The sequence below is a fragment of the Lolium perenne genome, chromosome 4, assembly GCF_019359855.2.
Source record: "Lolium perenne isolate Kyuss_39 chromosome 4, Kyuss_2.0, whole genome shotgun sequence".
Lineage (NCBI taxonomy): Eukaryota > Viridiplantae > Streptophyta > Magnoliopsida > Poales > Poaceae > Lolium > Lolium perenne.
Window position 1 is genome coordinate 398,664,764 of NC_067247.2, and position 72,089 is coordinate 398,736,852.

The 72,089-nt window shown below is 44.0% G+C and overlaps 1 protein-coding gene and 1 long non-coding RNA gene across 3 annotated transcripts; both read right to left on the reverse strand.

Moving 5' to 3' along the window:
• Window positions 1-33,464: 33,464 nt before the first annotated feature.
• Window positions 33,465-39,322, reverse strand: LOC127297590 (uncharacterized). Of its 2 annotated transcripts, XR_007849259.2 has the most exons (4): window positions 38,771-39,322; window positions 38,407-38,679; window positions 38,181-38,298; window positions 33,465-37,576 (listed from the first exon to the last, which is right to left on the reverse strand). It is a non-coding gene; the product is annotated as an uncharacterized lncRNA (long non-coding RNA). The 2 variants fall into 2 exon arrangements; XR_007849260.2 differs by having other exon boundaries at window positions 38,181-38,679.
• A 5,440-nt stretch (window positions 39,323-44,762) lies between these two features.
• LOC127297589 (uncharacterized) lies at window positions 44,763-47,144 on the reverse strand. Its single transcript, XM_051327915.2, has one exon. The coding sequence runs from the start codon at window positions 47,080-47,082 to the stop codon at window positions 45,013-45,015; it is 2,070 nt and encodes a 689-aa protein (XP_051183875.1). The 5' UTR covers window positions 47,083-47,144; the 3' UTR covers window positions 44,763-45,012.
• Window positions 47,145-72,089: the final 24,945 nt, after the last annotated feature.

Here is a 72,089-nt window from a genome sequence, read left to right on the forward strand (position 1 = left end):
TTTCAGAACGTCCATTCTAACTAGGGTCTCCTAAGGTCAAACAATGGCTCTGATACCAACTTGTCAACACCCGGATTTTTAAGTCCAGATGCCTATTATGCCATGCATCACAATCCTAGGAAGATTGTTTTTGCGAGACATAACAGTTGAATATCATAGAGTCACCATTCATTACAACACCATAGTAGTTATTACATAAAAGGATCACATGATCCAGTCTCATTACAACACTTGATCTAATGATCATTACATAATACGTAGCGGAAGCGAAGTAGTAGTGGACTATCTATTCCACAGGCAACGCTTGATGTTAGAAGAGGCTCCTAGTTGTCGTAGACGTCCTGTTGGCCGTCATCTTCATATTGTTTTTCAGCTTCATAGTCTGGCCATTTGAATAGCCAGGGACACAACCGTGAGTACTTTCAAGTACTCGCAAACTAATACTAGTGTAAGCACTAACAATTTGAGGGAAAGTATGCTAAGCTCTAGGTTATTTGCATAAAGCCAATTTTAGTTCATAAACACTTTAGTAAAAGACTCCTCATAAGCTAACTAACTCAAGTGGGAACATTAGTATCATTCCCACAACTCTGTTGTGATTCAAATCAAAGTCACCTTTCAAGTTCAAACCACAAGTCACCCTTTTGTAAAAATTCTGATGACGGAAAAGTATGGCCTTTCCAACTGTCCATGACCGCGGACGCGGCTATTCGAATAGGTTTACACTCTGCAGTGGTTGCACACTTGTGCCACAACATTTGATTACATCCGTCAAGGATAAACCTGAATAATCATAACTCAGTATGCGGATCATCAACCATTAACCTTTCACTTACACACCCTAGTATAGGCACCTCTCCCCATGAGCTTGGCCTCCCGGTGATAGCCAACTGTTATCCCGGGAACTGCACAGGGCTTGGGTCGTACATTCACCTCAGTTCACGTCATTTCACTTTCAATGGAGGCAGCCTCGACATAACCTCTATGACGCTTGTTCGGAGGGAACCCGTACTAAGACACATAAATTTCCAGCTAAAGCCTTACCCATAATCAGGTATTGTGGGGGTACTTAAGAATTGGAATGGTATCGCATCCGAACCCAATCATCAGTTTTCATCAAAAACACCATATCATTCAAGTCACATTCACCTTCAAAATCCTTCAATGGAATGACTCATCATTCCAAGGTTTTCAAGATTCAAAAGTTCACAAGTTCCCATCTAGAGTAGTCACTTTTAATTTAGCACTAGCAACTAGGCATGAGGGGTGCTAACTAGCTTGTAGCTTTCTAGGCTAACTTTGATACTCTTGTACTACTTCACCACTAGACTCAAGTTAACTATAAAAGTAAACTTGTAAAGCAAAGTAAAGATTTGAGAGATAAAAACTGGGATTTTGTAAAGTGAAACAAAAGTTAATAGGGCAATGGTGCCTTGCTCAAGGAGAGCTTTGCACTAAGGTAGCTTGCAAGAATATTAGCTTGCCTTAGTTGGTGTACTGATCAAAGTGGTCTTCTTCTTCCTGGAAGTAGACCTCCTCCTCCTGGTACTCCTCGGTACTAGCGTCTAAAATCGAATACGAAGTATACAATCACCAAGCAAGTCTTAAGGCTATACTAATCACACACATGGTTCACTCAAGCCATTCTATCATCACAACACTAATCAAAAGGGGTTGGCTTGTGTGTTAAGAAAACTTGTAAGAGAGAAATAATTTCCTCTCATTGAATCTTTTTACAATTTAATTTCCTCAAATAATAATAAGGTATGAATTCATGTTGATCAAGGTCAACAATTCATATCTATCATTTGGGAAAAATGAGTTAAATGAGGTACTAACCTCATACAATTTAAACCTTAATCTTACAACAATTTAATGTCTCTAAGTAATCCATTATGAGATTATATAGACCAAGTTAACACCTTACTTTTAATTGCTTAGGAACATGATTTAAATGAGAGGAAACCTCTCATACTAATTAAGAAATAATTTTGGGATAATTTAAGTGGACTAGAAATAGCTACATAGCCATTCTCTTGCTCTAGTCCATGATCATACAAACAACTATGTGATGTTTTTACATAAACATGTAGAGTATGTGAAATGTGATTTATGAGAGTTGGAATCAACTCAAAATCACTTAGTATTGATTTTTAACAATTGTTTGAAATTCGAAAAGGCTTTGCCTTGTTATTTTTGTCACATTAATTCTACAAAGAAGTTTGAGATGAGACCAGTGGGGTTGGATAGAGTTTTTCACCCTCTTTCCAACAAAACCAAATTCATCACATTTGGTTGGGTAGATTTGATTCTATTCAAATTTGAAAATTGCATCTGCAAGCAATTGGACAAATTCGAAAAATTCAATTTTGAATCATTGGGCCTAGGCGGGAAAGGAAACTGGGCTGCACAGCGAAATTTAAACGGGCCGGCCCAGCTCGACGTCTCGCGCTAGTGGGCCGCCTGACAGTGGGGGCCACTCGTCAGCGAGTTTAACTCACCGAATCGGTACGCTGCTCGTGGGGCGGTGGATCGGACGAGGATCGGACGGTGGAACGTCGTCGTCGTCGTCGATGAGAAGCAGGTGCTGGCACGGCGGAGGTAGGGGGTCGGCGGTGATCCTGGGCTCCGGCGATCGATGGCGTTGGTGCAGGGCGACGTTGCGGACGACGGCGAGGCGGCTAGTACCGACGGCGACTCCAATGGTGGCCGAAATCGACGGCGCCCTTCTCAGCACCGCCGCGGGCTCCGACGACAAATTGAATGGCTACGGTGAGAACTGGAGGGGGGAAAGAGGTGGAGGACGCTCAGTGAGATGAGAGGAGGTGAGTGGTGTGAGAAATCCATCGCGGGAGGGCCTCCTTTTATAGAGTCCAGGGGTGCTGCGAGGAGCGGGGCAGGTCATCGTCGACGACGAGTCCATAGTGGCGGAGAGGTCCTGGCGATGATGCAGCGGGGTTGGCGAGGTCCTGGTGGTGATGCAGGGCTTGATCGCGGTGCAAACGAGGCGGAGATGAGGACGGGCGCATGACGAAGGCGCGCAGTACTGCGGCGGATGGTCTCGACGGTGGCGTCGCGCACAGCGTTCCCGTGGGTCAGCGAGCATGTCTGCGGCGTAGAGGGTGATGTTGGGGAGTTGGTGCACGGAGAGAGGGCACGGGGTGACGCAGGGGAGTGGGGCGACGTCATGCTTGTGCGTGCCCGTGGCGCTCGTCGTGCGCGCTCTGGCGTGCGCGTGCGTCACTGGGCACGCATGTTCTGGTGCGTGGAAAGCTCCATTTCGTCGATGGTCGTGTCTAGTGTGTCCAGTAGAGCAAGGGGAGACTAGGTGACATGGTTGTGCATGATGGATTCAAGCAGAGAGGAGAGTGTCATGTGTGTGTGTCATGCATGCCACGGCATGACATGTTTCTCCAATATTTTGCATAAACCAAACTGTCTCTGGTACTGGAGTGATGCAAGGAGTCAATGAGGGTACTGATGATGACCTAGGGTCGATGGTTGAGTCGATGAACTACTGGATATTGCAATGTAGAGAGTTGGCAGGTTCATGCACACAAGGTGCTCGACCAAATGGCCGCATGAACATAATTTTTGAATTTTTGATTGAATTTTGGTGGGTTTGATTTGAATAAGATTTAGATCAGAGTGGTGGTGGTGGTGGTCAAATTTGAGTTGATTTGCAAAGAATCAAATTTGGCCCAATCTTGAATCTGCTTCAATGTCTCCACTTTGCTTGAGCATAACTTTGAATCCAGAGGGAGTTTGCAGGGGTGTTCTTGAGCAAAGTTGTTCTCTTTGATGAGTTCTTGGATGAGGTGCAAAGAGTTGGATTTGATTGGTTTAAGAATCTCTAACTACATAGGCTCAAAGTGGACAGCATGCTAAAAATGGCAGATTTGACCATTAGTGCATGTGAGCTCATTTTGAATTCAAATTTAATTTGATTTGAGTTTCTTTGATTCCGAAAGTGTTAATAAGTGTTTAGTAACCATCTCCAACTAATGGTGCAAGCCAAAATGGTCTAGGTTGAAGAATTTCAAAAATGGCATAAACCATATGTGAGGGTTTTGTGAATTTCTAACTTTTATTCTTTTCTTTTTGTTTTTGCTTTTCTTTGTGATCACAAGGGATCAAGGGTAGGGTTTTAGTACACTAGCAAGAGTTGCAAGCACACATCATGGCAATGTCACCCAAATGCACAAATACTATGCCTAGCACTATATGCAAGACTAAAAGTTTTTGTTGGTTGCAAAAATTGAACTTTAGAAACCACCATTTCTCATTGATTGAAAACTTGGGATGTTACAGGCACCAAAATGGCTAAGTGAAGTGAGCTGAGTTGCCTTTTATAGGGATGTGCCTTTAGTCGCGGTTGGCCTGGCCAACCGCGACTAAAGGCCTTCGGGCCAGGCCTGAGGACCTTTAGTCGCGGTTGGCCTGGCCAACCGCGGCTAAAGCTCCTCCCGTCCACTAGCTGGCCACCGAGCGCGCTGGGCCTAGGTCTTTAGTCGCGGTTCTCCTCCCGAACCACGACTAAAGACCCCTTTAATCGCGGTTCCTATATTTTGGGAACTAATGGGGGCGGATGGAAACCTCTTTTTCTACTAGTGTATCGATGTCTTTCGATGATTTTCTGAGATATAAAGTAATGAATAACTTAGCAATTCATTTTCCTTGTCAAGCAGGGTTTGGAAGCGGTTCAAGTGCGACCAGCAACCGTCAGAGACGCATCTATGTGGATACTACGTTTGTGAGTTCATTCACACGTTTACCTCTGAGCACAAGGATTATAGATACAATGTAAGCCATACATTCACAACTTTATTCTATTACCGTCACTATTTTGTTATCATGATTGATATTCATATTGAACTCCTTTTCTAATTATATAGTTCGATGCCATGCGAGGGAAGGCCCTACCAGAGGAACGCGCAATTGTTGTTCCAGTGGCGGGTTTTTTGAGGATAGAAGCTATAGACGACAAATGACGATTTAGTGTAGCTAGGGTCCATTACTGATGATGGTCCGTGTGATCGAATAGACGGGCTCTAGTCCCGGTAATTGGGATCTCCATGTAATTGTATATATATATATATGCTCAATCGTAAGACAAGTTATTTTATATATTTATGTACGAACACGTACGCGTAGAAATATACGAAAACTATTTGGAAATGATATAAATACCGTAAACCCTAAACCCTATTCCTGTCGCGGCACAGAAAGTTCCTAAATTCCTGCCGCGGCAAAGATTATTTAGTTTCGGCCCTTGTTACGAGCCGGGACTAAAGGGGTTGGCCCCAGCCAGCTCCGCGGCACCCACGTAGAGGGCCATTGGTCCCGGCTGGTAACCGAACCGGGACTAAAGGTTATACCTCTAGTCCCACCTGCGTAGTCGTGATTGTCCAACCGGGACTAAAGGCCCTTACAGGCCGGGACTGAAGGGCCTATCTCCGCTAGTGTACATAGGTAGAGTGGTAGGGATTTTAATTAATCACTAACTGACATGTTTTTTTTTTGAATAACATGTTCTATTTCTATTCCTCGCTCTGATCCAAATTAATTGACTTAACTTACCAAGATATGCGTGTATCAAGAGTTAAAATGTAAGTACATCTACATCTAGATGAAGTTGAGTCAATTAATTTGGATTGGAAGACTTGTGCGTGCCCGTGTACTGTACGTTTTTTTTACCTTAATTAATTACATTGGAAATATGCACATGATTTGCGTTATTTGTGCATCTGCAATGAATGAGAATAGGTCAGCTGTGGCAAGGCTGTCACGGGAAAGGTTTTCTGAAGTTCGTGATGGCATGTGTACTCACGCCGTGATCGATCCTACAGAAACGTACTCCGTATTTAAATTTGTTCCAACCGTGGAATCCATGCATGGCGATCGCTGCCTATATATTCAGAGAGGGGATAGGGCTAGCATGCAGTAGGGTTTCAGGATTTCTTTCCGATGGAATTGCGATCGGGGCGTAGACTGCGGCCGCCGCAGCCGCATGGAGCTCGCTGCCAGCGTCGCCGTGGTCCAGAAGAAGTCCAGGCCGATCGCATCAGCGCCCTCCCGGACGAGATGCTTCTCCTCGTCCTTGCGCGCCTAGGCTGCGTCCGTGCCGCTGTGCAGACCAGCCTGCTCTCCCGCCGGTGGCGCGGCCTATGGACCGGTCTCACCGATCTGGCCTTCCGCCGCCTCGAGCCCACCACCATCGAAGCGGTGCTTGCCCGTTTCGCTCATATATCCGCGGTGTCCGTTTATGATGTCCCCCTTCCATTCGGAAATGCCGGGCACGATGCCGCAGCCCAGGCCAACTCGTTTCTGTGCGCCGCCGCACGGCTCTCGCCAGGGAAGCTGGTCTTCACCCTCCCGGATCGTCATTTTTACGTGGCCAAGATCGAGCTCCCATGTTTTCCGTCCACCGCGTCGATTGATCTTGACACTAAGAACTTCCCCGTGGAGCTGACGTCAAGCGGCGAGTTCGCCGCCCTGGAGAGATTGTTCCTCTCCGGCAGAATCAATTGCCTTTGTGAGATGCTCAACCGCTGCCCACGCCTGCGCGTTTTGAGTGTGGAAGCCACGTCTTTGCAGGAACGACTCGTTTGCGTCATGCCTCCTCCGGTCCATGAGTTCACGGCCCTCGAGAGTCTATCCCTCACTGGTAGAATAGACGGCCTTTGCTCCTTGCTCAACTGCTACCGACACTTACATGTGCTCAGCATCACCTACATGGACTCACGGCAGCTCACCCTGCCATCCGACACCGAGTTCCCCGTGCTCGAGAAGCTGTCCCTCTCTGGCAACATCGTCGGCCTTACCACCTCAGTTAACCGTTGCCCACGTTTGCGCGTGCTAAGGGTCACCTTCTATGGTGTGAAGATCCGGCCCATAGAAGCTGCACTCACTAGACTAGAAGTAGCTGGGCCCTTTGGCTTTCAGTTGTCCCTCCTCGGTTTCAAACACATTAGTCAAGGACACGGCACCAATGCCTCTTGCTTCGCCTCCCTCCTCCGTATTGTGGCGAGGCTCTCACCGCAGGAGTTCTTGTTTGAAAATTGCTCTTCCCAACTCACTATACAACCCTTTCCAAGCTTCCATTGCACCACATCGATCCAGATAAAATTGGGCCCGTGGATATCCTTCAAAGTGCTGCCAGGCAGCCATTTTTCGGTCCTTGAAAGGTTCACTGGTAGAAAAATGGCCTTCCGTCCAGCCCCATTAGTCGCCAAAATATAGGAACCGCGACTAATGGGGTCTTTAGTCGCGCTCCTGGTGGCGAACCGCGACTAAAGAGCTGGGCCCAGCGCGCTCGCTGGCCAGCTGGGGAACGGGATGGGCTTTAGTCGCGGTTGGCCAGGCCAACCGCGACTAAAGGTCCTCAGGCCTGGCCCGAAGGCCTTTAGTCGCGGTTGGCCAGGCCAACCGGGACTAAAGGCCCATCCCTATAAAAGGGCCTCAGCTCACAGCACTTAGCCATTTGGTGCCACTTCTCTTCACAAGCTTCACAAGGGGGTGTAGGTTTGCTTTTGGTTCCTCTTATGCACACAAGGTGTTTGATAAAAATGCCCCAAGAGCATGAAACAAACATGATATGAAGTGTTGGAGCCACACTTGAGCTTCCTTATTTATTTTTTCCTCCTCGATCGCGGTTAGCAACTTGAACCTTTCATGTGTCATTGATAAAATATGCATGTGTGTAGTTCATTGTTTAATTTATATTGTTTGTAGCTAGTTAGTTTAACAAATGCATGATGGTTAATTATATATTTTATATTATAATAATGCAGATGAATCGGCAATGGATGTACGGTAACCGACTCTCCGGCGAGTTCACTACGGGTTTGAAAGATTTCCTCGTAGTGGCTAATGCGAACAAGCAGGGGGGTTTTGTTATCTGTCCATGTGTTAACTGTAAGAATCAGAAGGGTTACTCTTCCTCAAGAGATGTTCACATGCACCTGCTTCGGCACGGTTTCATGCCAAGCTATAATTGTTGGACCAAGCATGGAGAAAGAGGGGTTATAATGGAAGAAGATGAAGAAGGGGATGATTTCATCGATGAAAGCTATCTTGCTCATTTCGGTGATACTTTCATGGAGGATGCTGAAGGTGAAGGGGAAGGTGAAGAAGAGGCACGTGATGAGCCCGTTGATGATCTTGGTCGGACCATTGCTGATGCACGGAGACGCTGTGAAACTGAAAAGGAGAGGGAGAATTTGGATCGCATGTTAGAGGATCACAGAAAGGCGCTGTACCCCGGATGCGATGATGGTCTGAAAAAGCTGGGCTGCACACTGGATTTGCTGAAATGGAAGGCACAGGCAGGTGTAGCTGACTCGGCATTTGAAAACTTGCTGAAAATGTTGAAGAATATGTTTCCAAAGAATAACGAGTTGCCCGCCAGTACGTACGAAGCAAAGAAGGTTGTCTGCCCTCTAGGTTTAGAGGTTCTGAAGATACATGCATGCATCAACGACTGCATCCTCTACCGCGGTGAATACGAGAATTTGAATGAATGCCCGGTATGCACTGCATTGCGTTATAAGATCAGAGGCGATGACCCTGGTGACGATGTTGAGGGCCAGAAACCCAGGAAGAGGGTTCCCGCCAAGGTGATGTGGTATGCTCCTATAATACCACGGTTGAAACGTCTGTTCAGGAACAAAGAGCATGCCAAGTTGTTGCGATGGCACAAAGAGGACCGTAAGTCGGACGGGGAGTTGAGACACCCCGCAGATGGAACGCAATGGAGAAAGATCGATAGAGAGTTCAAAGATTTTGCAGCTGACGCAAGGAACATAAGATTTGGTCTAAGTACAGATGGCATGAATCCTTTTGGCGAGCAGAGCTCCAGCCATAGCACCTGGCCCGTGACTCTATGCATCTACAACCTTCCTCCTTGGTTGTGCATGAAGCGGAAGTTCATTATGATGTCAGTGCTCATCCAAGGTCCGAAGCAACCCGGCAACGACATCGATGTGTACCTAAGGCCATTAGTTGATGAAATTTTACAGCTGTGGGGCAGACCTGGTGTCCGTGTGTGGGATGAGCACAAAGAAGAGAAATTTGACCTACGAGCGTTGCTTTTCGTAACCATCAACGATTGGCCTGCTCTTAGTAACCTTTCGGGACTGTCAAATAAGGGATACAATGCATGCACGCACTGCTTACATGAGACTGAAAGTGTACATTTGCCAAATTGTAAGAAGAACGTGTACCTTGGGCATCGTCGATTTCTTCCGAAAATTCATCCAGTAAGAAAGAAAGGCAAGCATTACAACGGCAAGGCAGATCACCGGCCGAAGCCTGCGGAACGTACTGGTGCTGAGGTATTTGATATGGTCAAGGATTTGAAAGTCATCTTTGGAAAGGGTCCTGGCGGACAATCAGTTCCGAAGGGAGCTGACGGGCACGCAGCCATGTGGAAGAAGAAATCTATATTCTGGGAGCTAGAATATTGGAAAGTCCTAGAAGTCCGCTCTGCAATCGACGTGATGCACGTTACGAAGAATATTTGCGTGAACCTCCTAAGCTTCTTGGGCGTGTATGGGAAGACAAATGATACAAAGGAAGCACGGCAGGACCAGCAACGTTTGAAAGACCCTGATAACCGGCATCCGGAATGGTTTCAAGGTCGTGCCAGCTACGCTCTGACCAAAGAAGAGAAGGTCATCTTTTTTGAATGCCTGAGCAGTATGAAGGTCCCGTCTGGATTCTCGTCCAATATAAAGGGAATAATAAACATGGCGGAGAAAAAGTTCCAAAACCTGAAGTCTCACGACTGCCACGTGATTATGACGCAATTTCTTCCGATTGCTTTGAGGGGGCTCCTGCCGGAAAATGTTCGAGTAGCCATTGTGAAGCTATGTGCATTCCTCAATGCAATCTCTCAGAAGATAATCAATCCAGAAGTTCTACCACGGTTACAGAACGATGTGGTCCAATGTCTTGTCAGTTTCGAGTTGGTGTTCCCGCCATCCTTCTTCAACATTATGACGCACCTCCTGGTTCACCTAGTCGAAGAGATTTCCATTCTCGGTCCTGTATTTCTACACAATATGTTCCCCTTCGAGAGGTTCATGGGAATATTAAAGAAATATGTTCGTAACCGTGCTAGGCCAGAAGGAAGCATCGCCAAGGGCTATGGAAATGAGGAGGTAATTGAGTTTTGTGTTGACTTTGTTCCTGACCTTAAGCCGATTGGTCTTCCTCGATCGCGGCACGAGGGGAGACTAAGTGGAAAAGGCACGATCGGAAGGAAATCAACGATATGTATGGACGGCCATTCTCCGATCGAAGCACACCACACGCTTCGACCAATTCCAGCTTGGTGGCTCCGTACTTTGAGAAACACAAGAATATTTTACGCTCGGACAACCCGGGGAAGCCTGAATCCTGGATTAGGAAGGCCCACATGGAGACTTTCGGCAGTTGGTTGAGAAAACATTTAATGAATGACAATAAGGTTGTAGATCAGCTGTACATGTTGGCCAAGACACCATCTTCAACTATAACGACTTTCCAAGGGTACGAGATAAATGGGAATACATTTTACACGATCGCCCAAGATAAAAAGAGCACCAACCAAAACAGTGGTGTCCGCTTTGATGCAGCAACCGAGAATGGGCAAAAGGTCACATATTATGGTTACATAGAGGAGATATGGGAACTTGACTATGGACCCTCCTTTAAGGTCCCTTTGTTCCGGTGCAAATGGTTCAAGCTAACAGGAGGTGGGGTAAAGGTGGACCAGCAATACGGAATGACAATGGTGGATTTCAACAATCTTGGTTACCTTGACGAACCATTCGTCCTAGCGAAAGATGACGCTCAGGTTTTCTATGTGAAGGACATGAGTAGCAAACCGAGGAAACGGAAAGATAAGAAAACGATCAGTACATCATGCGATGATCCAAAGCGCCACATTGTTCTTTCAGGGAAAAGAAACATCGTGGGAGTGGAGGACAAGACAGACATGTCAGAAGATTATAATATGTTTGGTAAAATTCCGCCCTTCAAAGTGAACACCGACCCAAGCATTAAGTTAAATGATGAGAATGCTCCATGGATACGGCCCAATCGTAAGCAAGCAGGGACACAAGGGAAGAAATGATGTGTAATAATTTATTGTACCAAACTTTGTTGAATGGATCATGTGAATTATATTATCCGTGATGTGTTCTGGTGTCCATTTTCGAATGATTCGATTGATTCGAGATAGCACTGATGATACATGAAATTTGGAGTGATTTAGTCATACTCCTGCCTAGGCGTATAATATGCATACTCGTAGTCTTCATAGTCGCCGCCGTTGTACTGGTAGTCGTCGCCTTCTAAGTTGCCGCCGTCGTCGTCGCTGCTGTCGTCGCTGTCGTCGGGCGGCGCTCATGGCTCGAACTGAGGGTAGCGCAGGCGGGGGATATCGCCGGCCGTGATGTAGTCCATGACGCTCTGCAGAGTCCGGCCGTACCACCATAGCCGACGGCCGGCCTCGTGGAAGTTCCCAGGAGGCAGACCGCCCTCCTCATACCTGGCGAGCGCCCTCTCACGCCGATTGATGAAGAAGGCGTCCCAAGTATGCTGGTTATCAGGATGCCAGCGGGGATTCATCCGCTGCTCCGGCGTGAGGTCGAGGTAGTAGTGGTTCGTGATGGCCGCCCGGCGCGCAGTACCCTGAGGGACGGGAGGGACCGGCACGCCGCCGGCGCTTAGGCTCCAGCCGGCGGGAACGCGGTAGCCCGGTGGGCAAGGGTAGTTCGAGGCGCAAAGCTCCTCCACCTGCTGGTAGGTTAGAGTGGGTGCGGTGGAAGCCATGAGAGATTGATGAGAGATTGTAGAGATGTCATAATGCTGGCCAAGCCGGGCTACATATATGTAGTGACAAATGGCGGGAAAAATGGGAGCGGGAAGACAGGAGGCGGGAAGAAAGTGGCGGGAAGAAAGTGGCGGGAAGAAAGAGGCGGGAAGAAAGAGGCGGGAAAGAACTGGCGGGAAGACAGGCCGGGGAGAACTTATGGGAAGACAGAGGTGGTCGGGAAGAACTGGTGGGTAGCGGGGGGGCAGGAAGACAGATAAGGGAAGAAATTGCTTTTTCTGATTTTTTTGTTATACTATTTGTATTTTTAACATTTTGAATTGAATTAGTTTTATTTTTCTGATTTTTTTGATATATTATTTGTATTTTTAACATTTTGAATTGAATTATTTTTATTTTTCTGAATTTTCTGATATGTTATTTGTATTTTATGATTTTGAAATGAATTAGTTTTATTTTTCTGAATTTTTTGATATATTATTTGTATTTTATGATTTTGAAATTAATTAGTTTTATTTTTTGGAATTTATTGATATATTATTTGTATTTTTAACATTTTGAATTGAATTAGTTTTATTTTTCTGAATTTTCTGATATATTATTTGTATTTTATGATTTTGAAATGAATTAGTTTTATTTTTCTTAATTTTTTGATATATTATATGTATTTTAAACATTTTGAATTGAATTAGTTTTATTTTTCTGAATTTTTTGATATATTATTTGTATTTTATGATTTTGAAATGAATTAGTTTTATTTTTCTGAGTTTTTCTGTATTTTTAAAATTTTGAAAAACAAAAAGTAATTTGAAAAATACCTTTAGTCGCGGTTGGCCTCGCCAACCGCGACTAAAGGTCTGTGCGCGCGGGAAAGAAAAACCCGGCGAAAAAAGCCTTTAGTCGCGGTTGGTCTGGCCAACCGCGACTAAAGGGTACCCTTTAGTCGCGGGTCGCCTCCCCAACCGCGACTAAAGGGGGGGTTATAAATACTCCGCGCGAACCGTCGCCTCCACATCGTCTTCTCCGCATCGATCTTCTCCGCGCCTCTCTCTGCCGAGCGCCGTCAGGCTGCCGCGCCTCGCCGTCGCCGCACTCTCGCCGTCGCCGCAGACGCCGTCGCCGCAGACGTCGTCGCCGCCGCCCTCTCGTCGCGCCATCTCCCGTATGTCGCCGCCCGCCGCCTACCGTATCGCCGCGCGCGTCGCGCGCGCCGGCCCCTCGTCGTCACCGGCGCCGCCGCCGCTCGCAGAGAGAGAGAGGAGAGGGAGGCTCTGCTCGCCGGCGCGCCGCTCTGCTCGCGTGAGAAAGAGAGGCCGGCGGCCGCCGCGTGTGGCCGCGCGTGTGCTCGCGTGAGAGAGAGAGAGAGAGAGGGGGGATCGAGGAGCGCAGATCCGATCCCCTGCCTTTTTTTTTCTTTGTTTTTTAGTTTTTGTTCTTGTTAATTTTGAAATTAAAAATAACTAAAATTTGAGTTTAAAGTTTGTGTAAAAGAAGAACTACGATTTGACTTAAAAAAACAAATAATTGAGACTTAAAATTTTGTCTCAAAAAGAACTACAAATTTGACTTAAAGATTGTGTAAAAAAAACTAAAATTTGACTTAAAAAAAACTAAAAATTGACTTAAAATTTTTGTCTCAAAAAAGAACTAAATTTTGACTTAAAAAAACTAAAAATTGACTAAAAAAACCACCGTACGTGCTCGACACGCGGACCCGCCGTTTCGCCACCGGTTCGCCACCGCCCTTTCGCCACCGGTTCGCCACCGCCACCGGTCTCTCGGTCACGCGGTCACTGCGAGGTCGATCGTCCGCATATAACACGCGTCCCCCCTCTCGCCTCCCTCGTCGCCCTCTCTCTTTATATGTAGAAGAGATGTGATAATGCATATACACAATTAATTTGTTTTTACTACATGTTTTCAGGACTGACATATGGCGGACGATAGAGCTGACCCGATTATGGACAACTATGATCCGGACGCTGAAGACCATATGTTCGGCATCATAAACGGCGATATTCTATATGTGCCGACCGGACAAGAAGAAGATGATATCTCTTCTTATCTGAACCTTGACGGTGAAGATGAAGGGCGCCGTCAGCAAGATGATGCCGAAGAAACGTCGATAAACGACGATCTTCAATTGGAAGTACCAACCACCTCCGGCGCCGAGGTATATATATACATTGAGCCTCTGTTGATACAAACTAACTGATTTGAATAAATATGTGTGTACTAACGTGCGCGACTCTCTTTCTTATTTTAGCCCTCGGCCGGATCATCGAAACAATCGAGTACGTCGTCAAAGCGTGGCGCAACCAAGACGCTGAAACAAGGAGAAATATATACCATCGAGGTTGTCGACAGTGCAACCGGCAAGCCGCTGGAGCCCGAGAAGAACGCCACCAAGTTTATCAACCAATGCGGAGCCATTGTTAGAGACAACGTCTCGATCACCGTCCAGGAGTGGAATGAGCCAAACAAGGCACGTCTTGGTTTCACTTTTGTCGAGAAGAGAACAAAACAAGATTGCTTGCAAAAGCTTATGGAACATGTCGTCCTACCTCCGGAATACCACAAATTCGATGAGGAGGGTAACAAGATTGAGGAAAACAAGAAGAGGAGGAAGCTACTCAAACAGTTCGCTCTTCAAAAGATGGCCAGTGCAATCCGGAAAAGCTTATTGAGGCAATGAGGGATGCTCAAGAGGGGAAGATCAAGTTCAACAGAGAGAACGACGCGCTGACAAAAGCCCTCGGGAATCCTGAACACGGAGGACGTATACGAGGCATGGGGCCCATTCCGTGGAAAATAGGGTTCCCCCAGAACGATGACCCGTACGGTTACAGAAGCCGTAAGAGAAAGATGGATCGGGATGCAGATGTTGTGGCGCGGTTGGCATCGGAAATGGATGTGATGAAGAAAACCGTGAGTGTACTAGTAGCCGAAAGAGATGCAGCTCGGGCGCAGCATGAAGATCAGCCAATGGATCTCGGAAGCCAGCAACAGAGAAGAAGCGGCGTGGCTTCCACGGAGGCCCCACCGGCTGGTGCACCGACGATCGAAATTACTGCACCGGAGCCTCTGGTGGTCGAAATTACTGCACCGGAGCCTCCTCGCTACCCCGTGGACGATATAAAGGAGATGAAAGAATGTCATCTGTATTATCCTATTGGGAACATGTCCATGAAGGTAGCCATCGGCAGCGCTTTACCATGTTTACCTGGAGCACTCCACCACAACAACCCCATTCAAGATGGCTATGCTCGTGTCACGGTGGAGGACATAGTCCAAGGGTTTGAGGACCTGGACATTGACATTGCTACACCTGAAGGGGCGAGAAGACTTGGAGATGCCAAGCGCCACTTCATTCTATGGCAAAAGAAGTTTATCAAGTTTCCAGGCGAGGCGCCAACAAGTCCACCCCCCTACGGTGGTGGTGGTGGCGGTGGCGGTGGCGGTGGTGGTGGTGGTGCTTCACCTACACCTCCTTCACGTCAGCCGACGCCGCCCCCCAATTCACCTCCGGCGGGTAAGCAGACGCCGCCCCCCAGTCCTCGTCCGGTGGGTGATCAGACGCCGCCCCCCAATCCACCTCCGGCGAAGAAGCAGAAGCAGTCCTGGGTTATTAACCCGGACCCTTATGTACCTAGAACCACAAAGATACCAGAGCCATCACTGAAGCCTCTCATCCCGAGACCTTGGGAACTTAGTGTCGAGGAAAATGCAGCGGCCGTGGCTGCTCAGCATGAGAAATGGAAGGCGGACTGCAAGAAGAAAAGAGAGGGCGAGACCAAGCCAGTATTTTCTGAGAAGGAAAAGAGTTGGGCTAAGTCATTTTTGAACACACCGTCCCAAGCCGCGAAGAATCTGCCTGACGACTATGCACGTGAACTTCGTAGGCAAGCACTCGCGTTCAAGAGGAACCAAGAGTTGGCGGAGAAGCAGGAGAAGAAAGCCTTGGAGGAGGCCGAGAAAAAATTAGAAAGGGGGAAAGAAGTTGCCCAGCTCGGGGAACAAAGTAAACAATCGATCGCCCCGCTTATAGTGCAAGCCGCCGGTCCGGATGCCCCCGATATCATAGCAGCTGCGGCAACACATGGATTGACTGTAACGAGTGCCAGAGAACAAGCGGCCGACTTAGGTATCACTCTTCGTGCACTGTTAGGCCTTGATGAGGCGCCAATGAAGGACGTAGTTTTTACATATGTGAAGAATGGCCCTCTCGTCGAGCCTGCGCAGGAAGAGGATCTACCTCGACAAATGAAAGGTCTGCTAAATTGGTACAAGGGTTACATAAAACTTAAAAACGCCAAAGACTATATTTATGCGGAAGTTAGATATGAGCATCAGTTCAAACATTACTATATAACAATTCATCGGAGTGAATTGTTCCAGCTGTTCAATCTGCGCGAGCTCGACAAATCTATCATCAGTTGCTACGTTCTGTAAGTGATTTATTAATTTCTACCCCATCTCGTTCATTGCCTGCACTATATATATATATATATATATATATATATATATATATATATATATATATATATATATATATATTGTCCTAACTATATCTTGTTGTGTACGCTATTATGCAGAATGAAGAAGCGGGAAATGCGAATAAGGAACATCCATGATGTTGGGTTCATTGACCCACACATCGTTAATTCATATGTGTTAGAACAGCACCCCGCCGACGTGGAGGAAGACCTGTCGCGGTTTCTTAGAAAACAGGAACTCAAAAGTGATATTCTATTTCCTTACCATTTTGGGTGAGTGTTTCTGTCTTGAGCACATTCTCTTTTGTTTACTTCATGCATGCTATGTGGCTAATCGATGAGTTATGCATGACTGTGCATGTATCGTGTCCGCAGGTTCCACTGGATTCTGATGGTAATTCAATTTCACACCTCCACAGTTCTCGTCCACGACTCTCTGAATATGGATGCGGCGCTTTGGGCCGACATGAGAAAAATGATGCAAAAGTAATTATTTTCATTCATTTGCGCTCTATATCGATCGGCCTATTTCGTTCATCATTTCCTAATATCAAGTAACTAATTAATAACTCTCTTGTTCATTTAATTTTCTTTGCCTCGTAGGGTTTGGAGACGGTTCGTAGATGCAAAGGTCGGTGAATTCAAAAAATAGCTACAATTTAAAAGGGCAGTGCGGACGACTGGGGATATTCAGCCACCGGGGACCAATCTATGTGGATACTATGTTTGTGAGAGGATCCGGAGATACACCAATGAGCGGGACCAACAGTGTGAGAACAACATCAAGAGGAATAACCTCTGGAAGACGCTTAGTCCAGAAGCTCGCTTCCGACCACTTCAAGAGGAACTAGCTGGATGGTTCGCGAGGGAAGTCATCGATCCTAGAGGAGAACACTATGTAGAGGACGTAGAACTTCATATGCACTAAATTATGGATGGAAACTTGTTCAAAATTGTATATGGTCATCCGATATTGAATATATATTGTATATTCCTCTTGAATTCTTTTTGGTTCTAATTTCAAATTTGTTTGAAATTGTACATTCATATGCATGTATGTAGTACCGTAGAATATGTGAAACTCCTTCAAAATTAAAACCCAAAAGAAATAAAACAATACAAATTAAAAAGAAACCGGATTTAGGGGGAGGGGGGGCTAAACCCTAAACCCTGCGGAGGCCTTTAGTCGCGGTTGGCCAGAAGAACCGCGACTAAAGGTCCTTCGCCCTGGCGCTCGCCTGCCGCCTACGTGAACGGGCCTTTAGTCGCGGTTCGTAAGGAACCGCGACTAAAGGGGGGCCTTTAGTCGCGCCCAATTGGTCACGGTTGCGCAACCGCGACCAATGGCCATTTTTCTACCAGTGGTTGTCCCTATCGGGTGGCAGTATCGTCAATCTTGGCACAATGGTCACCCTCTGCCCACGCTTATGCGAGCTCAGGGTGACCGAAGCTAGAGGCAACATCAAGTTCCACTCGGGATCACTGCAAAAGCTCTCTGTCTCTACTGATAAATGGACGGGTAGGCACACGCACTGTCGCAGCATCGACATCTTGACACCGATGCTTAAGGAACTGGAACTGGTGGTCCAGGATAACGCAGATATAAGTGTTTCCATCTTGGCGCCAACGGTGGAGGAAGTATGGTGGGAGCCCTTTAGTCTTGGGTCAGCTCTTGTCTTTGATTTTTGGAGCCTCGGGTCCCTAAGATTGGAGACGGCAGAAGACACATGTTCACCTGGAGTCCTGGGCTTGTACATGTCTACTAGTGTACGTCTCTTGTTGTATAACCTATTCAATCCATGCTGGAGTTATCCAATAAATTCTAGTGATCGATATCATGTATTTACCATATTTACTAACATATTGTATATATTGTTTTGTAGAGATATGAGAGTGACAAGACAATCTTTTCCGAACAGATCGAGAAGTTTCTGGTTGTCGACTTCTCTGTGTTGGAACTGCATCTTCAAGAAAAGTTCGAGCATCATTTTGGAGCACTCGTAATGTGCCTATTTGGAATGCGTCGAATTCATGCCGCTACGAAAAGGCTTAAGGTCATCCGACCGTGCACCCAGGTACATGTTCAAAACAATTCCTTTAGGCAATCTTGAGATAAGGTCTCAATTGTGAAGCATACACATATAAATAGTAACACTCTTCATTTGGTTTAGCGGACACAAACATGCCAACGTACATGTCCATGTGATGGGACCAAGAAGTGTACAAACCAAAATATCTACTCGACCTGTCTCGAAGAAGTGGAAATGGACAGCTTCAATGGAGATGATTGTGAGCATGAGTTCTTAACACTGATACTCAGATGCTCGCCACTGCTTAAAAGAGTATCACTGAAGCTGTCAACGGCTGGCCGTTGCACCACGGAAGTCGACAACATTTTCTTGATGTATCCCTCTGTGAGTTGCTATGTTTATAACTCCTCTGGTAAACTGGCTTGGTGTATATCAGGTTGATTTGACTGCTTATTGATGCAACAAAATCGTTTCCGGGAGAGAGATGCAAACCATATTTGTTATCCTTACGGTTACCCGGTGTTGTGATAATATCAGAACATAATATGATATTAAACATGTTACCTAGAAATATTCTACAGAGCTGTGTAATTTTCTTTTCTGTCAGCGTCTTTCATTAATTTGAAACATGTTATTTTTATTTCTTTTCCAATCATAGCATCTGTATTTCCTACGATGAAAAATCCAAATCAAGTAGTGTATGCACAGCTGTATATGAGATCATCTCGAGATCGGAGATCGGATTGGAGATTCAGTCATGGTCCTCAAGATAAATTGAGAGCGTGTTACACTTGCCTGCAAGGATTAGAATAACACTGATCATACTCATGGGTATGCGAAAGAAACATGGTTCAGCTGCTTGCAAATGTTCCATGTTATTGAGATACATATTTCTTAGGTACCGCAATAATTTTTAGGAATTGCTATAGGTGTATACAAATGCATGTCATTTGTATTGATATAATTTGTTTTCCTTCTAAAGAAACAAATGGGAGAGAGGCGGTGAACCAGTGACTGCCATATAAATATCTGATGTCATATATATCATTGTGATACTTAAACTGTATGCATTTTTATTGGCCTGAAATATTAAATCAGTTCCCTTGTTTAACTAAACTAGCAAGATAAGGCGCGGCGGCATGCCGCGCCCGTGAGTGGATAATGAGGTTGCGGTGTGCTAAGTAGTAAAATTTGAAAGTGATTGTATTACCGTGAGTGGACATTGATGTTGCAATGTGTAAGCAGTGAAATTTAAAAGATGGGTTTAGATTTATTTTCTGATAGTTCATTGAACACCGCGTTGAGCAGGGGGGGGGGGGGCAAGCTATACTTTCGTTATGTTATAGTGGCTACTGTTAAACATATATTCATTTGATCATGCATATTCACTGGGAGCGTCCCTGGTTTTATTGGTCTGCTGCTGGGTCGTTGTTTCTATCGACAGACTCGACTTAGCGCAAGCAGATGGACAACCGAGCAGGCGAGCACCCACCAAGAAGCAGGATAAAGGAGACGGAAAAGAATACGGAAAGATAGTGAAATAAAACTATACCTCATAATGCCCTTCATCAGGTTTATCAAACGAAAGACAGACAAAAACAAACATCTTCAGTTCCACTAAATCTAAGCAAAAGACTGAGCTTTCACCAGGCCCAGCCAACCAATTTTGCAAGACAATTCATGATCTTTTATTCAAGTGGCATAAATATGTTTTTGAATAGTATCTAACTTTCCTCAGTGTGTTCTTTCGAGGATGGAAGATAGAAAAACGGTTCCGAACACCTCAAGTAGTAACAGACATACACTCTTGCCTACTAATGAAGTCCATAAAATCATTTGCTATTGGAGCAAAAGGTTAACTTTATACCCTTTTTTCGAAAGAACTTTATACCTAACCATGAAAGTGATTTATCTTCCAGGTTTGCAGGTTAAGAACCATACACCATCTTCACTTTGGTCTGCTCGAAGTCATTCAGTAAACAATTCGCTTGCTTGTCTCCAAACAAAGCTAATGTAAACATAAAATATGTAGAAAAATGGTTCATTGCCAAGCTAGCATAAAGTAGCAAATTATCTGATGAGTGATGAATTGCATTGCACGTAGCACCCACTGTAATGTGCATCCCAATATCATCTGCAATCATGGCGTGTACACATGGCTTCTTCAACCTAGCTGCCACAACTGAAGGAGATATGCCCTAGAGGCAATAATAAAGTGGTTATTATTTATATCTTTATGTTTATGATAAATGTTTATATATCATGCTAGAATTGTATTAACCGAAACATTAGTACATGTGTGATATGTAGACAAACAAGAAGTCCCTAGTATGCCTCTTAAACTAGCTTGTTGATTAATGGATGATTAGTTTCATAATCATGAACATTGGATGTTATTAATAACAAGGTTATGTCATTGTGTGAATGATGTAATGGACACACCCAATTAAGCGTAGCATAAGATCTCGTCATTAAGTTATTTGCTATAAGCTTTCGATACATAGTTACCTAGTCCTTATGACCATGAGATCATGTAAATCACTTATACCGGAAAGGTACTTTGATTACACCAAACACCACTGCGTAAATGGGTGGCTATAAAGGTGGGATTAAGTATCCGGAAAGTATGAGTTGAGGCATATGGATCAACAGTGGGATTTGTCCATCCCGATGACGGATAGATATACTCTGGGCCCTCTCGGTGGAATGTCGTCTAATGTCTTGCAAGCATATGAATGAGTTCATAAGAGACCACATACCACGGTACGAGTAAAGAGTACTTGTCAGGAGACGAGGTTGAACAAGGTATAGAGTGATACCGAAGATCAAACCTCGGACAAGTAAAATATCGCGAGACAAAGGGAATTGGTAATATATGTGAATGGTTCATTCGATCACTAAAGTCATCGTTGAATATGTGGGAGCCATTATGGATCTCCAGATCCCGCTATTGGTTATTGGTCGGAGTGAGTACTCAACCATGTCCGCATAGTTCTCGAACCGTAGGGTGACACACTTAAAGTTGGATGTTGAAATGGTAGTACTTGAATATGGAATGGAGTTCGAATATTTGTTCGGAGTCCCGGATGAGATCCCGGACATCACGAGGAGTTCCGGAATGGTCCGGAGAATAAGATTCATATATAGGATGTCATTTTATGTGAAATAAAATGTCGCGGAAGGTTCTATGGAAGGTTCTAGAAGGTTCTAGAAAAGTCCGGAAGAAACCACCAAGGAAGGTGGAGTCCACATGGGACTCCACCTCCATGGCCGGCCAGCCCTAGATGGGGAGGAGTCCCAAGTGGACTCCTCCATAGGGGGCCGGCCACCCCCACATGGGAGGTGGAAATCCCACCTTTTGGTGGGAGTCCTAGTTGGGCTAGGTTTCCTCTTATGGAAGGTTTTTGGTTCGGGTCTTATTCGAAGACTTGGACACCAACACTTGGGGATCCACCTATATAATGAGGGGCCAAGGGAGGGGGCCGGCCACCCCAAGACCACAAGCTGGCCGCCCCCTTTGAAGTGGCCGGCCACCCCCTCCCAAACCCTAGCCGCCCCCCTCTCCTCCATATCTCCCGCGTAGCTTAGCGAAGCTCCGCCGGACTTCTCCACCGCCACCGACACCACGCCGTCGTGCTGTCGGATTCAAGAGGAGCTACTACTTCCGCTGCCCGCTGGAACGGGGAGGTGGACGTCGTCTTCATCAACAACCGAACGTGTGACCGAGTACGGAGGTGCTGCCCGTTCGTGGCGCCGGAACCGATCGTGATCAAGATCTTCTACGCGCTTTTGCAAGCGGCAAGTGATCGTCTACCGCAGCAACAAGAGCCTCATCTTGTAGGCTTTGGAATCTCTTCAAGGGTGAGACTCGATACCCCCTCGTTGCTACCGTCTTCTAGATTGCATCTTGGCTTGGATTGCGTGTTCGCGTCGGGAAATTTTTGTTTTCTATGCAACGTTATCCTACAGTGGTATCAGAGCCGTGTCTATGCATAGATGGTTGCATGAGTAGAACACAATGGTTTGTGGGCGTTGATGCTCTTGTTATCTTTAGTTTGAGTACTTTGCATCTTTATGGCATAGTGGGATGAAGCGGCTCGGACTAACTTTACATGACCGCGTTCATGAGACTTGTTCCTCGTTCGACATGCAACATGTATTGCATAAGAGGCTTTGCGGGTGTCTGTCTCTCCTACTATAGTGAAGATTCAATTTACTCTTCTATTGAAAACATTAGTATCAACGTTGTGGTTCATGTTCGTAGGTAGATTAGATCTCTCTCGAAAACCCTAAACCACGTAAAATATGCAAACCAAATTAGAGACGTCTAACTTGTTTTTGCAGGGTTTGGTGATGTGATATGGCCATAATATGATGATGAATATGTATGAGATGATCATTATTGTATTGTGGCAACCGGCAGGAGCCTTATGGTTGTCTTTAATTTTCATGTTGAGTAGTATTTCAAAGTAGTTGTAATAGTTGATACATGAGGTGAACAACCATGAAGACGGCGCCATGAACCTTGACGCTACGCCGACGATGATGGAGATCATGCTCGTTGATGATGGAGATCATGTCCGTGCTTTGGAGATGAAGATCGAAGGCGCAAAGACAAAAGGGCCATATCATATCACATATGAACTGCATGTGATGTTAATCCTTTTATGCATCTTATTTTGCTTAGATCGCGACGGTAGCATTATAAGATGATCCCTCACATTAATATCAAGATAATAAAGTGTTCTTCCCTCGTATGCACCGTTGTAACAGTTCGTCGTTTCGAAGCATCTCGTGATGATCGGATGTGATAGATTCAACGATTCACATACAACGGGTGTAAGCCATGTTGCACACGCGGAATACTTGGGTTTGCTTGACGAGCCTAGCATGTCTGAGACATGGCCTCGGGACAACAGAAACCGAAAGGTTGAACACGAGTCATATGGATGATATGATCAACATGTTGATGTTCACCATTGAAGCTACATCATCTCACGTGATGATCGGTTTTTGGTGTAGTGAATTTGGATCGTGTACCACTTAACAACTATGAGGGATGTTGTATTAAGTGGGAGTTCATTAGTAATTAGATTAAACCATGAACTAATTATCTTAAACATAGTCTGAGTAGTATTTTGAATTAATTTTGTAGTATTGGCATCCGTTTACTTCTATGCGCTAGTCTTGTAATTGAGATAGAAATACTGTTAAAATCTGACAAGAAACTTTACGGTTTGGTACCGTATTGTTAAAAGATCAAGAATTAATTAAGTCCTATTGCAAACTTTTAGTAAACCTCACATTGTTGATTCAAAGAGCTATGGTTTCAATTAGTACCTAAAGTTATCTTGTCTCCGTGAAACTTGAAGTTCAAATCTGTTTGAAAAGTAAGGAGCTGAAAATTTAGTTTTCAGAAATAATCAAGGTATGAGATATATGTGATATCTAAGACCTTATTGCAAGATGATAGAATATAATTTGGTGAGACTACATGAACTCATAAGTTTTATGGGAATGTACGAAGGTTGAAGACGCAAGGCGTCACAATCCTCCAACTATTGGGGCACTAACGATATTCGCATATCCATGAAGTGACCATCCTTAAATATGCACCGTTACTAAGACTCGTCGTTTCGAAGCATCACGTGATGATCGGGTGTGATAGATTCTACGTGTGCATAAAACGGGTGCAAGCTAGATTTGCACATGCAAATACCAAGGTTAAAACTTTACGAGCCTAGCATGTACAGACATGGTCTCGGAAAGTCGTCATGATATGATGGATAAAATTATGAGTGAAACTGTTCATCATATTACAAAGTTACTAATAGTGAAATCTGGAACACTTGTCATATGATGATCAACTTCAAAGTAAGAACCTCAAGGTTATTGGTATTTGACCAACAAACCTAGAAGTTAATGATGTTGATGTGTTTTTCTGAATAATGAGGGAAGCTAAAAGAGAAACTGCAAAAGATTATTGGCAGAAAGAAAGAAAAGACTAGAAAGTCTAGCTCAGGTGTATATAAATGATATACATGTTATGGTTGTATTCCTAGTTAGGTCACAATATGAAATTCTTGGGTATTAGTACTATATTGGTTGGTATGAAGTGTCATACAAAACAACGCAATACAAGAATACAATGGCCTAAGTGACTGACAAGGAATATGATAGGAATGCACGACTGGAACAAAATAAAGTGTTATTATGTTCGTCGTTAGCATTCTATCTAGCCCTTAGAATTTATAATAAAGAACTTAATAATTGTTATTTTGCTCTGGTCAAATGAAAACAATGAGTTGTTCAAATTATGACATTACTCCATATACGATGGATAAGTTATTATAAATCTTAATGGTGAAACACACATACATAAAACTGACGCTAAAATGCCATAAGGCAAATGATTTGAATTCCACTTATTTGTGGAACCGCCATTTAGGTCATGTTAGAAAGGAACGCATGAAGGAACTCCATGCAAATGGATTTTTGGAGTCATTTGATTTTTGAATCATTTGGCGCTTGCAAAATCTTTTCTAAAGAGAATGATTAAAATACCATTCATAGGCCAAGAGTTGAACGGGCAACAAACTTAGTAAAAAAAAAATACATAATGATGTATGTGGTTCACTGAGCATAGTTGTGTGCGGGAGATTCTTCTACTTCATGAAAACTTTCAAACAATGAATTGAGTATATATGTGGATATATTCAATAAGGAAAAGTTTGAAACATTTGAATGGATTCAAATAAATTTCAGCATGAAGTGGAAATCATCGTAATAGAAAAGACAAATATCTATGATTGGATCATGGTGGAAATATTTGAATTACGAGTTTTAGCGAACATCTAAGAGAGTTATGAAATTGTTCTACAACTCACGTTTCTTGGAGTATCATAGTGATGAAGAAGTATCCAAGAGATGTATCCAATACTTGTTGGATCAATGATGAGATAAAATATTGATGCCATTATATTTTTGTGGATTATGCTTTAGTGACTACCGCTTTTACACTGAATAGAGCATCATCATGATCCGATGAAATGACATCATACAAGTTATGACATGGGTATAAACCCTAATAGTCTTTTCTTTAAATTTTGGTCTAAGAGTTTACAACCAAAATCGGATGAATGTCTTCGTTGGTTATCCCAGAGATTTAATTGGGAATTCTTCCCACAAGACAAAGACAAAAGTGTTTGTCAATGTTCTTATTTCCAAGAAATTGTTTCTAGTGAAGTATTTGAGTGGGAGGACAATATAATTTGATAAGGTTTATGAACCTGAGCATAATGATCAGAGTAGCGCAGCATCGGAATTGGTTTCAGAAGCGGCCACGACGATCATGGCTCCCATGACTACAAAGTGTTTTAGCCATGGAGATCGAAGTACATATTGAACCTACTGTAGGTATGGTTTACTTTGTGATCAAATAAATGATTTGTGGACAAAGGATTGATTTTGAACAATGATAAACCAACTACAAACAAAGAAGTTATGATGGGCCCTGACTCCGTTAAAATGGCCATGCGCCTTGAAATCCATAATAGATGAATACTTTTTGAAAGTAAATGGATCTATAGACTTGGATGAAATATCCTTGAAGAAAGCTCGACTTGTTGAAAAATAGTTTACAACAAAGTTCAAAGAGTTGACTACGATAAGATTAGATCTTCCGTAGCAATGCTTATAGTCTATGTGGATTATTCTAGTAATCACTACATATTTCTTTTAGGAGATATGCTAGTAGGATGGCAAAATACATTACTTATCAGAAGTATGTATTAAAGGTGTATACAAGATACAACCAAGAGTTTTGCTGGTCTGTGGAATACTAGATAGGTATACGAACTTCAATTGGATGAAGTAAGTATTGCGGAGTAGGAATCTTCACCAGATGAAATAGTCAAAGAGTTTTTTGATTTCATCAGAGACGATGAAGAAGCTTGCATTTGCAAGAAATTAAGTGGGAGCGCTGAGACATATTTATAATACTTTATGTAGATGACATATAGTTGGTTATAAATAATGTAATTATATACTTGATTAAAATGTTTCATTGAAAATTAACTTCAATGAAAGGATATGGACTAAAACATATTTAGTGTCAAGATCTATGAAGATAGATTGAAACACATAATAAGTTTAAGTCAAAGTACATAGAATGGATATTGAAATAGTTCAATATAGAAATATTAAGAAAATGTTCTTGTCATGTGAAGGTTTAACAAGACTTGAGTGTATCTGACACTCAATGAGTAAAAACACATGAGTGATTATAGATCACGAATAATATGTACACAATCAGATATCATGTGCTATAAAATGTTATGAGCATATACCGGAATGATTCATAAGATGATCATGGGACGACAGTAAGAATATCCTTGAGTACTTTAGAAGAACTAAGGATATATATATTTTTTTGTATGAAGAAATGACAAACAAATCGCTGTAAGGTGTTACACCGATATTGGTTTTGTCATATATAAAATATAATTTCAATCTCAAATTAGACTAAGTGTTGTTTTAAAAGTAGCACAATGAGCTAGAAGTTGTCTATGCTAGATTTAGAAGAGTTCTAAATATTGTGACGGAATCTACAAAAGAAGGCAGAGTATGTCATTGTTTTGACAATGACAAAAGATGTTAAGTCAAGAGGTTCTTTGAGAACTTGGTGTATTTCCGACAGAGTCAGAACTTTGAAGCTATATTGTATGTGACAATATTAGTGACATATTTCAGACCGCGGAATTAAGGTTCCACCAGAAGACCAAACTTATTTAATGCCGACTCATTTGGAAATGAGTGATGCGTTGAGACGCAAATGAATTACAAAATACATACGGTTACGAGCTTGTCAGATCCGTTGACTAAAACCTCTCCCGTGAGCGAAACATGATAAAACACCAGAAGGCCAAGGTGTTATATCTTTACAAATGTAAACTAGATTATTGACTCTAGTGCAAGTGGGAGACTGAAGGAGATATGCCCTAGAGGCAATAATAAAGTGGTTATTATTTATATCTTTATGTTTATGATAAATGTTTATATATCATGCTAGAATTGTATTAACCGAAACATTAGTACATGTGTGATATGTAGACAAACAAGAAGTCCCTAGTATGCCTCTTAAACTAGCTTGTTGATTAATGGATGATTAGTTTCATAATCATGAACATTGGATGTTATTAATAACAAGGTTATGTCATTGTGTGAATGATGTAATGGACACACCCAATTAAGCGTAGCATAAGATCTCGTCATTAAGTTATTTGCTATAAGCTTTCGATACATAGTTACCTAGTCCTTATGACCATGAGATCATGTAAATCACTTATACCGGAAAGGTACTTTGATTACACCAAACACCCTTTGCGTAAATGGGTGGCTATAAAGGTGGGATTAAGTATCCGGAAAGTATGAGTTGAGGCATATGGATCAACAGTGGGATTTGTCCATCCCGATGACGGATAGATATACTCTGGGCCCTCTCGGTGGAATGTCGTCTAATGTCTTGCAAGCATATGAATGAGTTCATAAGAGACCACATACCACGGCATGAGTAAAGAGTACTTGTCGGAGACGAGGTTGAACAAGGTATAGAGTGATACCGAAGATCAAACCTCGGACAAGTAAAATATCGCGAGACAAAGGGAATTGGTAATATATGTGAATGGTTCATTCGATCACTAAAGTCATCGTTGAATATGTGGGAGCCATTATGGATCTCCAGATCCCGCTATTGGTTATTGGTCGGAGTGAGTACTCAACCATGTCCGCATAGTTCTCGAACCGTAGGGTGACACACTTAAAGTTGGATGTTGAAATGGTAGTACTTGAATATGGAATGGAGTTCGAATATTTGTTCGGAGTCCCGGATGAGATCCCGGACATCACGAGGAGTTACGGAATGGTCCGGAGAATAAGATTCATATATAGGATGTCATTTTATGTGAAATAAAATGTCGCGGAAGGTTCTATGGAAGGTTCTAGAAGGTTCTAGAAAAGTCCGGAAGAAACCACCAAGGAAGGTGGAGTCCACATGGGACTCCACCTCCATGGCCGGCCAGCCCTAGATGGGGAGGAGTCCCAAGTGGACTCCTCCATAGGGGGCCGGCCACCCCCCACATGGGAGGTGGAAATCCCACCTTTTGGTGGGAGTCCTAGTTGGGCTAGGTTTCCCCTCTTATGGAAGGTTTTTGGTTCGGGTCTTATTCAAAGACTTGGACACCAACACTTGGGGATCCACCTATATAATGAGGGGCCAAGGGAGGGGGCCGGCCACCCCAAGACCACAAGCTGGCCGCCCCCTTTGAAGTGGCCGGCCACCCCCTCCCAAACCCTAGCCGCCCCCCTCTCCTCCATATCTCCCGCGTAGCTTAGCGAAGCTCCGCCGGACTTCTCCACCGCCACCGACACCACGCCGTCGTGCTGTCGGATTCAAGAGGAGCTACTACTTCCGCTGCCCGCTGGAACGGGGAGGTGGACGTCGTCTTCATCAACAACCGAACGTGTGACCGAGTACGGAGGTGCTGCCCGTTCGTGGCGCCGGAACCGATCGTGATCAAGATCTTCTACGCGCTTTTGCAAGCGGCAAGTGATCGTCTACCGCAGCAACAAGAGCCTCATCTTGTAGGCTTTGGAATCTCTTCAAGGGTGAGACTCGATACCCCCTCGTTGCTACCGTCTTCTAGATTGCATCTTGGCTTGGATTGCGTGTTCGCCGTAGGAAAATTTTTGTTTTCTATGCAACGTTATCCTACAACAACATGTAGCTAGGCTTCTCCTCAACATTTAAGCAGATCATGCAGATGCAAACTCCCAAAAGAAGGATACTGCTGAACAAAATGTACACAGCATCAGCGCAAACACACAAAAGGAGAAAAATCTGAATTTATTAAACCAAGCATGGATGGATGGCTTCAATCAAGTTCTTATTCATGTATTTGTCCGACCGTACACTGACATAAGCCATTAACTCTGTTTACATAGCTAGGTGACTCTGTTTACATAGCTAGGTGAGGTAGTTAAGGAACTAACTGGATTTACCATTCAATTGTAATGTCGATGCTGCGAGAACCGTCCACATAGATGATATGAACAACATACTGGTGATGATTTGGGTTGCGCCATTATACATAGATGCAAAAGAACTATATAAATGTACCCATGAAATTATACATAGATGCAAAAGAACTATATAAATGTACCAAGAGTTAAAAAGGACCACCTTACATTGGACGGTATATAGTTTGTACTATGTAACTAAGGCATAAAGATTGAATATTCAGTGAAAAAGTTGAAAGCTTTTGTTTAGCTTCATAAGACAGAAAAGTAATAGGTTTCATCCTGGCTTTAGCTCTGCAACAGGCAGCAGCCAAACGATACACCCCGGGGTAATATGTGCAACACAAAATATAATGAACAACACTTATTGCAGAGACATGTACTCCGAAAAAAAGCCCACGCATATGGTCTTTCTGCACACCGCTGATGGAGGCTGTGAGCTCTTCCCATTCAACGGCAGGAGACCATGGCAGTGTTGCCTTCGATGGAGACCTTCAGATAGGAGGATCCAATGAATATGGCAAACAAATACACGGGTGGGCCACCAGGGGAAAAGATTCACAACAAGTAATACAATCAAAGGAAACCAAACAGAAGTCGAAGGTTCAATCCAGCTGAAGGGTGCATACCTAGCTTGGCCCCTACATCTGGAGCGTGGCCAAGGGCAAAAATGGCATATCATTGTTTGCAGAAGTATTGTAGGTATATTCTTAAATTGTATCCTATGGATGTCAGTGTTGGTTATGGTGTTCAAGTAAATGATGTCAGTTGAAAGTGCCCTTAAGGGTCGACCGAAGAAATCGTGAGTACTGCGAAAAAAATTGTTAGCATATGAACCTGAAGGTAGGAATAGGTTTGGATGATTTGACACAGAGAAGTGAAAATTACGTTCATATCCAGTTATTAATTCTTTGACATCCATGTGTGTACAAAGAAAAAAAATTGCCACAACAATATTGCAGAGCAAATGCGAGTCTTTTTCCAATTCACTTGAAAACAGTCCGTCCGTGTGTTAAACTATATGGGCTATGGAGTAAAACTCATAAGAAATATAAATGAACTGTATGGAGTACAGATCATAAGAGACAACTTGGATATCTGCCTCTGAACTTTCATGTAAATCTTGTAGAAGTGAAGCTTGAGAAAATCTGTCATGCAATGCTCTGAACTGATGTTGGGTACAATGAAGGAAGCTTGCGGTGCTTGTTGCTTGAACGGAGCTGAGTGTGCAACCTCTCTGACCGTTGTAGGGAGGCATTACTATATTGTTCAGGACCTGAACTGGCTAGCTAATTTTTCTGCCGAAGCTGACCTACTTTCCTGTAGGGTCAAGCCTAAACTAAGAGAGCATATCACTACTTTCATAGCTAGTTTGAGAGTCTAGAAAATAAGTTATGGGAACCATGGCCCGACCATGGTAAGCTTGTAAAGTTACTATGTAAATATTTTTCATTTTAATATTAAAGTGCAGTAAGAGCCTCTCCTGCTGTTAATTCCTCCAAAAAAAGATAGCTGTTCATCGTACTCTCACTAATGCATATGACTAAAGGGTATGATTGTAAAGGTCATTTTGGATCAGAGATCATTTTATCATGCATGGGTGGATAGATAAATTCTTGTAAGAGATTAGTGGAGAGCAACTAAGAGGACTGGAGAAAAGAGTCAATGATACTAACACTGTTGGATAAAAGCTCTATTATGCATGAATATGATACCACTACTATTATCTCCGATCGGTATCATATCAACTGCAAATGTTACAGGAAATGTTGAACCTTACCAAAGAGAAACATCACGTAACCTTTTTAACACTTCAAGTTTAAGTGTTCATTTACCGATGTAAGATGGAACACAATCTATATCTCCTTCTGCAGATTATTGCAATTGAAACTCCGAGTGATGTTTCCAGAGGAAACCTGCAAGCATAATTAGAGAGAAGAGAAAATATCGTCAAATGCATAACTAAGAGAATATTGTACAACCATAGGTTTTTTTATGTAGCTAGGAAGTCAAAACTAATTTGGTAAATAAGAGTTAACATAGGCATATTGTTTCAGTTTATACAACTATTGATCCAACAATAAATAATCAGCTCTCAAAAAACCAATTTGGTGCCGTTGTCAAACTCAAATGAGTAATGCTCAGAATGTTAATGCTTCAAACACTTCAGTAGTAGTTTTAAGAATACTACTTCATCTGTCATATTCTAAGATACATTTAATAGGTCAACGAACACAGCTGGTAGCAACATAATACAACAATAATAATAAAATTACAGTTTCTCGCTATATGAAAATAAATAAACTAAACAGAAAAAATATAAAATACTTTCAGATGACCAAAAAGTTCTTACAGAGGGTGAAGGTGGATTATAGACAGATTTGATCACATTTATCTCTTTTAGTGGTATACCAAAACGATAGCAGATTCATATATGCCTGGCATGCATTGTAGTGTACCCTGCTATCAATTCGTAGGAACAAATACCTCTGAGGCACCGTCCATCTGAAATCTCCAGTTCATGCTTTGTAGTGTACTCTGCTTCTTCATCCTGTCACAAGTTGATCTCATGTCTATAAATAAGAAATACCTCTGAACTTAGAATCCTCGGTCATATAATTCAACCAAATTCCTCCCTTGTAGAGTAACAATCCAACACCTAATTCAGAATCTACACCCTCACAATTAGGGGAAAAATCGTGCTCACATACATCAAGCAAGAAGCTCAACGCAAGAAAAAAAAATTACCTGATCATTCCTCCTGTGGATCTGTAGCTTCGTCAGCGAACTGCAGTCCATCTAGTGGCTCCCTTGCGGACAGACGAAGGCAAGGAACGGTGACTCCACTGCGCACCTGCAACCTCCACTCCTCCAGGTCTGTGGCGTCCGCCTCATCCATCTACGGGCTGTCGGACTCGAGCTGGCCCAAGCGGGTTGCTGCACTCGAGCCGATTGAAGCAGATTACACCATTAGGGAAGCGCCTCCTCCAGGTTCGTCTTGCCGCGGTCGAGCCGGTGGCCCACTGCAGGCTGCTTCTCTTTTTTAATCGGCATACAAGGGAGAATGAGACACATGGGAGAAGCAGCTTGCTGCGTGTTGCTTGCCCCCAGGTAAGCAGCTGCCACCAGCGTCGTGGTGGCTGCCCATGGCCAGGCTCCGGCAGGTCGCGGCAGCGTCGGCGGCGACCACGCAGCTCCAGCGCTGGCACGCACGAGATCTGCAGCATCCGAACTCCGCGCGGAACGGCAGGTCCGGTGCTGGGAAGCACGGTCCGAGAAGAGCAGAGCCAGTGGATGATGTTATTTCCCGATGGTGGCTCCTGGCGGCCATCATCTTCGGCATTGGGGAGGGAGAAGATAGGGGATCAGCAGAGGGAGGGATTGGATCGTGAGCGTGGGACAGAGGAAGCAAGATAGGAAAAAAAATCGGATCAAAACAAGAAAACAACCACAAGAAAAGAGCCGAAAAAAGAAGACACCATATGAATCAAATCATTGAAAAAGAAGCCACGGGAACCGAAAGAAGACGCCATCGAAAGGAAGATCGGCCAAGGAAGAGCTCGAGTAGCGAGAGGCCGATGAAGGTAGTGAAGACCTGGTCAAAACGACGGAGAGAGAGAGGAGGAAATCTAGAGAACGTGGGCACCTCCTGAAAAGACAAAACAGGAGTTCTCGAGAAGGCACGTAGATATAATATAAAGCTGTCGTATCAAGACCACCTGCATGCCCGATCCAGCTATAGTCACACATTCAACGCACCAAAACAACCTAACAGGTGTGAACAAAAATTACAAAACAGCACCGAAACTGCACACACACAAAACAATGCAGGAATTAACCACCAATGAACACACGTGTCAGCTTGCTGTTAATCTGAAAAAGATGTCAAAATTTTGAGAAAAATCAAGGCTGTTCACGGATAAGTATAGTACTAGCAAGGACAGGCGCGGCGGCACGCCGCGCCAAGCCAGGAGTTGAAGAACAAAGGATGCTTTGTTACGTTGTCAAACTATGACGGAGATGCGGAGGTGTAATAGTAAATGAAAGATAAGCAATGCATGAAATTACATTGTAATAGTACACCCTTAGTAAGTTTCAGTACATAGCATACATCTAAAAGATTGAAAGGAAACAACCGAAGGCAACGCGTAATGTAGAGATCCCTTGCAAGTTCAGACCGGACGGACTCGTCGGTGCCGTGCTTGGCATGTTCTGGCTCCTCTTGTTGGGTCCTTGGCCTCTACTATTCACTGAAGTGGGTGGTCCAAGCAGTGTTCTCCATTAAATTTCTGTTCAAATATTCTTTTCAAACAAATAATGATGCCTATAGTTTGCCATTGATGCGTTCAAAGTGACCCAAAGTGGTGTTTGTGGGCTTGTGGGCATATCATCATATTTCATACAAAGAAATCATCAAATTTCTACAAAGCAAAAGCAATAGTGTCGAAGATATGAGCAAGGAATTGATAGATAGAAGTATTTATGTTCTCAAATCATGATTATTTTAAAACAGACATGGTGTATCCTGCAAATTTCCTTTTATTGTAGGCTTGCCATTTTTAACATAGTTAGCAGATACATACAAATAACCATGAACTACAGGCCATGCGCTAAGAGTAGAGCAGGTCTGCATAACCAGCAAACTTGAGAAGGAATGACACCCAGAAATCTAAATTAAGCACTTCTCCATGGTCATCTTTCACTGAATAGCTATTTCCATATATCAGCAAATCGTGTGTTCTAAACGTGCAGAAATACACCACTTTTCCATGGTCATCTTTCACTGAATAGATTACTGTGCATGAGGATATTCTTGGGTCCCTTTTAAACTAAACTAATACACTTATTATGCATGGAAGGGTGTAATGTACATAATAGAACAGAAAATTGTGTGGCACTCAAAGAACTCTCCTTAGTGAAACATGTGACACTGCAAGAGGACTATTGCCGATTTATTTTGTAGCACTCAAAGAGTACTATTGCTAATTTGTTTAGCTAAACATTGCCAACTCATGGCAGCCTGATAGAGCAACACGATATCATATGGGAGCTAGCATTTATATATAACAGAAAATTTTGTGACACTCAAAGAACTCTATCTTGATGAAACATGTGACACTGGAAGAGCACTATAGCTAATTTATTTTGTAGCAAACAAATAAGACTATTACTAATTTGTTTAGCTAAACATTGCCAGCACATGGCAGCCTGACAGAGTAACATGATATCATATGGGAGCTAGCACAACTGAATTGGCAAATTTTACTTTCGACGAACTATAAAATAATTTGGCATCTCGGTTACTTAATTAATGTGGAATGTGCAAGGAACCTGAAAGCAAGCATCATATGTATGTAGAATATAGAGTTGATGAGAAAAAGAATGTACTGTGCAAATACATCGCTTCCCTTTGCATATTGGTAATTGTGTTTCTCCTCTTCATGCTTGCCGAAGGAAAAACTACTACAAGTTCTTCAGGGTTTGACCTGCAAATCTATGTATGAATCTCTCTAAATTTACCGTAAACCATATTCTACATAAATAATTCGGATCACATATAATACAAATTGGAAGATAATGAGAAAAGGAGATATTGGACCCTCATACCCTCAAAATGAAGCTTCATAAGCTATTTTTAAGAGAAGGATGCGATAACACACTTCTAAGGAGAGCTTGATTGTTACAGTCTATACGATAATCTTATTCATGCCTACTGAACTAATGAAAGAAAGATTATATACTATGGAAAAACTTCAACAGGCTAATTCCAAAGGCAGAACCAATTCTGATAATAAATAATGATCCTGGCATATAAAAATATAACTACTAAATAATATGAGTATTCTGGTAAAGCTGTGGAATTTAAAATTCGACCAAACACTGGATAAGTCCCTCATCAAGCTCAATATACTACTGTTTCAACACATCAATGCCCTACAAAAATTAAGGGAGGAAGCACAAAAATTGGACATCTATTGCAAAGCAATTTTTCGATAAAGGGAATATATTAATATCGATAGATACCAAATACACCCAGCCTCTGCAACAACGCAATACCCTAATGCTAGTACGGATGCAAAGCAATGACTAAAAAAGTTATCTTTTCAAGAAAATATTATTTCCCGTGAAGATTATGTATTACTACTTCACCTTATTAGCTTGACATGTAAGAATAGAAATGAAATATCCTTTTCATCTTTACCTTTGGAAGAAAGTGGCAAGCGGATGATCCCAGCTCTTGCACAATGTAACATTGTCAATTGCTCAATGGAGGTGTTCTTGAAATTAACCAGCAAGAAGTAAATATAAGCAGTATATCATATATGCAGACAAAACACAAAAAGGACTTCTCAGATAGAAGTTAATAAATGGGAGATGCACAATGTAGTCAGCAGTATGATGGTTGCATACATAATCCTTTCTGGACAGTGTGCTTTAACTATCATGAAAACTGTATTCAGAACAGAGGCATGATGGCAAAGGAAGAAAACTTGGGAATTCAGTCACCACCACCAACATACTCCATAGCCGTTCTAAGACTTGATGGTAACTTCGCTTAATTCATACAGGGTAGCAGAATTGGTAAAAAAAAATACCATAACAAAAGAGTCTGAACCATCCAATCTTTTTGCCCTTGAAGAAATGTTAAATGTATCTCCGTTAAGAACTCACTGTTCAGGAATGTTTGGGTTTAAGTATAAACCTTAGAGTAAATTCTTCAAGCATACATAGTACGCATAGTATCATGCTTCAATTGGAGGCAACAGTGCATTATTTCTTTTAGAAACATGGAATTAATACACCCGGAAGCACCTATTTCCAGTAAGAATCTATTTGTCTCAAGATTCGTTTCTTACAGAGTATAAGCCCTAAATCAAGGTATTTGAGAATAAGTTATACTTTCCTCTATACGGCAAAAAATAATATTCGTTGATGACATATCTTGTAGGCTTTAGCATCAAAACAGAAAAAATGAGATATTTCAGGAACAAAATAATAAACAAACCTATGAAAGCGAGTAGTGCAAGTAATTCGTCCAACCTATGGAAAAAGTAACCAATAATCTTAACATAAACCATTAAAGTAGTGGCTCACCCAGGTACATGGAGGTGGCGAGGATTTAAAAAGCGCACTATCATGAAATCGTGCATCTGTAGGAATTTGGGTCAAGCAAACAGAAATCGAAACTTTAAAATAAAATTGATAGAGAAAGGATAGATAATAAATTTGCTTTGGAAAGCATGTTCTCCAGTACTTATCTAACATGACGGGATTTGGATGAACCAAACAAAAAAGTGAAAGTAGCAAGCCGTCCTTATTTCTTTAGCTATGATTTAGACTCTAACCATACTAAATCTCAGATGCTCTGCCATGGCAATCCCGTTCTTAAACGGAAACATGTTTCAGAATACTCTGCATTGATACGAACCATTGATACGAACATCTTTCAGAATACCTTGTCAACATGAAGAAATAAATACACATGAGTTGCAGTTGTCTATTTAGCATTTTCTTTGTTAATTAGGCATGTTCTTTTAGCAATACAGTGGGAGAAGTATTCATCTTAGTGATTTCTAATGTATAGTCCATCCTCAATTAAAATTGCAGCCTGCATAAAATTTGGGAGAAAAAGTAAACAAATGTGACACCTATGATACCGCAGGTTAAATATTATAATAGAGAACACAACCATAGGTAAGTAGAAACAAATTTTATGAAGGTTGATGTTCCTAACGCAATATATGCACATTGCAAAAGAATTTAGTTAATGCCATGCACACCTAACCTGACTGCCTTATAATCAACTCATTAGACAGCCAACATGAAAGGTAAAAACGGAAGCATGCATCAGTAACAAACAATTTTACGGTTCTTCACATCACGGTGAGTACTGATACCATATCTCATAAGAACCAACATTGGAAAATGCTGGTCGCTCACGGGCTAAACATGCTGAAAGTAAATTATCCTTGCACTCTAATTACATAAGAGCAGATGAACAATCAAATGAAATCTCTTTAAAGAGGACGGATTGTCATAAGCATGTCTCTCACCAATAAAATCTGAATGTGTAAGAAAAACTGTACAGTACCTTGAACAGCTTGTGCCTAAAACTTCCCTGTGAGACACTTATGTTCCCCGAGATTTAAGTCCTATACAAAACACAATAATTTCTGTATATAAGTAAATCAATGGAAAGTTAAGTAGGAGTTTGCTGCTGAGCATTAAACAATCCCATTTCATGGTACTGTAGGAGACAGTGGCTCCTCTCCTACAGTACCATGAAATAAATTAGAATTGAACATTACTTTTAGGAAAATGGGATTGTTTAATGCTCAGCAGCAAACTCCTACTTAACTTTCCATTGATTTCAAAGAATCACATGTAGCGTAGTCTCATGGTCTCGCAGCAGAAATAGAGCCCATGTAGCTATTAGGTTACAGTTACCACACATATGCGGGCACAACGGAATTTTAAGATCCCGTTATTACAGTTCTGTTTTGGTGTGCTAGGTTGCTAGCTACTGATAATTTTTAGCAAATAGATTTTGGGTGGAACATCTAGGAAATTAAAATGGCCATTTGGTGACTGCTTTCAGAAGATGAGCAAGATCATACATACAATTTATCAACGAAACTATGTAAACTTTAAGCTGCATTATACACTTTTGATAGGAACAAATTAATCATACTTCAAAAAAATTAAATATGTACTCCTAGGGCAAATTAATCAAATGCACCTGAAAAGAAAACTTACCTCGAATTTTGCCAAGAGATGTGCATCATAGCCACGGCTGGACTGCGCTGATTTTCCTGATGGTCTTCCATGTCCCATCGTGGCAACTCGCACAAGCTAGTGGAGTACTAATCTGAACCTAGAATTGGAGATGAACAAACACAAAAAAGAGAGCATAAAACTAACCAGGTCTTTCGACTGATGTAACTTGTATGTCGTCGATGGAGAACTCTAGGCAGATGTGCACCTAAACTTGCATCTTTTCTCTTATCTGGACCAGCAGCTGCAAGAGGTATCTCTCACAGGGACATGAGAAGAACACGCCAGGGAGGACCTGGGCCACGGCGGCGGCAGTGAGAGAGAGATGAAGGGAGAAACCTGGGCGCCCCCGCCCCCCTTGCTGCCGCTGGACGCCACAGGCTCTGCCCCACCAATGGATCCCCTCCCCTACGTCCCTTTCCATCGGTGGACGCTGCATCGTGGCTTCGTGGTCGTCGTCCGTGTGGTGGCGGGACGATTCCTGACGAAAATCTACAAATTTTAGTGGAGCTGAAATTTCAATGGAAAATCAACCAGGGAAATTGCTAGGCAAGGTGGATAGAGAAGGGCACCTCCATTTTCTAGGTGAAGCGGTAGTAGACGGCGGCGGCCATGGAGGCGATCCCGAGGCTGGACATCACCGCGGCCACCAGGTACGTCCGCTGCTCCGACTCCTTACCTTGCGCTCCGTCACGCCCATCCGCGCCGCCGCCTGCCTTCTCGTCCACCTCCGTGGTGTCGGTCTGCCGTCGGACGCCACACGCGGGACGGGCACGGAAGCGCGCCGAGAGAGAGAGAGAGAGAGAGAGAGAGAGCGGCACGAAGGCGAGCCGCGGCGCGGGAGGCGGCGAGAGGCACCAGAGGAACAGGAGGAAGGCGACGGGGCTGTGCCTTGCCGGAGAGCCGCCGTGTAGTCCGCCGGAGGAGGAAGAAGAGGGCCGAGGATGCGCCGGCCGCCGCGGGGCCGAGGAGGCACCGGACGTTGCAGAGCCGAGGAGGCGCTGGCCGCCGCACGGACGCCCGGCGGCCGGGGAACCAAGAAGGCGCCAACCGCCGCGGACGGGCCGGCCTCCGGGCAGCCGAGGCGCAGGCCGCCGGAGGGCCGAGGACGCGCCGGCCGCCGCGGACGTGCTGGCCGCCACACATCAGAGGACGCGCCGGCGGCGGGGGAGCCGAGGAGGCACCGGCCATCGGGAAGCGGAGGGGGCGCAGGCCGCCGTGGAGCCAAGGATGTGCCGGCCGCGGCTGCTGCTCCGTGTGTGTGCCTCTGTATCCTCGCCGGACGCTGATGGAATGAGAGGTCAGCACGTTGGGGAGAGAAAAGCACGGACGGTCGCGAACCGACTAAATTTGGTCAAAGCGGTGGACTATTTTAGCTAAAGTCACCCAGCCAATGAACTAATACATCCAGAAGAAGGAAAGAGAGGAGAGCATGAAGATAGAAATCGCACGGGGCACCGAAATCACACACCAGAAATAATCAACGAAAAGCAGACTATACGTGTCAGCATGAGGTTAATTCAGAAAGAAGCTCAAAATTGTGGAAAAAAAGATGTTGGTTGCCCTATAATATAGTAGTTATAGTTATTATACTACTCCCTCCGTCCTAAATGTAAGGCACACTTTATTTGCAGAGTCTTTGATGCACAACTTTAACCATTAATATAATACCAAATGATATGGATTGCGAATATATAGATGGCATCATTGCACTTATCGTGAAAAATATTTCATTTTATATATCTTAAATTAATTTTGTGGACATATCATCGGTGACTAGAAAAAAATCAAGGACGCTTTACATTTGTGGCAAAGGAAGAGAAAATCATGGCCCTCTTATATTGTGTAACATACTGTAGTGATTATATTTAAACTGTGTGATACACACTCGGCTGACTAAGAGCATCTCCAGCCGCGTCCCCCCAAAGCGTCCCCCAAAGGGATTTGGGGCGCGCCGGACAAAAAATACGTTCCAGCCGCGTCCCCTAAAGCCCATTTTTGTCCGGCGCGGCCTGATACGGTGTCCGGCGCCCGAGCCCGTCCCCGTCCCACAGGGGACGCTCCGGGGACGCCGGACACAACGAAAAGCGAGGCGAACCGACGCGGGCCCGACTAGTCAGCGGCTCAGTGAAAAATCGTCTCCCATTCCCGCCAAATCCCGCCCCTCCCGCCATATCGCGCCTATCCCGCCGCGCATTTCTGGCGTCCCAACACATATCCCGCCGCCGATTCATTTCTCCTATCCCGCCGATTTGTTTCTCCCTCCCGCCATCCACCCGCCGCCGCTACCCTCTCCCCATTCCATGGCGCCGCCGATAGCCCCCAAAAAGATGGCCAAGAAAGCGGCCAAGAAGCCGCCGGGCAATGCGACGAAAGGGGCGAAAGCGCCATTCGCGAAGCCGCGGAAAGCGCCGGCTCCGAAGATGAAGCCGGAAGGATGGACCGACGATCAATGGCAGCAAGACTGTCTGCGCCGGAAGCTATCGACGGTGGAGCGGAAAGGACGAAGGGCGGCGGAGCAGGAGAAGAAGGCTCTGGCGGCGCGCCAGCACCAGCACATAATGGCCGGGTGTATCGCCGCCACCAAGGCGAGACCATGGAGTACGTCCTTGCCGGTGTACGTTCCGGGAGTGATCTCTCCGTCGTCTTCCGCCTTCTACAACGACGGCCCCTCCGGCACTCCCGGGTGCGTGACGCCTAACTTGTCGCCCCACTACTAAGATGCGCTGCCGCATGGCGGCTTCAACCCCAACAACCTCTACTCCCCGGCGTACGAGCAGCGCGAGCCAGGACCCGGTGCGGACGGTGACCCTTTCAGTGGCCGCAGGAGGCCGCTCGAATTCGAGGGCGCCGGTGCGGAGGGTGCTGTGGAAGAGGGCGGGAGTGAGGACGAGGAGGACGATGAAGAGGAGGACGTGGACGATGAGGAGGGTGCCGGCGACGATGATCTCGTGGAGGTAGACGCGGACGGCGTGAAGAAGAAAAAGAAGAAGAAGGCGTCGGGCACACGAGGCCCCAAGTGGACGGTTTTGGAGGATCTTTGTCTGTGCGAGTCGTGGGCGACGGTGAGCCATGACTCCATCATCGACGCCAACCAAAAAAACGGGAAGTATTGGGCGAGGATCAAGGCCGAGTTCGATGAGCGCAAGCTCATCAACAACGACTACAAGAAAGTGACAATGAAGAGGAGCCAAAAGGCAATGTCGACACGATGGGCCATCATCTAGGCGTCGGTGAACTCCTTCCATGGATACCATCACGACTTAGTGACCAGAGCCGACAGCGGCGCCGACGTCTCCCAAATGGTACGACTCTTTCTTCCATAATCTGTAGCGCCTACATTGTGTTCGATGAAATGATTCCGCTTTCTTTGGCTAGTTTGATAGGGCCATGGAGGTTTACACGAGGAACTCGGAAGGGCATAAGTCGTTCGCGCTGATGCATTGCTATACCAAGCTCAAAGGGAACCGCCTGTCGATGTCCAAGGGGGAGGACGCCATTGATCTGGACTTGCCGCTGGCAACGTCGGTAGGGCGTCCTACTGGCAACAAGGCTGCCAAGGCCGCCTTGGCCGACGCCGCGTCGTCTGAGAAGACGCAGGCGTCGATCACGAAATGCCTCGCGGACGTCTCCTCGACCTTTCTCTCCCGCGACAAAAAGACCGACGAAAGGTGGGCGGAGCTGCTCAAGAGGCAAGAGGAGAAGTTGGAGCTGAAGAAACGCAGGGACGACATGTCCCTGCTGAGAGCGTCGACAGAGGGAATGTCTCCGCGGACGCGGGCGGCGCACAACTTCTTCAAAGGCCAGATCCTCGACGACATCGAAGCCAAAATGGCGGCGGCCGACGCTGCGGCCGACGCGGCGGCCCAGGAAGCGGCAGTGGCAGCGGCAGCAACCGCGGAGCAAGAGCCGGCTGACGCGTCTTCGACTGCTACACCATCGTCGGCCTATGCGATGGCGGCGGAGCAGACGGAGCATGCACAGCACCAGGCAGATCGCGACGAGGTCGTCGTGATCGACGGGCCTGCGTCGACTCAGGATACGTCGCCGACGACCAACCCCTTCTTCTAATTTAGCATGCACTATGGTCTGTAATATGATCGCGCGCCTAGTACTCTGATCGCGACGATTCGGCGGGAACGATCTCTTTTGAATGCAACAATTTGAATTCCTGATTGGGGCGGCGTTTGGGGGACGCGGCTGGGGAGCGACGTCCCCCAAAGGCGGCACGAACAAAACACGTCCCCAAACGCTCAATCCGGCGCGGTTTGGGGGACGCTTTGGGGGACGCGGCTGGAGATGCTCTAACCCAGCTGGGCAAGGTGGTGAACCACCCTCCCTCACTCCATATCTTTTTTGAGAAACCCAGTACAAACGCAGGCGCTCACATACACGCGCATACACTCACCCCTATGAACGCACACACGCACACCCTACCCCTATGAGCACCTCCGGAAGACCGAGCCGGCGGACTGGATCTTGAAATTGACGAAGTCACCACAGACTCCTCGCTATCGACGGGAACATCGCCTCCCACTGAAAGAATATTCCGCCTTTATGAGACACACAGATGTCAAACCTGGGGTTTGAACTCTGGTGGGCTGGGGGTACAACCACCCTCCTAAGGGCATGTTCAATGGAGGCGCTTGTCTAGGGGCGCCAGGATTTTGACCCCGGCCAATCAGCAGTTGTGATGTATAATCCTGGTCATTGGGCGCTTATTCACAGGAGTCGATGCAAAACTTTGCGCCGGATGCTTAAGTCAGTTTTTGGTTTGCAGCAGAAAACGCGGAGGAAGTCTATTTGAGAAATAAGCGCCGGAAGATGAAGTCATGGGTTGGAGCTCTAAAACTACCGAACGGACGCTAGGATTAGTTGCCGGACTGTTTTCCGCTCAAGCGCCTAGATAAGCGCCGAGCATTGAACATGCCTTAACCACCCAACCTGAGGTTGGTTCTCCCCTCACTCCATATCTGATTACCTCATTTGTGTCCAAAGATTTTTTTTTAATGTATGTATGTATGTATAGAATGCTAGGCAGCCAGTATGGATGAAGAATCGTTAGTTGTGAAATTCTTGGGTTCACGCAGTAGAGTGATATGCTCCACATGTAACCCTTACTTGAAACTTTTTTTTGTACGTGTGATTGAATCAAAGCTAAGGGTGGTTAATTATACTATGAATCAGAAGTAATAGGTATTTTGATTGCTTAGGGTATCTAATTGTGTATGATTTTTTATATAAATCATTGTTTCTACCGAGAAATAACATTGTGTATGCTATTGAATTACCTTGTTACCAAAACAACCATACAAGCTGAGAACGTATCCTGTGAAACCACTTAACTCATGTACCTGCTGCACCCATCGATTATGGGCCTTTGGATGGAAAACGAAGGGATGTGCTCTAGTCAGGAGTTGGGCTGCTGCCACATTTGCACGATGGACCTTGTAGTCCAGCAGATTGTCCTCCAAAAACCACAAACACGCTCGTCTCCTTCCCTGAACTGATATCATGTACTCTGAAGCAGATATGGTCAGTCAAGTTTGCTCTCTCTCTACCCGCAAAAAAAAAGTTTGCTCTCTCTCGCACCTAGCCAGACTAGTTTTCTCTCTCTTTGAAGTTGATTCAAGGTTGGTGATTTCTGTTGAGATTCTAGATTGGGGATTTTTTTTGGGGAACTTTATGGATGGGATCGGAATTGGGATCTCAACTAACTGTTTTGGGATATCGGATATCTCGTGGCAGCTCGTTGGGTCAGCCTTGGTCTCGATGAAATCAAAACATGGAGCAGGATTATTGTTTGTCTCTCTTTTCATTTTTCTGTTTTGATGATTCTTTTTGTAGCCGTTTGATCTGATTTATGTTAATGACATGGGAAGACTTCATTTATTCCATTATATCTACGAAATCCAGATTTAGCCGGGAACCCTTGTTTCGTTATTCAAAGATCTCATTTAGCACAAAATTGTAAATCACTAAATTTGAAATTTTGAATTGCAAGGACAAGCTTTCATATGTACTCCGTAGGTGCGATGAAAATAAACACATACACTTACTGGAACTACTCTCATTTTGTCAGTTTATATTTAATATGAAACAGACTACATTTGCTATGCTCGAGTGAGATTCGTCGTCTATTTTGCCTTTTGGAAGCTGAAGGATACGAGATATGAGGAATACCGACGGCTCAATAATGGATCTTGTACTACAGGAGTGAGCAAGGAGAGACGATGGTATTGCAGAGGATTTTTCGTTGAATTTGAGAACACTACAATGTCCAGTTTGTAAAAAGTACCAGCAGTCCACCTTGTGTCAGATCTGGTACCTTCATTTTCCATCCAAAAGTCCACAACGCATGGGTGCAGCTGGTGCATAGATTCCTCTGGTTCATAGGATATGGCTCAAGGTCTACACTGTGTATGCTACTGAATTACCTATGTTGCCAGAAGTATGCACGTTGTCTTACATATTTGGACCGTTAAAAAAATGATTTATCTCTATTGTTCGTTCCTTAAGATAGACTGTCCGGCGCGGCAAAACGCGCTTTGAAGGTCATACAAAAAACCATAAGCACCTTATATTTTGGAATGGAGGAAATATTTCTACATCTTAGAAGCAAAGTTATCTGGACACATGCTAGAAGGTAAGTCCAATATGATATTCTTATAAAATCTCCATTGCTAGAAATAACATGATTTATAATAATCCGTAATAACTTGAAAATTGGTACCAAAACTATGTAAAACTGCAGAACATATTGTAGGAGCAAAAACTGTGTCCACGACGCAAATTTAATCTGACACGGTCGGTACTAGCTAGTAGGATTAGAGCTGCTGTCATTGTTCGCAGCAGCGAAGATGCTGCTGCCATTGCTCGGCATTGTCGGCGGCGATGAGTGCTGCTGCTCCCGTTCTTCACGTATCTTCCGGGACGAACCCACCATGTCCACCATTGCTGGCGTCGCGAACGCTGCTCCAAACGTGGGCATCGCGCACCCTGCTCCAAACGCCGGCGCTGGCGTCGCTCCAAACATGGGCATCGCGCACCCTGCTCCAAACGCCGGCGCCGGCATCGCTCCAAACGTGGGGGACGCCATGGCACCGCACAAGTTGACGGACACGGCGCGCTGCTGCGCGTGAGCGCTCATGCCGGACAGCATGCTCGACCGCCCCGTCTGCTCGTACTCCCGCTGGGTTGACACGCGGGCGCTGAGCTCTGCCAGCTCGTAGACCACCGCCGCGCACCGAGCGTCGCCGAGCAGATCACCCGTCCTCGCCGCCTCCTGCCGCCTGTCCAGTATCCGCACGGCCTCCGCGTGGTCGCCGCGCTCGGCGGCTGCCCGCGCCGCCGCGATGTCTTCCGCCGCCTCCACGCGGAAGCGCTCCACCTGTACCTCCATGGACGGCTTCTGGTCCGCTTCGGTCGTCACCTCCGCCGGCCTTCGCACGACAGCGTCCTCGCAGTCCACCTGCATCGACTTCCCGGTCGTCGAGGCTTTGTACGTGCAGCTCACCCTGATAAGGCGCGTCACGTCCTCGTCGTCCTCCGCGACTCTCGGCACGTCCACGAACAGCAGGAAGCGCCTCTCCTCGTCGGCGTAGAGCTCGCCAACGTCCACCGAGGCGGCGCGTCCGTACGCCACGACGCGGCTCTCGTAGCGGCCGGACTTGATGGACCGCACGCGCACGTCAGGGTGCGGGCAAGCCACGGCGATCCACGCCTCCTGCACGGCCACCGAGAGCAGCCCGCCGATGCACTGCGCGAAGGCGTCCTGCACCACCTCCTGGTTCTCGATGAAGGAGTAGGTGCCGCCGGTGGCCTCGGCCACGGCGTGCATCTCCTTGGCGTCGTGGTCGGTGCCGAAGCCGAACGTGTGGATCGGCGTGGAGCGGTCGTTGTTGGCAACGAAAGAACGTGGCACGAGATAGTCGTAGCTCTTGTTCTGTCCGCAATTAAACCCAAAGGGGCGATTGCAGGTATCCTGGCCGTCCGAGAGAAGGATGACGCTGGCGACGGTGTTCTTGTACCGGCGGCCGTCGAGCACCTTGGCGGCCGTGTCCAGACCCTTGAGGATATCCGTGTTGCCACAGGCATAAAGGTACTCCACGGCGAGCTTGGTGGAGGCCTTGCCGGCGTCCGACATGCGCGTGAGCCGGGTCTCCCGGCGCGCCTGGTGCGAAAAGGAGACAACGCTGAGGCGGTCCGCCGGCCCGAGCTTGTCGATGACGAACCCCATGGCCTCCTTGAGCAGCGCCAGCTTGCTACCAGCCATGCTCCCGCTGACGTCCAGCACCGTGACGAGGTCGAGCGACGGGCGCGGCGCAGTATGATCGGCGGCGGGAGCCTTGGCATGCACCAGCACCGCGAAGCTGTCGCGGGCGCTGCCCCTCGCGATGGCCGGGAGCTCGCAGTGCGTGTTGAGGACGAGCGGCGCGTTGGTTGCCGATGATGGTGCTTCTTGGACGCCGCCGAGTGTCGCAGCGGGAGGGTCTTCCACCGGCTCGTCGTCGTCGAACACGGGGCTCTCGGCGGTGATTGATCCGAGAGGTTGTGCAACTCCATAGGGCGTTGCGTTGGCAGACACTGGCGGTAAAGCGAAGGGGCTGGGAGGAGCCGCCTCTCCAAGGAAGCTCTGCAGCGTGGAGAAGCCGATGGCGGAGAAGGGGCTCGCCGAAGCCGCCTGTCCAAACGACGCTGAGAAGCCAAAGGCGGGAGGGCTCGTCGTGGCCGTAGGAGCCGAGTAGCTGAAAGCGGAGGGGCTCGGCTTGGCGGAAGACGAACCGAAGGGGCTCGTCGTCGTGGCCGCCGTGGCGCAGACGCGGCAGGCGTCGCCGGCGGCGCCCAGCAGGGGGTGGAAGCAGAAGGCGCACCGGCTATCCATGGAAACGTACCGATCGATCTCGAGGAACGTAGGCGTGGTTTGATGGGTTGGAGTCGTGAATCGTGATCGGGATCGGCGGGTCTCAAGGTTGACCACGTATATATTTATAGGCGGCCGAACGACGTATACTTAGCTTGAATCCGGCGCGAAATCGAGCGTGCTCCGGACGCGAAGGAGCTAGGAGGCAACCGCCATCTGCTGATCCGGTGACGACAAGTATTTCAACAGCTGCTGCCTTCTTTTGACGCACTCAGAAAATCTATACATGGAAGAAAAGGCTATCACAATTTGAGTCTTTTTGAGACAGTCAAATTCACAATGCAACTACAAACTATGCATGTAAGGAGCCCAACTTCTCAGCAATGTTAAATTGCTATCGGCCGAGGCCCAATCGTATTACTTAATTAAGCCCAAAGGTAGTTTGGGCTTGTAGTTGTACATGTACCCATCATGAATAATTCAGTTTAGATTTATTTCAAACCCATAAAAAAAATTTATTTCAAAATATTAAAAAACCTGAAAAATCATCTCCGGTGTACAGACAGATGAACTATATTTACACATATTGTTTTAGGGGAAAAGACATTTTATATGGTTCAAGAAAAAGGCAAAAAAAGAGTCATTTGAAAATGTATTTTAGACCCCACAAATTCTCATTTTACACATGCCACAAAAATGCCTTTTTCGCATAACTTCATCTTAGAACATAAGATGTTCAGACGTACAAACGGATATATTTTTCTCCAGAATTTTTAGACATTTTAAAATATTTTTTAGACAGTGGATGCATCTACACCAATGAGCCAAAGTGAATTTTTCCCCTACTTTTCCTCATTTATTTGAATTTCACCTACTTTTTTTTACGATACCGTATCTTATTTCTGGATCACAACACTCATAATTATTTTCGACGATTGCAAGACTTGTGATATTTTTTCATAAACCATTTTGCACATGTATATATGGAACTTTATGAGACTAGCCACATGAAATATTCGAACATATGATGGGTTCCTATTGCTATTTTCTTGTATCATGTTGTATGTGAAATGATTTTATAATGCTGATAGTGGAGGGCGTCGAGGCACGCAAGAGAGCCCAAGGAGGAGTCGAGACATAGAGATGATGGAGGCGTAAACTCGTTGCCGTGCGTTAGAGCTAGAGGTACATGGCAACCGATTAGAGCAAGGCGAACAAAAACAGGTAATAGAGTTGAACCCGTTGAATTCTCTATCATAAAAGTATATACTATGTAAAACTCTGTTTTTCCACTAGTGTCTATTTATATTTCATGATATAATCTATTAATACCGTTGATAATAGTCGATTCTCAACGGCACGTTACTAACAGTGATGAATCCCTTCCGTTCGCTCAAATCAACCCGATGAACCTACACCATATGTGTTTCACTTTATATGCACATTTTTTAAAACATTCTGCTCCCTGTAATTCAAATACATCTTTCTACAATCTGTTAAAAAACATACAAACTTTTGCAACCACTACTTAGTTATACAAAAAAAAATTAGCACCAAGAACAGGACGTGCCGCCGCGCGAGCCTTCCTAGTATATATATGACAACAAGATGCAGCTGCAAACAGTGGCAGAGCCGGTGGGTGTAAAGGTGGCCCCACCCTAAGATTAGCCCAGCCTATGTATCAATTATAGAAAAAACTTAAAAAAAATGTAAAAACGCCCAGCCCAACTTAGGTCCGTTCCACCCTAGCAAATTGGGCTGGATCGGTTACTGCCTGCATGTGTTCGGCAACATATATCTCATACAGAGGCAATCATGTGGGTAAACCCTATACACCGACCCGGTCGGCGCGTACCGCGCGCCGCACACCCCGCGTGCGGTACGGGCCGGCCCAGTTAGATGCGGGCTTCGTCTTTTTTCGTTTTTTCTTTTCTTTTTTTGTTTCTCCTTTTTCTGTTTTGTTTTTCCTGTTTTTGTTTTTTGTTTTCTTTTTCTTCTGTTCTTTTTTCCATTTCTTTTTTGTTACTTTTGTTTTTCAGATTTTAAAAATAGAAATATTTTAAATATGTTTAAATTAAAAAATGTTTATTTTAAAATTTGTTCATATAAAAAAAATGTTTAATTTAAATTTGTTCAAATTAAAAATGGTCATCTTAAAATTTAAAAAATTGAAATAAAATTTTAAAAAATAGATATTTTCGAAAAATGTTTAGATTAAAAAATATAGTTTTTAAAAATATTGTTCAAATAAAAAAATTGTTCAAACCCGAAAATTGTTCAAGTATGCCATTTTGGAAATTCGAAAATTGGTTGAAATATAAAAAATATTCAAATTTAAAAATTGTTCAAGTTTTAAAAATGTTTAAATTCAAAAATTGTTCATACATAAAAAATATTAAATTTTTGAAAATAATGTTTTCCAAATTTTGAAACTTCGAATTTAAAAACATTTTAGCTTTCAAAAAACGTAAAAAGAAAAGGTAGAAAGGAAAAATGAAAAAATAAAGAAAAAGCGAAACAAAATGTTGGGTCGGCCCAAACCGCCCACCGGGGGTGTGCGGCGCCTGTTCCGTGCCGACCAGGTCGGCATACAGCACCCCTCATCATGTGGCGCCAGAGGTCCAGGATCCAGTGGCTCTCGGAGGGTGATCAAAATACGAAGTATTTCCACCAACGTGCTAATGGTAGAAGGAAGAGAAATAAAATCTCTAAGGTAACCAGGCCAGATGGATCACTTACGGAGGATGCAGAAGAAATTAAATTGTTAACAATGGAATTTTATAAGACACTCTATAATGCGGAAGGGATATCCAGGGTTGATGAGGTTCTGTCTCATGTATCAGGGAAGGTTTCTAGAAATATGAATGATAAATTAAACTCTTCGTTTGTGGCCGAAGAAGTAAAAGTGGCCCTCTTTCAAATGTACCCATCTAAGAGCATCTTCAGCCTCGTTCCCCAAAGCGTCCCCCAAACAGCGCCGGATTGAGCGTTTGGGGGACGTGTTTTGTTCGTGCCGCGTTTGGGGGACGTCGCTCCCGAGCCGCGTCCCCCAAACGCCGTCCCCAATCAGAAATTCAAATTGTTGCATTCAAAAGAGATCGTTCCCGCCGAATCGTCGCGATCAGAGTAGCGGCGATCAAAGTACTGGGCGCGCGATCATATTACAGACCATACTGCATGCTAAATTAGAAGAAGGGGTTGGCCGACGGCGACGTATCCTGAGTCGACGCAGGCCCGTCGATCACGATGACCTCGTCGCGATCTGCCTGGTGTTGTGCATGCTCCGTCTGCTCCGCCGCCGTCGCATAGACCAACGCAGGTGTAGCAATCTGATACGTCCATTTTGCATCATCATTTTATATCATAATTTACTGTTATTCATTGATATATTTCATATTTAGAGATGATACTTATGTTATTTCATCTATTTTGCATGTTTCATGATTATTCGATAATCGCGCACCGGAGTCAGGATTCTGCTGGAAAAAGCACCGTCAGAATACAATATTTCGGAGGATCAGCAATTGACGGAAATTACACGGAAAATCTTATTTTTCCAGAAGACGGAGATAGCCAAAAGGAGGAGCCGAGGAGGGCCGCCATGGGCCCCCCCCATAGGCCGGCGCGGGCCCAGGCCTGGCCGCGCTGCCTTGTGGGGAGGGGCCCACAGCCCCCTCTGGCCTCCTCTCTTTCGCGTACTTATTCGTCCCGAAAACCTAAGCTCCGGGGGATAGTCGAAAAGAGTCACAGCCGCCTCTACGGGGCGGAAAACACCAGAGAGAAAAGAGCTCTCCGGCAGGCTGAAATCCGTCGGGGAAATTCCCTCCCGGAGGGGGAAATCGACGTCATCGTCTCCGTCATCGAGCTGGACATCATTGGGATCATCATCACCATCATCTCCATCATCATCACCGCCATCTCCACCGCTGCACCTCGTCACCGCTGTAACATCTAGGGTTGAATCTTGATTGTTTGGTAGGGGAAACTCTCCCGGTATTGATTACTCCTTGTTATTGATGCTATTGAGTGAAACTATTGAACCAAGGTTTATGTTCAGATTGTTATTCATCATCATATCACCTCTGATCATGTTCCATATGATGTCTCGTGAGTAGTTCGTTTAGTTCTTGAGGACATGGGTGAAGTCTAAATGTTAGTAGTGAATTATGTTGGGTAATATTCAATGTTATGATATTTAAGTTGTGGTGTTATTTTTCTAGTGGTGTCATGTGAACGTCGACTACATGATACTTCACCATTATGGGCCTAGGGGAATACATCTTGTATTCGTTTGCTAATTGTGGGGTTGCCGGAGTGACAGAAACCTGAACCCCCGTTGGTATATCGATGCAGGAGGGATAGCAGGATCTCAGAGTTTAAGACTGTGGTTAGATTTATCTTAATTACTTTCTTGTATTTGCGGATGCTTGCAAGGGGTATAATCACAAGTATGTATTAGTCTTAGGAAGGGCGGTGCATTAGCATAGGTTCACCCACACAACACTTATCAAAACATTGAAGATTAATCATCTATATGAAGCGAAAGCACTAGACTAAATTCCCGTGTGTCCTCAAGAACATTTGGTCATTATAAGTAAACAAACCGGCTTGTCCTTTGTGCTAAAAAGGATTGGGCCACTCGCTGCAATTATTACTCTCGTATTTTACTTACTTGTACTTTATTCATCTGCTATATTAAAACCCCCTGAATACTTGTCTGTGAGCATTTACAGTGAATCCTTCATCGAAACTACTTGTCAACACCTTCTGCTCCTCATTGGGGTCGACCCTTGCTTGTGCTGCTGTATCTCTTGCTCCACTTGGTCCTTCAGGTGCTGCCGCTGTTGCTGCTGCAGGTCGTGGACTATTTTGCCTTGCCGCTCCTTCGGGAGGCGTTGATACAAACGCTGTCTCCATAGCTCCAACTCCTGCTACCGCCATATTGTATAGTGTTTCCCTTGGATCACCTGGAGGTGGTTTAGATGCAAGGATAAAAGCATGTGTCGCCATATACCCAGCCTCTGGTGTCTTAGGGATGATGTTTCCTCTTGTATCTATCGACATGAAGGACATGTCGAGGTTTTGGACCAAGTGCTCTCTTTCTGCTTCGGGTATATGTTGCAACCTTGATCTTGCTGCGTTCGCGCCTCCCTGTGGCTATCACCCGAAGTTCTAGATTGTCGACTTAGATCTGCCCTTCTCCTGCTAGATGCAGAAGCTGCCTCCTTTCTTCTGTTTAACTCAGCTGTCTGTTTTTCCAATTCTCTTGCAGCTCGTGCGAGCCTATATTGATATGCTTGCAATTCCTCTGGTGTGGCTGTGGTGGCCATTGGTTCTGAACCGTTCATAGCTCTCGCGGCTCTATCCCACGCTGCTTGCGAAAGCTGAACTCTGTCTCGCGGCTGCGGCCCGACGTATTTATTGCCCAGGCCTTGTCGCAGATTGGAGGGATCGACGTATGGATTTCCCAGATCGTCGAAAGCCTCAGATGTTTCCTCTTGATCTTCAATGGCATAAATCTGATGATACTTTGTACTCAGATCTATGTTGGGTTTGGTGACATCATCGTTGAGATTGATGAAGACATTGCCCACTGTGATAGATTTGTCGATGAAGTCGTAACTATCGACATCGCTTGAGCCATCGCTTATATATGAGTCCGCAGATGACTCAAACGACATGTCGTTGAAGATCTTGGCGAGTTTCTCCCTTGCTCTGGTGCTGACGTAGCGTGTTGACGAAGTTTCTTCTTCTCCTGACTCGGTTGACGATGTATAGCTTGAAAAATCGGAATCGACCGCCGACGATCCCGACGAAATCGGAATTTCGACACGATACGATCCTTCCTTCTCGACGCGAAAGTGAAACTTTCCGAACGTCATCTCCATGGGCTCCGCCAGATACGCATATGCATCCAAACGGGAGGGTGGGTGAGGAACAAAATCAGCAGGACCAGCAGCGATCTGTTTACCTCGATCCGTTGCGTTGCTTGCGGTTGACGATGTCGAAGATCTTGAACGTGCCATCGAGATCAGATCCTTACGCCTCTAATTCCCACAGACGGCGCCAATTGACAAGGTATCAACTTGTCAATGCCTATGGATTGTAGGCTAGGGTTTAGTTGGAAGTAGAGGGCAAGTAGATCTCGAAGGTTTCAGCCGAAAAGTACTCGACGATTATGAAAACTAAGATTTGTAACAATGATTCGATGATCTCTTCGTCCCTCGACTCCCCCTTTATATAGGAGGCGGAGCCGAGGGTTTCGTTTTGTACAAGTTACAGAGTCCGGGACGGTTTCTAACTCATCCCGCCAGATTTACAAATAACACTTCCTATTACAACTCTAACTTTCCTTAATATATCTTGGGCTCCCGAATCTTCTTATTCTTCGGGTATTGGGCCTTCAGTAAACCCCGGGTACTATCTTCGGCAGGCCCATTTGGGATGCCTATGTCAATACACCCCCTATACTTGTGGGTCATCAAGACTATTTTCTGGCGCCGTTGCCGGGGAGTGAAGCGCTATTGGTAAGTGGAATTGGTAAGGGAAACCTTTACTGTACGTGCTGATTTTATTTCTGCCTGCTGCTATAATTCATTATGGAGAGATCTTCTCTTGAATTCCTATTTGGAAAATCTACTACTACTGCAAAGGTAATGGATGAGGCGCCAGGTGAGAAAGAGGTTCCATACAAAATACCTATAAAAATTATTGAACGTGTTGTGGATAACCGCTATGAAGGGGATGGAACTGTCCATCCTGGAGATCATTTACTGTTCTTACATGAATTATGCGGTTTATTCAAGTGTGCAGGTATTGCTATGGTTGAAGTTAGGAAGAAACTATTCTCTATATCGCTGTCTGGTAAAGCAGCGCATTGGTATAAATTACTGAAGAATGGGGATTCTCTTGATTGGGAGGTCATTGTGCCCTTATTTTATTCTAAATTCTATCCTCCAAGTGAAATTCACAAAGATCGGAACCGCATATATAATTTCTGGCCTCATGATGGAGAAAGTATTGCCCAAGCATGGGGGAGATTGAAGTCTTTAATGCTCAAATGCCCCATTCATGAGCTTCCTGGTAATATTATCATTGATAATTTCTATGCAAGACTGTCTTTTCAAGATAAGACTTTGCTGGATACTTCTTGTTCTGGATCATTTACACGCAACAAAGAAGAGTTTAAAAGGGACCTTCTTGATCGGATTCAGGAGAATACTGAAGGATGGGAGAACGACAAAGATAGAGAGTCAGGTATAAACTATGATTATAAATGCATTGAAGTTTTTATGGAGACTGATAAATTTCGTAATATGAGTGCTACTTATGGTCTTGATTCTCAAGTCGTTGCAAACTTTTATAAAGCTTTTGCCTCTCACTTTGAATTTCCTAGGAAGAATTTTGATAAGTATCATGAACCATACAAAGATAAAACTGATTCATCTATAAATAAATGTGCTATAATTGAAACTGTTGATCATATTCTTCCTGAAGCTTATATTGAAAAAACTCCTTTCCCTGCTAAAATGAAGGAGTATTCTATTATAACTAGTGCGGTTAATAAAAGTGCAAAGAAACCTATAGAACCTGAAGAACAAATAAAGGTTGAACCTGCTATTGCAATAGTTAAGGATCTTGTGACTGAAAATGTAGAAGATGGTCATATTATTTTCTGTGAAGATGCTTCTAATATTGTTTCGCATCCTAATAAGTCTAGGAAAGCCAGTGTTCCTATGCTCTCTGTTAGAATTGGTGATCATTGTTATTATGGTTTATGCGACATTGGTGCAAGTATTAGTGCCATTCCTTATGAGCTTTATACGGAGATCATGCATGAAATTGGTTCTTGTGAACTTGAAGATATTGATGTGGTCATTCGGCTAGCTAATAGAGAAACTATCTCTCCTATTGGTATTGTTCGAGATGTGGAAGTTCTATGTGGTAAGATTAAATATCCTGCTGACTTTTTGGTACTTGGTTCTGCTGCTAGTAAGTCTTGTCCTATTATTTTTGGTAGACCTTTCCTAAATACTTGTGGAGCTGTTATAGATTGCAAAAAGAAAAAAATTGTGACTAAATTTGCTGGTGAATCTTATGAGTTTAATTTCTCTAAATTTGCCAAAACTCCTTATAAAGCTGATTTGCCTAATAATGATTTTAGAATTGAACAGTGTGCGTCTATTGCTCTTGCTCCTAATAATCCTTTGCAGCAACATTTGGAGGATAGTGAGAGTGAAGTCTTTAGGGAAGAAAGGAATGAGCTTGATGAAATTTTCCTTCGTCAACCTATTCTTAAACATGACTTGTCGGTTGAAGATTTAGGTACAACACCACCACCAAAGGAAGATCCTGTTTTTGAATTAAAACCGTTGCTTGATAATCTTAAGTATGCTCATATTGATGATAAAAAAATATATCCTGTTATTATTAGTTCTAAGCTTTCAGATTTTGAGGAAGAAAGGTTATTGGAAATATTGAAGAAACACCGAGGAGCTATTGGCTACACTCTTGATGACTTGAAGGGGATTTCTCCCTCTAATTGCCAACATGCTATCAACATGGAAGATGATGCAAAGCCTGTTGTTGAACATCAGCGTCGTCTAATTCCTAAGATGAAGGATGTGGTAAGGAATGAGGTATTAAAACTTCTTGAAGCTGGTATTATATATCCTATTGCTGATAGTAGATGGGTTAGTCCTGTGCATTGTGTTCCTAAGAAAGGAGGAATGACTGTTGTGCCTAATGATAATGATGAGCTCATCCCTCAAAGAGTAGTTGTAGGGTATAGAATGTGCATTGATTATCGAAAAGTTAATAAGGTTACTAAGAAAGATCATTACCCTTTACCCTTTATTGATCAAATGTTAGAAAGGTTGTCTAAAAATACTCATTTTTGCTTTTTTGATGGTTATTCTGGATTTTCACAAATTGCTGTTAAAACTAAAGATCAAGAGAAAACCACTTTCACTTGTCCCTATGGAACTTATGCTTATAGGCGTATGCCTTTTGGTTTATGTAATGCTCCTGCTACTTTTAAAAAATGCATGTCTGCTATTTTTCATGGCTTTTGTGAGAATATTGTAGAGGTATTCATGGATGATTTTCTGTCTATGGGAATTCTTTTGATAATTGCTTGCGAAACCTTGATAAAGTTTTGCAGAGATGTGAAGAAACTAACCTTGTTCTTAATTGGGAGAAACGCCACTTTATGGTTAATGAAGGAATTGTATTGGGACATAAAATTTCCGAGAGAGGAATTGAAGTTGATAGAGCTAAAGTTGAAGCAATTGAGAAGATGCCCTATCCTAGGGATGTTAAAGGTATTCGTAGTGTTCTTGGTCATGCTGGGTTTTATAGGAGATTTATTAAAGATTTCTCCAAGATTTCAAAGCCTCTTACTAATCTTCTTCAAAAAGATGTACCTTTTGTTTTTTATGATGATTGTAAGGAAGCTTTTGAAACTCTAAAGAAAGCCTTAACAACTGCTCATGTAGTTGAACCTCCTGATTGGAATTTACCTTTTGAAATTATGTGTGATGCTAGTGATTTTGCTGTAGGCGCTGTTCTTGGACAGCGAGTAGATTAAAAATTAAATGGTATTCATTATGCTAGCAAAACTCTTGATGCTGCTCAAAGAAATTATGCTACAATTGAAAAGGAATTATTAGCTGTAGTCTTTGCTTGTGACAAGTTTAGATCCTATATTGTTGATTCAAAAGTTACGATTCATATTGATCATGCTGCAATTAGATACCTTATGGCGAAGAAAGATGCTAAGCCAAGGCTTATTAGATGGGTGCTTCTTTTGCAAGAATTTGATTTACATATTATAGATAGGAAAGGTGTTGATAATCCTGTTGCTGATAATTTATCTAGATTGGAAAATATTGCTTATGATCCTGTTCCTGTTAATGATAGTTTTCCAAATGAACAATTGGCTGTAATAAAGGTGAGCTCGCGAGATAGTTCTTGGTATGCTGATTATGCTAACTTTATTGTATCCAAGTACTTGCCTCCAACCTTTTCAGCTCAGCAAAGGAGGAAATTCTTTTATGACTTGAGGCATTATTTTTAGGATGACCCACACTTATATAAAGAAGGAGTGGATGGTATTATGCGAAGATGTGTTCCCGAATATGAACAACAAGAGAAATTGAGTAAGTGTCATGGTAGTGTTTATGGAGGACATCACGCCGGAGATAGAACCGCGCAAAAGGTTCTACAATCAGGTTTCTATTGGACAACTCTCTTTAAAGATGCAAGAAAGTTTATTTTATCTTGTGATGAATGTCAAAGGGTTGGTAATATCTCCAGACGCAATGAAATGCCTATGAATTATACTCTTGTTATTGGACCATTTGATTGTTGGGGATTTGACTTCATGGGACCTTTCCCTTCTTCAGAAGGTAACACTCATATTCTTGTCGCTGTTGATTATGTTACTAAATGGGTGGAAGCCATACCCACAAAAAGTGCTGATGGTGAGACCTCTTTAAGAATGCTTTTAGATATTATTTTTCCTAGATTTGGAGTTCCTAGATATCTTATGACTGATGGAGGTTCTCATTTTATTCATGGTGGTTTTAGAAAAACTCTTGCTAAATATGGTATTAATCATAGAATTGCTTCCGCTTATCATCCTCAAACTAGTGGGCAAGTAGAATTATCAAATAGAGAGGTTAAATCTATCTTGCAAAAGACTGTTAATAAATCTAGAAAGAACTGGGCTAGTAAATTGAAGGAAGCACTATGGGCTTATAGAACTGCTTATAAAAATCCTATGGGTATGTCACCTTATAAAATGGTTTATGGAAAGCTTGTCATTTACCTTTAGAACTAGAGCACAAAGCTTATTGGGCTGTAAGAGAACTAAATAAAGATCCTAAACTTGCCGGTAAGAAGAGATTGCTACAATTGAGTTCTCTAGATGAATGGAGAAGTGAAGCTTATGAAAATGCTAAAATCTTTAAAGAGAAAGTTAAGAAATAGCATGATAGAAGAATTATCAAAAGAGAATTTAATGTTGGGGATAAAGTCTTATTGTATCGGTCTCGTCTCAGATTTTTTGCAGGGAAATTACTCTCAAAATGGGAAGGACCATATGTCATTGTGGAGGTGTATCGTTCAGGAGCAATTAAGATTAGTTCTCTGCAAGGCAATGCCACACAAGTGGTGAATGGACAAAGGCTCAAGCATTATATCTCTGGTGATTCTTATAATGAAGATGTTGATGTTATTCAAGTGGTAACTCCGGAAGCTTTCATCAAAGGTCAAATTGACAGTTCTACAGAGTTCGACTTTGAATAGGTAACAGTACTGGTAATAAAAAGTCCACGTTTAACTTTCCAAACTATGTTTTTTCTATTTTTGGAAAATACGAAAAATTACGAGATCGAAACGGAGTGGAGGAGACGCACGAGGGCGTGCCCCCATAGGCCGGCGCGGGCCCCAGCCTGGCCGCGCCGCCCTATGAGGACAGCCCCTCGCTGTCCCTCTCCGACTCTGGTTCGACCTGGTACTTTGCTTTTGTCGTGAAAATTTCTGTTATATAATCCCCCGGACCCGTGGAGGTCCGTATATCGTTTTCTCATCGCGTTTTGTTTCGAGCTGTTTCCTGCCAGGATCTATTTTTGATCTAGAAGCACCATGGTCTCCAACAACAAGGACAAGGGGCCTTTGGAGGAAGATATTCAGGATCCCGAGTTGAAAGAAGAATTCAAGGAGGAAGTGAAGGAGATGTCATCAATAAAAAGAAAGCGGCAAACTGTGGGGAGCAAGCCAATCTTGGTGGGATCGGTTAACACTGGACGTTCTTTTTCTCATAACTTGCAGGGACCTCTACCGCCTGCTCTTAGCCTCAACTCTGTCCCATGTGTGGAGGAAGCACTACGGGTTACCGATGAGTTTTGTGATCAATACCGTGCTCTGAGAAGGGAAGTGGAGATACTTCAGGAGGAGAACAACCGAGTTCGCAGAATGCTGGAATATTACTCAATCCCCATCACAAGGCCACCACCGCCACTTTTAGATAACAATGAATCTCTTCGAGTTTTAGTGCAGAACTGCCAAACTGAGAAGCTGAAGCTGAAGGAGATCTTTAAGAATCGCAGGAACGGGCCACCACTATCATCATCACCGAAGGAGTAATTCATCATCGGTATTGGCACCCCCTTGGTTTGTTCCAAGCTTGGGGGAGTGCCGCGGTATCACATCATCAGTATCTTTTACCTTTTTACTATCAAGTAGTGTCATATCATGAGTAGGGAAGTTATCATATAAGATGTGTTGCAGTATGGAAGTATCTCTCTTTTAGTTGGTTATCTATGTATCCCTTGGTGTGAGTTATCGTTATGGAATATTAATGAGAAGTTTTATCATTTACATATTGCACATCTTATTTTAGTTTGCAATCTCTATTATATGATTGATCTTGTTGTTAGTATTGGTATCACTTTGGGAGCATTGAGTAAATCTATTTGGTTTTGGCAAACTTAGCATTGGTCAATAGCAACAACACTTGGAGTTTAAGTAGAAAAGAGGAAATACATGTAGATATGTTATTATCTTTCTTTCTTGTTAGCAGTGAGCTTAGTATCCTGAAGTTAAAATTGTTTGTGCTTACAAGGAAGATGCATGATTGTTTCTATCACATGTATATTTGTTTGTTTCCCTCAACTCTTATGCTTGCTAATCAATCTTGCTAGCCAAAGACCTGTACTGAGAGGGAATACTTCTCGTGCATCCAAACCCTTAGACCAAACCTATGCCATCAGTGTCCACCATAACTACCTATTATGTGGTATTTTGCGCCATTCCAAGTAAATACTTCATGTGCTACCTTTAAACAATTCAAAAGTTATCATCTCTTATTTGTGTCAATGTTTTATAGCTCATGAGGAAGTATGTGGTGTTTTATCTTTCAATCTTGTTGAGCAACTTTCATAATGGACTAGTGGCTTCATCCACTTATCCTATAATTTTGCAAAAAGAGCTGGCAACGGGTTCCCAGCCCCAATTAATTAACTCTCATTAATAATCCTCTTCACATGTTTTGCTCTCATTCATCAGTAAGCAACTTAATTTTGCAATAGACACTCCTCCATGGTATGTGAAATGTTGGAAGGCACCCGAGGATTCGGTTAGCCATGGCTTGAGAAAGCAAAGGTTGGGAGGAGTGTCATCCTTAAATAAACTAAAGTACATGTGTAAACAAAAGAGAAGGGGGATGATCTACCTTGCTGGTAGAGATAACGTCCTTCATGGGAGCCGCTCTTTGGAAGTCTGTTTGGCAAGGGGGTTAGAGTACCCATTACCATTCGTTGACAACAAAAACACCTCTCAAAACTTTACCTTTATGCTCTCTATATGATTTCAAAACTTAAAAAGCTCTAGCACATGATTTAATCCCTGCTTCCCTCTGCGAAAGGCCTATCTTTTACTTGAGTCAGTAATCCTATTTCCCTCCATCTTAAGCAAGCAATTGAGTTGTTGTGATCCGACCATCTATATTGTGATTTATTTAATCATGCCTTTTATTCTTCCTTGTTCAGTACAAATTTTATCTGAATGAATATAGCTTTGAAGGTTATCGATGATTATGAGGGGATTATTATGATTGAGTATGCAAGTTTTGCCATATAAGCTTTAATATAAGAGCGCTGCTCGATAGATAAGTACAAACTGTCAATTGTTCTCTGACCAAGAACGAAGTTTGCCATCACCAATTATGATTTCCTATGTACCTTTATTTGTGATTTCCTTTTACTTGTTTCAAGTTGAATCATATGAGGAAGTTGTTCACTAGAATGTCTTGTGTGAATTAATATGATGCTTCTTGTCCGTATTTTATTTATCGACTCTTCACTCCATAAACATGTGGTCTTGTTTACTGAGTTCAGTTTCGCTTGGGGACAAGCGAAGTCTAAGCTTGGGGGAGTTGATCGTCCATTTTGCATCATCATTTTATATCATAATTTACTGTTATTCATTGATATATTTCATATTTAGAGATGATACTTATGTTATTTCATCTATTTTGCATGTTTCATGATTATTGGAGAATAGCGCACCGGAGTCAGGATTCTGCTGGAAAAAGCACCGTCAGAATGCAATATTTCGGAGGATCGGCAATTGACGGAAATTACACGGAAAATCTTATTTTTCCAGAAGACGGAGATAGCCAAAAGGAGGAGCCGAGGAGGGCCGCCATGGGCCCCCCATAGGCCGGCGCGGGCCCAGGCCTGGCCGCGCCGCCTTATGGGGAGGGGGCCCACAGCCCCCTCTGGCCTCCTCTCTTTCGCGTACTTCTTCGTCCCGAAAACCTAAGCTCCGGGGGATAGTCGAGAAGAGTCACAGCCGCCTCTGCGGGGGGGAAAACACCAGAGACAAAACAGCTCTCCGGCAGGCTGAAATCCGCCGGGGAAATTCCCTCCCGGAGGGGGAAATCGACGCCATCGTCACCGTCATCGAGCTGGACATCATTGGGATCATCATCACCATCATCTCCATCATCATCACCGCCATCTCCACGGCTGCACCTCGTCACCGCTGTAACATCTAGGGTTGAATCTTGATTGTTTGGTAGGGGAAACTCTCCCGGTATTGATTACTCCTTGTTATTGATGCTATTGAGTGAAACTATTGAACCAAGGTTTATGTTCAGATTGTTATTCATCATCATATCACCTCTGATCATGTTCCATATGATGTCTCGTGAGTAGTCCGTTTAGTTCTTGAGGACATGGGTGGAGTCTAAATGTTAGTAGTGAATTATGTTGGGTAATATTCAATATTATGATATTTAAGTTGTGGTGTTATTCTTCTAGTGGTGTCATGTGAACGTCGACTACATGATACTTCACCATTATGGGCCTAGGGGAATACATCTTGTATTCGTTTGCTAATTGTGGGGTTGCCGTTGTGACAGAAACCTGAACCCCCGTTGGTATATCGATGCAGGAGGGATAGCAGGATCCCAGAGTTTAAGGCTGTGGTTAGATTTATCTTAATTACTTTCTTGTATTTGCGGATGCTTGCAAGGGGTATAATCACAAGTATGTATTAGTCCTAGGAAGGGAGGTGCATTAGCATAGGTTCACCCACACAACACTTATCAAAACAATGAAGATTAATCAGCTATATGAAGCGAAAGCACTAGACTAAATTCCCGTGTGTCCTCAAGAACGTTTGGTCATTATAAGTAAACAAACCGGCTTGTCCTTTGTGCTAAAAAGGATTGGGCCACTCGCTGCAATTATTACTCTCGCATTTTACTTACTTGTACTTTATTCATCTGCTATATTAAAAACCCCTGAATACTTGTCTGTGAGCATTTACAGTGAATCCTTCATCGAAACTGCTTGTCAACACCTTCTGCTCCTCGTTGGGTTCGACACTCTTATTTATCGAAAGTACTACGATACACCCCCTATACTTGTGGGTCATCACAGTCGAAGACGCGTCAGCCGGCTCTTGCTCAGCGGTTGCTGCCGCTGCCACTTCCTGGGCCGCCGCGTCGGTCGCAGGGCCGGCCGCCGCCATTTTGGCTTCGATGTCGTCGAGGATCTGGCCTTTGAAGAAGTTGTGCGCCGCCCGTGTCCGGGGAGACATTCCCTCTGTCTACGCTCTCAGCAGGGACATGTCGTCCCTACGTTTCTTGAGCTCCAACTTCTCCTCTTGCCTCTTGAGCAGCTCCGGCCACCTTTCGTCGACCTTTTTGTCGCGGGAGAGAAAGGTCGAGGAGACGTCGGCGAGGCATTTCGTGATCGACGCCTGCGTCTTCTCACACGACGCGGCATCGGCCAAGGCGGCATTGGCAGCCTCGTTGCTAGTAGGACGCCCTGCCGACGTTGCCAGCGGCGCGTCCAGATCAATGGCGTCCTTCCCCTTGGACAGCGACAGGCGCGTCAACCGCCATTTCTCGTTCCCTTTGAGCTTGGTATAGCAATGCATCAGCGAGAACGACTTATGCCCATCGAGTTCCTCCGGTAAACCTCCATGTCCCTATCAAACTAGCCAAAGGTAGCGGAATCATTTCATCGAACACAATGTAGGCGCGACAGATTATGGAAGAAAGAGTCGTACCATTTGGGAGACGTCGGCGCCGCTGTCGGCTCTAATCACTAAGTCGTGATGGTATCCGTGCAAGGAGTTCACCGACGCCTGGATGATGGCCCATCGCATCGACATTGCCTTTTGGCTCCTCTTCATTGTCACTTTGTTGTAGTCGATGTTAATGAGCTTGCGCTCATCGAACTCGGTCTTGATCCTCGCCCAATACTTCCCGTATTTTTGGTTGGCGCCGATGATGGAGTCATGGCTCACCGTCGCCCACGACTCGCACAGACAAAGATCCTCCAAAACCGTCCACTTGGGGCCTCGTGTTCCCGACGCCTTCTTCTTCTTTTTCTTCTTCACGCCGTCCGCGTCTACCTCCACGAGATCATCGTCACCGGCACCCTCCTCTTCCTCTTCCTCGCCGCCCTCTTCGTCCTCATCGTCGTCCTCGTCCTCCACCTCCTCCTCTTCATCGTCCTCCTCGTCCTCACCCCCGCCCTCTTCCTCAGCACCCTCAGCACCGGCGCCGTCGAATTCGAGCGGCTCCCTGCGGCCAGTGAAAGGGTCGCCGTCCGGACCGAGTCCTGGCTCGCGCTACTCGTACGTCAGGGAGTAGAGGTTTTTGGGGTTGAAGCCACCATGTGGCAGCGCATCCTGGTAGTGGGGCGACAAGTTAGGCGTCACGCACCCGGGAGTGCCGGAGGGGCCGTCGTTGTAGAAGGCGGATGACGACGGAGAGAACACTCCTGGAACGTACACCGGCACGTTCGTAGTATATGGGATCGCGTTGGTGGCGGCGAGACACCCGACCATTATGTGTTGGTTCTGGCGCGCCGCCAGAGCCTTCTTCTCCTGCTCCGCCGCCCTCCGTCCTTTCCGCTCCGCCGTCGCCATCCTCCGGCGCAGACAATCTTGCTGCCATTGATCTTCGGTCCATCCTTCCGGCTTCTTCTTCGGAGCCGGCGCCTTCTGCGGCTTCGCGAACGGTGCTTTCGCCCCTTTCGTCGCATTGCCCGGTGGCTTCTTGGCCGCTTTCTTGCCCATCTTTTTGGGGGCTGTCGGTGGCACCATGGAATGGGTAGAGGGTAGCGGCGGCGGGTGGACGGCGGGAGGGAGAAAAAATCGGCGGGATAGGAGAAATGAATCGGCGGCGGGATATGTGTTGGGAGTGGCGCGGCGGGATAGGATAAATGCGTGGCGGGATAGGAGAAATGCGCGGCGGGATATGCGCGATATGGCGGGAGGGGCGGGATTTGGCGGGAGTGGGAGACGATTTTTCACAGAGCCACTGACGCGCCGGGCCCGCGTCGGTTCGCCTCGCTTTTCGTTGTGTCCGGCGTGCCCGGAGCGTCCCCTGTGGGATGGGGACGGGCTCGGGGCGCCGGACACCGTATCGGGGCGCGCCGGACAAAAATGGGCTTTGGGAGACGCGGTTGGAACATATTTTTGGTTCGGCCCCAAATTGCTTTGGGGGACGCGGCTGGAGATGCTCTAAGGCCCCAGGGCCAGATGGCTATCAAGCCCACTTCTTCTAGCGCCATTAGGGAGTATGTGGACCGGATGTGACAAAGGCTGTTCTGAGAATTTTGGGGGGGAAGATAGTGTTGAAAGTCTGAACGAGACACTACTGGTTCTGATTCCAAAGGTTCCACCGCCGGAGTCGTACCGACCCATAAGCTTATGTAATGTCCTTTTCAAGATCGCATCCAAGGTTCTTGCAAATAGGCTTAAAATAATTTTACCAGAAATTATATCTCCTGAACAATCGGCTTTTGTGCCCGGCCGATTGATAACTGATAATATCATTACGGCGTTTGAATGTCTGCATTTCATGAAGAAGAAGAAAGTGCGAAACAGATGTTTTGGTGCGTTAAAGCTTGACATGATGAAGGATTATGACCGCGTTGAGTGGGATTATTTAGAAGCAATCATGGTGAAGCTAGGTTTTAGCAGTCAGTGGGTTAATATGGTGATGAGAGGTGTTCCATCAGTCTCGTTTTCAGTTCTGGTGAATGGTGAAAGAACGGAGAAGTTTACGCCTACTAGGGGTATCCGCCAAGGAGATCCTTTATCACCTTATTTGTTTTTGCTTGCAGCTGAAGGATTGTCGTGTTTGCTCCAACACAGAGGGACATCGGGCAGACTCGAGGGTTTAGTGGTGGTGAATTCGGCGCCATCCATAAATCATCTGTTATTTGCAGACGACAGTCTTTTATTTTTCAAAGCAAAACACGAGACTGCGGTGGAGCTGGATGATACACTTCAGCTTTATTGTTCAGCTTCGGGACAACGAATCAATAGAGAGAAGTGATGTCTACGCCCCCTCCTTTTCCTGTAGACAGTGTTGGGCCTCCAAGAGCAGAGGTTTGTAGAACAGCAGCAAGTTTCCCTTAAGTGGATCACCCAAGGTTTATCGAACTCAGGGAGGAAGAGGTCAAAGATATCCCTCTCATGCAACCCTGCAACCACAAAGCAAGAAGTCTCTTGTGTCCCCAACACACCTAATAGGTGCACTAGTTCGGTGAAGAGATAGTGAAATACAGGTGGTATAAATAAGCAGCAACGGCACCAGAAAAGTGCTTTGCCCAGGACAGTAAACAAGCAGTAGTAACGCAGCAGTAGTAACGCAGTAAAACAGTAAACAAGCAGCGATAGCAGTATTTAGGAACAAGGCCTAGGGATCATACTTTCACTAGTGGACACTCTCAACATTGATCACATAACAGAATAGATAAATGCATACTCTACACTCTTGTTGGATGATGAACACCATTGCGTAGGATTACACGAACCCTCAATGCCGGAGTTAACAAGCTCCACAATTCAATGTTCATATTTAAATAACCTTAGAGTGCATGACAGATCAACACAACTAAACCAAGTACTAACATAGCATGCACACTGTCACCTTCACACTATGTAGGAGGAATAGATCACATCAATACCATCATAGAAATAGTTAACTTCGTAATCTACAAGAGATCACAATCATAGCCTACGCCAAGTACTAACACGGATGCACACACTGTCACCATTACACCGTGCAGGAGGAATAAAACTACTTTAATAACATCACTAGAGTAGCATGTAGATATATTGTGATACAAAACACATTGCAATCATAAAGAGATATAAATAAGCACTTCACTATGCCATTCATAACAGTGAATAAGTATTCTGTGAAATATAGCCTAAGAGACCCACACGGTGCACACACTGTCACCTTTACACACGTGGGACAAGGAGTCTCCGGAGATCACATAAGTAAAATTCACTTGACTAGCATAACGACATCTAGATTACAAGCATCATCATATGAATCTCAATCATGTAAGGCAGCTCATGAGATTATTGTATTGAAGTACATAGGAGAGAAATGAACCACATAGCTACCGGTACAGCCCCGAGCCTCGATGGAGAACTACTCCCTCCTCATGGGAGACAGCAGCGGTGATGGAGATGGTGGTGGTGTCGATGGAGGAGCCTTCCGGGGGCACTTCCCCGTCCCGGCAGCGTGCCGGAACAGAGACTCCTGTCCCCCAGATCTTGGCTTCGCGATGGCGGCGGCTCTGGAAGGTTTCTCGTACCGTGGCTTTTCCGTCTCGAAGATTTAGGTCAGGGACCTTTAAATAGGTGAAGAGGCGGAGTCGGAAGGTCAACGAGGCGACGACACAATAGGGGGGTGCGGGCCCCCCCTTGGCCGCGCCGGCCTAGGGTTTGGTAGGCCTGTGCCCCCTCTCTGGCGGTTCTCGTGTGTTCTGGATGCTTCCGGGCAAAATAGGAACCTGGGCGTTGATTTCGTCCAATTCCGAGAATATTTCGTTACTAGGATTTCTGAAACCAAGAACAACAGAAAACATGAACTGGCACTTCGGCATCTTGTTAATAGGTTAGTTCCAGAAAATGCACGAATATGACATAAAATGTGCATATAACATGTAGATATCATCAATAATGTGGCATGGAACATAAGAAATTATCGACACGTCGGAGATGTATCAGCATCCCCAAGCTTAGTTCCTGCTCGTCCCGAGCAGGTAAACGATAACAAAGATAATTTCTGGAGTGACATGCCATCATAACCTTGATCATACTATTGTAAGCATATGTAATGAATGCAGCGATCAAAACAATGGTAATGACATGAGTAAACAAATGAATCATAAAGCAAAGTCTTTTCATGAATAGTACTTTCAAGACAAGCATCAATAAGTCTTGCATAAGAGTTAACTCATAAAGCAATAATTCAAAGTAAAAGGTATTGAAGCAACATAAAGGAAGATTAAGTTTCTGCGGTTGCTTTCAACTTATAACATGTATATCTCATGGATAATTGTCAACATAGAGTAATATAACAAATGCAATATGCAAGTATGTAGGAATCAATGCACAGTTCACACAAGTGTTTGCTTCTTGAGGTGGAGAGAGATAGGTGAACTGACTCAACATAAAAGTAAAAGAAAGGTCCTTCAAAGAGGAAAGCATTGATTGCTATATTTGTGCTAGAGCTTTTAGTTTGAAAACATGAAACAATTTTGTCAACGGTAGTAATAAAGCATATGTATCATGTAAATTATATCTTACAAGTTGCAAGCCTCATGCATAATGTACTAATAGTGCCCGCACCTTGTCCTAATTAGCTTGGATTAACACAGATTATCATTGCATAACATATGTTTCAACCAAGAGTCACAAAGGGGTACCTCTATGCCGCCTGTACAAGGGTCTAAGGAGAAAGTTCGCATTGGATTTCTCGCTTTTGATCATTCTTCAACTTAGACACCCATACCGGGACAACATAGACAACAGATAATGGACTCCTCTTTTAATGCTTAAGCATTCAACAACAGATAATATTCTCATAAGAGATTGAGGTTTTATGTCCAAACTGAAACTTCCACCATGATTCATGGCTTTAGTTAGCGGCCCAATGTTCTTCTCTAACAGTATGCATACTCAAACCATTTGATTGTGAAAACCGCCCTTACTTCAGACAAGACGGACATGCATAGCAACTCACATGATATTCAACAAAGAGTTGATGGCGTCCCCAGGAACATGGTTATCGCACAACAAGCAACTTAATAAGATATAAAGTGCATAAGTACATATTCAATACCACAATAGTTTTTAAGGCTATTTTGTCCCATGAGCTATATATTGCAAAGGCGAATGATGGAAATTTAAAGGTAGCACTCAAGCAATTTACTTTGGAATGGCGGAGAAATACCATGTAGTAGGTAGGTATGGTGGACACAAATGGCATAGTGGTTGGCTCAAGGATTTTGGATGCATGAGAAGTATTCCCTCTCGATACAAGGTTTAGGCTAGCAAGGTTTATTTGAAACAAACACAAGGATGAACCGGTGCAGCAAAACTCACATAAAAGACATATTGTAAACATTATAAGACTCTACACCGTCTTCCTTGTTGTTCAAAACTCAATACTAGAAATTATCTAGACTTTAGAGAGACCAAATATGCAAACCAAATTTTAGCAAGCTCTATGTATTTCTTCATTAATGGGTGCAAAGTATATGATGCAAGAGCTTAAACATGAGCACAACAATTGCCAAGTATCACATTATCCAAGACATTTTACCAATTACTACATGTAGCATTTTCCGTTTCCAACCATATAACAATTAACGAAGCAGTTTCAACCTTCGCCATGAAAATTAAAAGCTAAGAACACATGTGTTCATATGAACCAGCGGAGCGTGTTTCTCTCCCACACAAGCATGAATTTATTCAAACAAAACAAAAGCAAACAGACGCTCCAAGTAAAGTACATAAGATGTGACCGAATAAAAATATAGTTTCAAAAGAAGAAACCTGATAAGTTGTCGATGAAGAAGGGGATGCCTTGGGCATCCCCAAGCTTAGACGCTTGAGTCTTCTTGAAATATGCAGGGATGAACCACCGGGGCATCCCCAAGCTTAGACTCTTTACTCTTCTTGATCATAGTATATCATCCTCCTCTCTTGACTCTTGAAAACTTCCTCCACACCAAACTCGAAACAAACTCATTAGAGGGTTAGTGCGTAATTAAAAATTCACATGTTTAGAGGTGACACAATCATTCTTAACACTTCTGGACATTGCCCAAAGCTACTGAAAGGTAATGGAACAAAGAAATCCACCCAACACAGCGAAAGAAGCAATGTGAAATAAAAGGCAGAATCTGTCAAAACAGAACAGTCCGTAAAGACGAATTTTAAAATGGCACCAGACTTGCTCAGATGAAAATGCCCAAATTTAATGAAAGTTGCGTACATATCAGAGGATCACTCACGTAAATTGGCATAATTTTCTGAGTTACCTACAGAGAATTAGGCCCAGATTCGTGACAGCAAGAAATCTGTTTCTGCGCAGTAATCCAAATCTAGTATGAACCTTACTATCAAAGACTTTACTTGGCACAACAATGCAACAAAACTAAGATAAGGAGAGGTTGCTACAGTAGTAACAACTTCCAAGACTCAAATATAAAATAGAGGTACTGTAGCAAAATAAACACATGGGTTATCTCCCAAGAAGTGCTTTCTTTATAGCCATTAAGATGGGCTCAGCAGTTTTAATGATGCACTCCCAAGAAATAGTAGTTGAAGCAAAAAGGAGCATCAAGAGACAAATTCAAAACAAATTTAAGCCTAGCATGCTTCCTATGAAAAGGAATCTTGTACACAAATGAATTCATGAAGAACAAAGTGACAAGCATAAGAGGATAAAACACGAGTAACTTCAAGATTCTCAACATAAAGAGGGGAAACTTAATATTATTAAGATGCATATACCCATGTTTCCCTCTCTCATAATAACTTTCAGTAGCATCATTGATGAATTCCACAATATACCCGTCACTTAAAACATTCTTATCATGGTTCATATGCATAGAAGTATCATTAATTTTGGCATAAGAAGAATTCTTCTCATTAATAGTAATTGGAGCAGGATTATTATCAAGAATTTGAACATGGTAAACAAGTTGCATATTAAGGGAATTGTTTTTGGCAATCCAATCATAACTATGACAAGTTTCATAAGGATAGTTATAACCTATATCATAGCATTCTTTATAATGATCATCAAAGGTCGGAGGCACAGTGTCATCATAAGAAATAGAATAGTTATCTTTCACAGTCGGTTTATCTGTAACCATACCATCATTGTTATTAGAAGGAGATGTATCAAACACATAATGATCAGTAGCAAAAGAATTTTCAAACACCTCTTCCCCAAGCTTAGAGCTTTCTATATCATTATGGGAGGAAGCATGGATAGCACTGATACTATGGCAATTATTATCATCATCATTTTCAGAATTAGTTTCCCAGAGATTTGCAATATCAAAAGTAGTGTGCTCATTCAAATCATGATCACTAATGTATGTAAAGGGCATAGGAAGATCATTGTATTCAGATTCATTATCATAATAATCATTAGGAGCAACATACTTACGGTTACCTATCGTTATCTCATACACGCGGGGATATGCTGTTACCTCTTTCTTTTTATTCCCCTTCTTCTTCTTCTTCTTCGTTCCCTTCTTCTTCTTCTTCTTCTCCTTTTCCTCGTTCCCTTCTTTAGGAGGGAGAGGCTTGATGAGAGGCTTCTCCACATAACCTGCTTTATTTCCAGAAACAATAGAAGAAACTTGGGAGGATTCCTCCTTTTCATTAATAAGTTCAAAACACACAGCGGTCCTATCATATTTTGGCAAGGTGTCGTCTTCTAAAATATTTTGTATGTAAGTATTTGTATGGCAATTATCAATGCAATAAGAAAAACACCCATGCAGGACATCATCAACATCAAGATCATTAATATCTAACAAAGAAATTTTTCTTGATAACTCTTCATACCACAAAAATAAAGTAAGTTCATCATGCTGATTAGGAGTAATTTCATCATCACAATACAAATTTGCAGCGCTCATGGGGTTCAAATTATCATTGGAGGAGCATTGAAAATTAAAATGACCCACTCTATGGCAAAGTTCACAAATAAAAGGATAGAGGACACAAACTTTTTTACCAAGATCATCTAGCGCCCTAGACCACTTTCTAATTTTTTCATTAGTATGATGGATACAATATTCATCTTCGATTTGATTAATTCCACAAGGTCTATGCATTCCACAAAAATTAACATGCTTATAGGAAATAGCATTCTTAGGAGTTTGAGCATGTTTATTGCAATCATTAACAACAATTTCATCCTTCATACAAGCCTCTTTAAAAGGTTCATGATACTTATCAAAATTCTTCCTAGGCAATTCAAAATGAGAGGCAAAAGCTTTATAAAGATTTGCAGCAACTTGGGAGTCAAGACCATAGGTAGCACTCATATTTCGAAATTTACCAGTATCCATAAAAGTTTCAATGCATTCATAATCATAGTTTATACCTGATTCTTTACCTTTGCCGTTCTCCCAATCTTCAACGTTCTCCTGAATCCGGTTAAGAAGGTCCCATTTAAACTCTTCTTTATTGTGCGTGAATGATCCAGAACAAGAAGTATCCAGCAAGGTCTTGTCTTGAAAAGAAAGTCTTGCATATAAATTATCAATAATAACATTACCAGGAAGCTCATGATTGGGGCATTTGAGCATTAAAGACTTCAATCTCTCCCATGCTTGGGCAATACTCTTTCCATCATGAGGCCAGAAATTATATATTCGGTTTCGGTCTTTGTGAATTTCACTTGGAGGATAGAATTTAGAATAAAATAGAGGCACAATATCCTTCCAATCAAGAGAATGCTCATCCTTCAGCAGTTTATACCAATGCGCCGCTTTACCAGACAACGACATAGAGAATAATTTCTTCTTCACTTCATCCATAGAGATACCTGCACACTTGAATAACCCGCATAATTCATGCAAAAAGAGTAAATGATCTCCAGGATGGACAGTTCCATCCCCTTCATAGCGGTTATCCACAACACGTTCAATAATTTTCATAGG

Bases quoted from the DNA above. Each gene is read 5' to 3' on its own strand.
- LOC127297589 (XM_051327915.2), bottom strand. From the start codon at position 47,082: ATGGATAGCCGGTGCGCCTTCTGCTTCCACCCCCTGCTGGGCGCCGCC.